The sequence below is a fragment of the Glandiceps talaboti genome, chromosome 15 (assembly GCF_964340395.1).
Source record: "Glandiceps talaboti chromosome 15, keGlaTala1.1, whole genome shotgun sequence".
Taxonomy (NCBI): domain Eukaryota; kingdom Metazoa; phylum Hemichordata; class Enteropneusta; family Spengelidae; genus Glandiceps; species Glandiceps talaboti.
In genome coordinates, this window is record NC_135563.1 from 6,742,386 (window position 1) to 6,814,474 (window position 72,089).

The 72,089-nt window shown below is 36.0% G+C and overlaps 4 protein-coding genes across 4 annotated transcripts in view; all 4 read left to right on the forward strand.

The window, feature by feature from the left end:
* The first annotated feature begins 14,545 nt into the window (after positions 1–14,545).
* LOC144446891 (uncharacterized) lies at positions 14,546–29,141 on the forward strand. Its single transcript, XM_078136737.1, has 7 exons — positions 14,546–14,552; positions 15,165–15,340; positions 16,819–16,905; positions 17,321–17,482; positions 18,031–18,152; positions 27,333–27,389; positions 29,019–29,141. The coding sequence occupies exons 1-6, from the start codon at positions 14,546–14,548 to the stop codon at positions 27,370–27,372; spliced, it is 594 nt and encodes a 197-aa protein (XP_077992863.1). The 3' UTR covers positions 27,373–27,389; positions 29,019–29,141.
* LOC144446892 (uncharacterized) lies at positions 29,027–29,827 on the forward strand. The gene has a single exon (XM_078136738.1). The coding sequence runs from the start codon at positions 29,027–29,029 to the stop codon at positions 29,825–29,827; it is 801 nt and encodes a 266-aa protein (XP_077992864.1).
* Positions 29,828–35,548: 5,721 nt separating this feature from the next.
* LOC144446893 (uncharacterized) lies at positions 35,549–36,349 on the forward strand. The gene has a single exon (XM_078136739.1). It carries the CDS (start codon positions 35,549–35,551, stop codon positions 36,347–36,349), a length of 801 nt encoding a protein of 266 aa, XP_077992865.1.
* Positions 36,350–41,995: 5,646 nt separating this feature from the next.
* Positions 41,996–72,089, forward strand: part of LOC144446613 (protein FAM53A-like) — a 69,647-nt gene continuing 39,553 nt past the window's right edge. Inside the window, exons 1-4 of the mRNA XM_078136419.1 lie at positions 41,996–42,047; positions 42,884–43,273; positions 43,702–43,762; positions 44,497–45,170. Of these exons, the coding sequence (XP_077992545.1) occupies positions 43,199–43,273; positions 43,702–43,762; positions 44,497–45,170 (810 nt within the window). The 5' untranslated portion in view covers positions 41,996–42,047; positions 42,884–43,198. The remainder of the gene's footprint in view (positions 42,048–42,883; positions 43,274–43,701; positions 43,763–44,496; positions 45,171–72,089) is intronic.

The window sequence follows — 72,089 nt, forward strand, 5'->3', positions numbered from 1 at the left end:
CACAAATGAATTGGATTTGTCGCACTTGGCACAGCATGATAAAAGCACAGACATGTCATTTGATGGGCCTCTTGACATACAAGTAATGCGGGAAGACAAACCAATCTTAGATCAAAACTCGTGGTTTTCATTCCTAAATGTAAATACAGAGGATTATGGTCTGAACAATGTTATTTTTGTTAATAATCAATTTGTATGTACACATTAGGTATTTTTACTTCCATCTGGACAAGAGAAATGGACAAGTCGTGATATATTTAAGATACATGAGTACTTTCGTCAATCCTGTGATCATATGAAATACATGAAAAGGTGTTCAAGACATTTTTGAATTTATTTATTTATTTATTATTTATTTATTCATTTTTTTCAGTAGATAATAAGCGTAAAGTTAAAAAAGATGAACCAATTTTCTTCCAAATGACTAAATTCAGTGAAAGAGAAATTGCCTAGCTTTGTATCGGTACATTCAGTAACTATGACATTCAGGGTACGCCACGATTTTGAAAAATAAAGCGGCTGCCAAATCTACATAGTCATTAGCATATAATTGACATTAGTGAGTGACAAAATGTTTTCAGCAACAAAAAATACTTCAATCAATGAAATTCCTATTATATTTTATCCATTCAGAAAACTAGAATTCACAGAAATTTGTTCAGATCATTAATTTCCTAACATAATTCATAATGTACAAATTTTAGGAAGGAGAGTCACAGTTACACAGCTTTGTCAACGTTGGCAAGCACACCACACATGCTTCACACAGTTGATACATGCACCTAAAAGGCTGGCTATTAGTCAGTTTTGATAAGTTGCTGGTTTCGCCTTGTCATTGCATATTTTGACACGCCAACGCACCAGAAATCATGTTATGCATTGTATTACCATATCGATAACGTGCTTTCCATTCATTATGATTAAATGCCATTTCCATATTTTGTGTTTTAGGTGGAAGGGCCATGAATTTTGAACGTTTAGCAGTGCGCCATCATATTCCATGTCATCATTTCAGTCGTTTTTCTTTCATCAATTTTTGTGTAAATTGGACACGCGTTCACTTTTGAAATTATTTGTCTTCATAACACCACGATGTTTTGAAAGTCTTCATGGAAACCATTAGTCAAGTTTGATTCATCTTACATCAACTGCTGAAAGTGTTGTTCGTAACTGATAAGACTCTGTGCAGAAAGAAACAAACTCAGTTGGAGGCCTGGTCACACGAGAATTGTGGAGGTCTCGTAGGCAGAGTACTCAGTGGCGAGAGTCTGGGTAACGTGGGTAAACGAGACTAGGTCAGACGAGAAATGTGAAGAACAGCAACGATATTTTAATAGCGCCATCTATTGATGAAATGGGGCAAGTGGTTATTTTGTCAAGTATGAATCGAATGATAACTTAGATACCCAGGGCCAGAGGTCTTTGCAGAAAATGTGGAAAGGAAATTTGAGAATGAGTAAATTATCTTGAACATTCTTTCATGCATTATATGAGATGACAGAAATTTAGAAAGTCCAGACTTGCATCACGTGCACCAATTATGATTCTGTTATTTAGAAGAAAAGGAGAAGAAATTATCATGAAATTTAAACGTAAGGACATCTTTCTCCATCACTTTCAGTGAGACTAAAGAAAATTGATATTGTATGATATCTGTCAAGTCTCTTTGTTTATCTGTTCAATCTAATTACCATTCAAGAATCTCTCATGATTGTGACAATGCTCGGATCCAACTGCGTATATATCAAACGTTTTAACCAGGCATGTAGCTGCCAAGCACTCTAAAACACATTCCAGTTTTAATTCATGGGAAAGGGGAGAGGGCTAGGTTCGATGAATTTGTAGAGGGAAGGAATCGCAGATTTTGTAGGTTCTGTCCATCTGTCCGTGCGTTCACCCTGATATTTCTGGAATACACCAACTGATTTCACCCAAACATAAAGGTAGGATACTATGTGAGCCATATGTACGTCACTTTGTAATGCCACCAAATCAAATATGGCTGAATGGTGGCCATTTGTGTTGTATGTGCATTCACCCTCAAGCTCTGGCATGCACCACCTGATATCAATCAAACCTGACACAAAGGTTAGATGCTGTGTTAGACTTATATATGTCACATTGTCTTGTGACTAAATAAAAAATAGCCGCCATTATGGTCGAATTAAATTTCACAATATACATCATAAATTTGGAGGTTTAATACATAGTGACTCCATTCAAGTGCCTCCACCCATATTTTCAAATGTGAGCTTCCATTTAAGACCCTAAGCTTTGACCTCCAAGAGCCAAATTCGGGTGATTTCCATAGTTTCTTTAAATTAAACATTTAACAGACAATATTGTAATCATGACTTCGTGCAATGTGAGGCATACGCAACTCACTTAATATCATGACTTTGACCTTTATAGCGAATTGATAGCTATATTTGTGATAGAAAGTCCATTTTGCCTGTTATTTCCAGACGTTTGAGAGACATGGACACCATTCAAGTGTCTACTCTCACATTAGCAATGATGAGGTTTCTAATGAGACATTGACCTGTGATCTTGACAAACATTGTCAATGTGAAATGACCGAAATCTTTCTTCCTACATTAACTCTAGAAATTGAATTCACAAAGACTCTATTTTAATGTCTATACCCCAAAAGTCAGCTTTATTTTTATACCTTGACCTTTGACTTTGACCTCCGTATTCAAGGTCAAATACCTAATTGGTCAATAAATTATGAAGGTTTGTATCTAGAGACACCATTCCAATTTACGCAATAACTTAAAACACAAGCTTGGGGTAATGTGGCGATTCAAGGTTTTTTCAAACATTGCACCGATATTTATCAGCAGTGTTTTGTTTACAGCACTGGAAAGAAAACTGATTTCCGACCATAATTTTGTAATTATTTGATGATTTGATCGCCGGTGCACCATAATAGGATGTTCGACTTGATGTTTCAAATATTGACAAGTCTAAGAAATGATGGCCTCCAATGAATATCGTCGCTATGTTGCCACAAAAATATTATTATAAAAAAAAAACATTTTGCGATCAATATAAGAAAGCAAAATGTTTGTTCATGGAAACTCGAAAGACTTGTTTCAGAAATTTATAAATGTATAATGTTTCACAAAGACTTGGCTTCTGCACTACTATAACAGGGGAAACAGCATTTTCACAGTACATAAACACAACCTGAAAACTAAACTAGCGTTATTCGATGTGCTAGATTACACAAGTGGGCTATAGCGGTGCCTCTGTTTCTGCGGATACAATCAACGTGTAATCAAGACAATGTAAAGACTTGAAGTCCCCAATCTTGTACACTGCAAGGTGATCAGAAACGTCATTCGATTTTGAGTGCAATTCAATCAACGTTCAATAAATAGCCTATATCACCATCATGTTGCAACACTAGTTTTAGTTTGTCTACATCTATCTTAGTTAACTGAAAGCTTGGTTTCTATCGTCGTATTATAACGTGGTTTAACCTTCCCAGACATCTGGTATGTCTACATTGATTTGTGTCTCCAAACCATGAATCTTTATTTGGTATCATAATAACAATATCAATACTATATTTATAATCTATATTCCATCGATTGTTCTACAATGACAATTAATACAAAGACTATCTATACACGGTATTCCTTTCCGTACGACCCCAGTTGTTGATTTTCCATTTGTCGGGTGATATTTCTCATATTACCGTAACGGTTTATCTGGCGAGTATTTTATATTTTCTTAGATGGTGTGGAGGCGCCGGATTGGATGTCTGTGCAGTGCCTCATCAATGTGTGTACAAATACGACGCCTGTGTCAGGGTGCAACTTTCGTTACTACAACCTACTCAAGAAGATGGCATTGCACTTTTGGTGTGATGCATTTTCATCTCATTATCTTTAATAATATCTAGAAGTATCTGGTAACAAATATTTTATCTATCTATCTATCTATCTATCTATCTATCTATCTATCTATCTATCTATCTATCTATCTATGTATAAGCTCAGAATTCCAACAATGCGTGTAGAACAAAAATCTATGGTTTTGCCCTTACGGTTGGCATTCAGTTTACATCTGTTTCGCCATGTTCAACGACTTAGATTTTCCTAGACGTTTCGTTATTCAGCATAAAATCTGAGGAGTAAGACGGACTTAAAAATGTTTTTGTTGCAATTAGTTCAAGGCCAAACCTAAATAAAATATTAATAACGTTTTACAAGAACAACGTGCATAGATACAGTAATACATACAACGAATGATGTACAACCATATATAATATTTTATTTCATTCTAACAGTTATGATACAAAGAAATGTGACGTGTACACTTAAAAGATAAACTTGCTTCGTGAAAACACACAATACATGCAATTGATTTGACAAAGATATGTAACTTTGTTTCTTTTGATCGGACTATGGACTAAAACTATGTAGTAGGTGATGAAAGATTGACATCGCCTGATACATTTCAGAACGAAGAATCTCTCTCTCTCTCTCTCTCTCTCTCTCTCTCTCTCTCGATATTATAAATTATTATAATATCGTTATCGTGCCTGTGGATTATACGTCAGTAGTGAGACAACTCATGCTGACAGTCAAACTAAGCCATTGATCATAGCTATCCAAGAATATCGCACTGGAGTAGTCGACGAATACTTCTAAGATCTTTCTCTGTCTGCAGTTCCGGAGACACTTTTCGAAAACTTCATGTACGATATCCTCTGGAGGTTGTTGGGTGGGTACTTCATGATGTTTGCCACACAACTGAAATGATAAATTTATGACAGTTTTTTAAAGGAAACATGGGAAAGGAGATTGGAAGCAAGTATGAAATACAAGCATTGCCATAATATTGCTTACGAAAAGTAAATAATTATGCAAATGACTTATCAACATAAAAAGCAATATCAAGAATTGTTTTTAGAACATATGTGGCTTGTTATCATTGTACGTATTATCTGTTACACTAAATTCAAAGGATGTTGCTGGTTACATATAAAAAACACTACTATGCAAATGACTCATTAATATGCAAGAACCGCACACCAAATTTATGAACAATATTTTGTTTAATATATAATCCTGTGTCCAGAAAATGACATCATTTGAATTAAACACTACAGAGATACTTAATGATAATATTTCATAGAAATGAGAGAAAAGAGATAAGAAGAATTAAAAGTGTTTGTACAGTATATGATTCTATCATTTTATGCCACTATGCCACTATGACTTCAGAGAATAGGGTAGGTAGGTCAGCATTTTATTTTTACATTTTATTTTTTTTAAATTACTTCGACCCAAAGACAAGATGGTCACAATACTTTCGTGACAGTTGTTGAGGTATAAAGGAAATAAATGAAGACAATTACGGTGTATGTGATTCAGAAGCAGACTAACGCAATATGCAGACTGTGTTGTTATAGGCTACATGAAATGTCATCATTTCTCAGAGTCTCTGGAATGTGACGTTTTAAAAAAGTAACCAAAGATACTTTGACAAGAATATATACAGGGAAATAGAAGTAATTTTACCTTTTTGCATGTAAAAAAATGTTTTGGGTCGAAGGCTTAAAGTAGGGTCGGTCGGGTTAACGGAAACACACTATATTTTGTATTTGACCTAATTCGGTGTCTACTTGTTCATTAATAGGACAGTGTTTTGAAGGACAACACACACAATCATCATCAAATGTTGCAATCATCTCACTAGTTTGCTATTGATGACAAAACAGAGTGGGTTTGCACCTAATTGAATGAAACTCGTACATAATGAGATCTTATTAAAAAGAAAATAAGATCTTACCAACATAGCTACATAAATGTCATTATATCGTCTGGTTCAACTACAAAATATTACGCAGCTTCTATTCACCATCTGGTGTATCATATATCATACAAATATTCCAAATTATGTTTGCTTGAGTTAAAATTATCTTGGAATATAGTTACCATATAATATGCATTGCAACAACATATACTTGTTCAGGTATGCCCCGGGAGGTATGTGAGTCAATTAAAATGTAACAATTGTATTTCAACGTTCGTCGTGCAAGATGATTAAGATCTCGGACCACTAAAACTAAAGAACTTTTAGTGTAAGATATTTGTCAAACCAGACAATAAAATGGATCAGCTTTTAGTAAGATTTTTGGATCAAGACGACGTTTTGTTTCTTAAGTGCCTTCCATCGTACTTTAGATGAATCACAACACAATAAACACTATAAGATTAAGATTTTGTATGTATGATGACTAAGTAGTGCGCCACCACCAATGATCTCTTAACATCTTTTCATGCGGTTTTTTTTTTTGCACTACTGGACTGATATGGTTCAGTAGTGCTATAGGCATGGCAAAGTGTGTGTGTGTGTGTGTGTGTGTGTGTGTGTGTGTGTGTGTGTGTGTGTGTGTGTGTGTGTGTGTGTGTGTGTGTGTGTGTAAACAACTTAAAGTCAAAAACCGCCGGACCGATTGCCATTATACATGGTAGGTATATTACCTTTGGTGACTAGTTGGGAATTTGTTCAAATCAAGATGATCTTACCTCCGGTGTGTGATTTTGTCAAAAAACTTAAACTCCAAAACTACTCAGCAGATCGATCTGAAATTTCTTTGGGACGTTCTTAGAGGCTAGGTGTTTAGATCAAGAATTGTTCATGACATAAAGATGCCATCAGTGATATGCAAATTAGAAATTCTTTTTTTTTTGGTCAAAAACCTGGAATTCCGACATTATTTAGCAGATTGGGTTGAAATATGATGGGAACGTTCTTAGTGGAGTTAAGATTAAGAATTGTGCATGACATGGTGATCCCATCAGCGATATGCAAATTAGGTCTAAAAATATTAATTTTGGTGTGATATCTTGAAACTGCATGGTGAATAGGTTGAAACTTGGTGGAGGTATCATGCTGCAGTTATTGTTGACAGGACCACACCATATAGCAACAGCTAAATGATGACATATTGCAAAGATGAAAAGTGAAAAGGGTAGGCAAGGTACTAAAGATTCCAAAATAAATTGAAATATCTCTAGCAACAAGACCCTGTCCATAGCAACAGTCAGATACAGTTGTGCTACAACGCTATTGGCGCTATTTTTAAGGTATGTTGCAATGGTGGCATTCTGACTCACCAGTGTATTCACTTTTGCAATTGTTCTTCTGCATAATATCACGATGTTTTGAAAGTCTTCATGGAAACTATTAGTCAAATCTGATTCTTCTTCCATCAACTGTTCAAAGTGTTGCTTGTAGCTGATAAGATTCTCTTTGTGCCATAACAACAAATCTGTTTCCTGTAGACATTTGAAAATCACACTTATAATATTAATGGTGACAGTTGCTGCTATGCGTCACTGCAGAGAACAGTAGGTGGTACAAAGTGCACGCATAGTTTTTGTCGCAATGACCTAACTGTGCATCTTTGAACAATACATGTACGGAGCACAGAAATACATGTAGGACTCGGTAACCGGTAAATACATTTAGCTCTAAATTGAACCTGAGTGATTGCCATTATTAATCATTTAGTTTTCAAGATCATAAAAATCTTACAGATATGTTACGTCTTTGGTATATTGACATCATCGGTGGTAAACTTGAGACTTCCAAGTCGATATCTCTACCAGGCCTCTCTTCTTTCTACATGTCAGCAACGAAACAAACAACATATTTCAGTAGGAAAATTTGTACGTATGTACGTATGTATGTATGTATGTATGTATGTATGTATGCATGCACGTGTATGTATATACGTACGTCGGTGTCTGTATGTATGCACGTGGACGTGCACATGCACGCATATATCATATCATATGCAAACAAACATTTTGAAAGCGTTTGAATAAAAAATATGGGATTTCTACGCAGGTTATTTAAAAACATGTGATTTACACTCTGATTTTTCTCCATCACGACTACGCATGTCCCCGTCTTTGGTTTTGGAGTGCTCGTATTATAAGTCAAAATGTTGAAAACCACCCTTTCCCCCTTTTTGTTTTTCCTTGGCTGAACGAAAAAATATATTGGGGAATAATATTTGTATTTTTTTTTGCATTCAGTTACCATTGGATGTTATTCCCCAATATTTTTCTTCGTCCAACCGAGGGAAATACCAGTGACCTAATGGATCCTTGTCACTACGAGTAGCTAGACGAGTAGTGACAACCCTTAGGTCACGAATATTTTCCGGCTGAATGAAGGAAAAAATTAAAGAATAACAATTATACCAGCGCCAGTAATATCAATTGTAATTTTGAACGTTTTGACTCATATTATGAACACAGCATAACTAGTGATGTAGACACGAGTTGTCGTGATGTAGAACGACTAGAGTCTATATTCCATATTTTTTGTTCTAAATGGCTCGTGTATAATATAATACTTAAAAGAATACAGGAAAAAGCGTTGTCTGTGTTATGTGAAATTGATGATTTCCTAGTAACACACACCAAAGGAACGGAAAGGGTGTTGTCTATGCTTTGTTCAAATGGTGATGTATCAATACACGATGAAAGGGATATGATGACGTCATTGCCTATTGAAACATATTGTCCAATTGGCCATGGAATATAATATATGCATTATCACAAATCCGAGAGTAAATTACGCCGTTGAACCTGGTAGATCTCATGTTATTTCTAGTGTTTAAACATAAATAAACTTACATATTTAGCGTAGACCTGCACAGCCTCGTGATGAAGAACACTGCCGTCCTTTGACAGTACATGGTACGCCTGGCATTTGTCGCCACAGTTGATGTCGTCCACAGGTACCGGGCTAGTACTAGACAGTCGACACACTATCCACAAGATACACAGCACACTAAAACTTCTTAGGACTAAACATTGTGGAAAATAAAATACGATCTATCAACCTGAAGATGCATAGACTCGCACTAATCATACATGTCTGAGGTATATAGAGATAAGACCATGTAATATTGGATTCTAACATGAAGTAATTGCAAATGTAATGATTGCATATATTAACAATAACGTAAACAAACAATTAGCTATTTCGTAAGGTCTACTTACAACCTTTGTTTACTCCGATATAGTTACCAGTACAGAATTAGAATCAACTTTTCTCTAAGAACACACGCATTGATTATAAGATGCATCCTGACTTATTATAAAATGTAAATTTCAAACTGTATTCGACTGCACATTCTATCTACAGTACTAAACACTTGCGAACGCTGAAGCTAAATCAATCCAAACCTTTTAAAGATGTGTGTTTATCAAGTTCTAGTCGATATACTTACCATCCATACTTATTATATTTAGGACACGGTTATAAATCTTATGCACTATCTCTCAATATGTCTTCAACTGCATGAATGATTTGATAATTTCGTATGTTGAATTTATATAGATGGCATTAATGACTATATCTATATTCATCTTGATGATGATTTTTGGAATAAACATAGATAAAAGATGGAAATTATTGTTGTTTTGTTATCATTCACTTTGTTTCTATTGTAACAGTTGTGTCGTGATAGTGTAAATAATAATACGTGAATCGTCACCTAGATACCGGGAACAACCCCTTGTTTACCCGATGATGTCCTACACTTACAACGTGGAAATATGACTGGGTTTACTAGTTACTGCAGCTGCTGAGCCCCAAAGCCCGCAAAACAATATGATTCAAGCTTAGGCATTTTGACTTCCCATTCGGGCATGGTTGCAGGTTTGATTCCTGTCGTCCCATTGTATATTAAAGCTCCCTATCTACACTATAGTGTTGTCTTGATTGATCTAGTAGAGGAGTGGCCGAGTGTCCTCTGTTGAGTAGTGTGTTGACCTAATGATGTGTATCTGGTGTACTCCTAGGCCTCTCCTTCGTCATCACACGATACTATTAAAAGGAATCACTACATACATACATACATACATACATACATACATACATACATACATACATATATACATACATACATACAGCATAGCGTGGGCAAACGGGGCCTGTTATAGACAGGAAAAATCCACAAATGAATTGGATTAGTCGCACTTGGCACAGCATGATAAAAGTACAGACATGTCATTTGATGGGCCTCTTGACATACAAGTAATGCGTGAAGACAAACCAATCTTTGATCAAAACTCGTGCTTTTCATTCCTAAATGTAAATACAGAGGATTATGGTCTGAATAATGTTATTTTTGTTAATAATCAATTTGTATGTACACTTTAGGTATTTTTGCTTCCATCCGGACAGGAGAAATGGACAAGTCGTGATATATTTAAGATACATGTGTACTTTCGTCAATCCTGTGATCATATGAAATACATGAAAAGGTGTTCAAGACATTTTTGAATTTATTTATTTATTTATTATTTATTTATTCATTTTTTTCAGTAGATAATAAGTGTAAAGTTAAAAAAGATGAAGCAATTTTCTTCCAAATGACTAAATTCAGTGAAAGAGAAATTGCCTAGCTTTGTATCGCTACATTCAGTAACTATGACATTCAGGGTACGCCACGATTTTGAAAAATAAAGCGGCTGCCAAATCTACATAGTCATTAGCATATATTTAACATTAGTGAGTGACAAAATGTTTTCAACAACAAAAAATACTTCAATCAATGAAATTCCTATTATATTTTATCCATTCAGAAAACTACAATTCACAGAAATTTGTTCAGATCATTAATTTCCTAACATAATTCATAATGTACAAATTTTAGGAAGGAGAGTCACAGTTATACAGCTTTGTCAACGTTGGCAAGCACACCACACATGCTTCACATAGTTGATACATGCGCCTAATAGGCTGGCTATTAGTCAGTTTTGATAAGTTGCTGGTTTCGCCTTGTCATTGCATATTTTGACACGCCAACGCATCAGAAATCATTTTTATACATTGTATTACCGAATCGATAATGTGGTTTCCATTCATTATGATTAAATGCCATTTCCATATTTTGTGTTTTAGGTGGATGGGCCATGAATTTGAACGTTTAGCAGTGCGCCATCATATTCTATTTCATCATTTCAGTCGTTTTTCTTTCATCAATTTTTGTGTAATTTAGACATGCGTTCACTTTTGAAATTATTTGTCTTCATAACACCACGATGTTTTGAAAGTCTTCATGGAAACCATGACTTAAGTTTGATTCTTCTTACATCAACTGTTGAAAGTGTTGTTCGTAGATGATAAGACTCTGTGCAGAAAGAAACAAACTCAGTTTGAGGCCTGGAGAATTGTGGAGGTCTCGTAGGCAGAGTCCTCAGTGGCGAGAGTCTGGGTAATGTGGGTAATCGAGACTAGGTCAGACGAGAAATGTGAAGAACGGCAACGATATTTTAATATTGATGAAATGGGGCAAGTGATTATTTTGTCAAGTATGAATCGAATGATAACTTAGATACCCAGGGCCAGAGGTCTTCGCAGAAAATGTGGAAATGAAATTTGAGAATGAGTAGATTATCTTGAACATTCTTTCATGCATTATATGAGATGACAGAAATTGAGAAAGTCCAGATTTAAATCACGTGCACCAATTATGATTCTGTTATTTAGACGAAAAGGAGAAGAAATTGTCATAAAATTTAAACGTAAGGACATCTTTCTCCATCACTTTTAGTGAGACTAAAGAGAATTGATATTATATGAAATCTGTCAAGTCTCTTTGTTTATCTGTTCAAACTAATTATCACGCAAGAATCTCTCATGATTGTGACAATGTTCGAATCCAACTACGTATATATCAAACGTTTTAACCAGGCATGTACCCGTCAAGCACTCTAAAACACATTCCAGTTTTAATCCATGGGAAAGGGGAGAGGGCTAGGTTCGATGAATTGGTAGGGGGAAAGAATTGCAGATTTTTAGCCCCCAATGGGCACCGGCTAAATTTTGTAGGTTCCGTCCATCTGTCCGTCTGTTCACCTTGATATTTTTGTCATACACCAACTGATTTCACCCAAACCTTGCACAAAGGTAAGATACTATGTTAGCCATATGTACGTCACTTTGTAATGCCACCAAATCAAATATGTCTGAATGGAGGCCATTTCAATTGTATGTTCAAATGTGAGCTTCCATTTAAGACCCTAACTTTTGACCTCCTAGAGCCAAATTCGGGTGATTTCCATAGTTTCTTTAAATTAAACATTTCACAGACAATATTGTAATCATGACTTCATGACAATGTGAAGCATACACAACTCACTCAATTTCATGACTTTGACCTTTATAGCAAATTGGCAGCTATATTTATAATAGAAAGTCCATTTTGCCTGTTATTTCCAAACGTTTGAGACACATGGACACCATTCAAGTGTCTAATCTCACAATATCAATGATCAGCTTTTTCTAATGAGGCATTGACCTGTGATCTTGACAAACATTTTCAAGGTGAAATGACCGAAATCTTTCTTTGTTCATTAACTCTAGAAATTGAATTCACAAAGACTCTATTTCAATGTCTATACCCCAAAAGTCAGCTTTATTTTTGTACCTTGACCTTTGACTTTGACCTCCATATTCATGGTGAAATAGCTAATTGGTCAATAAATTATGAAGGTTTGTATTTAGAGACACTATTCCAATTTACACAATAACTTAAAACACAAGCTTGGGGTTATGTGTTCGATGAAGGTTTCTTCTTTTAAGTGTGTGCACGCGCGCGTGTGTGTGTGTGTGGGGGGGGGTCATTCTGTTTTGAACGTGTTCAAATAATTCATGTCCGAATTGCAAAATCTTTCCTGCAACCATTTCTTACCAATGTCCATCGTCATTTTTTTACCTGGGATACTTACCTGTTGTTTTCACTGAATATGTCACTTAAGTAATATAACATTAAACGTTAGTTTGAAACGTCCATCAGTTGTACTGCCCCTAGAGTACATCCTCAGCCCCTATCCCATTGATGCCTTCAGACATCACACATCAGAATCATGGAGCTGTTACACTTTTTGTAGAACGTGTAATTTTAATCTTATGCATGGAATTAGATCTATTTGTGGTATATGACGATGCTGTTCTCTTAAAGTGCCCATGTAGATGAGAAATTGGTATTATATATTAGATTTGTCATTGGTGCAATTACTCTACAATGTTTTCTACTGGAAAAAAAAACGAGCAAAAACAAACACGGAATCCATTATTATAAATCAGTAACTTTCCAAATTAAAAATACGTGTAAAAGGTTTATTATTGTACGTCAAGGAAGTGATTTTGTATACAAACTGTTGAACACTTGTTATCCCTGATGACCTCAAGTAAATATTAGTAATAATACAACTATTCATACATATGGTGACGCTTCAATATATGGGGAAACGATAGACACGTGTATAAATTGAACGATACACGAATACTTGTGTTTACCCACTTCACTTACAAAACCACTGTGGCAAACTTATCACACAAGGTCTAGAATTGTGCAAGAAATTGAGTCACAAAACTGTCGTGTTCCACAGTGTGTTTTTTAAAATAGAAAAACACAGTACCGTAACTGTAAGTTATTTCAAAAAATACAAATTGGAAGATAAAGACTGTTAATCCATCTAATCCATCTAATCCATATGGCTACTTTAATTATTTTATAGTGAGTTTTATTGTTCAGTATTTCTTATCATCTATGCCCGAATTCAAAAGTTTCAATTAGCAGTGACGTCACAATAGCCAGCCCTGTTGTTTCCTAGTAGCGTATGTTTTGTATTCGATCTACTGACTCAGTCTGTTGATTCATTCAATTGTCACAGTTCCTGGAGAAACGAAGTCGCTTTTTTTGCTTATAAAGTTGGGGGTTATCACTAACATTCCCAGATTTATAAAATGTCACCTACTGATATTTCCATAACTTATGACATTAAAAGAAAACAATCACAACATCAGGCCAAATAAAAATAAAATAGTGCGTTTCTGATAACCTAGTTTAAGCCCCTGACCCTAAACATTGTTCTTGCATGCAAAACGGTAAAGTAGTAACAATTTACTTCTATTTCCATGTAACACTTCATGCCTTTAATTGCCTCATCTGTCGTCACTGTTTAAACAAAAAATCACGTTCCACATCGAAACCAGGCCTGTCTTTTTTATATTATAATAGTACAGTCTACATAACGTATTCGTCTACTTAACTTACTTTTTTTATACCTCATCAAACTCTCACGGAAAGTATTGTGACCGACGAATATCTTATCTCGGGTCGAACTATATTTTTGAATTTTTAAGTAAAATAAAATAAAAATACGACCTACCTACCATATTTTCTGAAGTCATGAAAGACATATATTTTTATTTTATTTCGCCTCACCGGGCAAAGACAACGGGATTCCCCTGTCTTTAGGTGATGACTTAATGCAAGTGTGAATCATCAATAAATATGACTTTACGAATAAATATGATTAAAACAAGTACGTTCCATTTCTATCAATTCCCAAACATTGTCATAGATACAAAAATAAATTTTTCATCGATACCATACGTATATAATTTCAATCTTGATCATTCAACACAAGTTCAAAATTTCGTTCAACAGTACTTTATGCAGTCCTCAGTAAATCAACCTTGAAAAGATATGACTAGTAAGTATGGATGTAGCGTTATAAATGCATACACTCTTGGTTTTAAAAGCTTGTTGACTGTTTTAGACTCTATAATGTGTGTGTTTTAGAAGAGCTTTTACTGATATCTGTTTTGTAGACTGCTGCTGACAAAATGTATTGTTTGAATACATGAACTAGACAAACGCCTGATTGTGTTTGGTTTCTTTAAGTTAAAGTTATGATACATTTTAATACTTTCAAAGCAACAACAATTCATGCATAGGTAATGTGTGTGTGGCTGTGTGTATGTATGTATGTGTGTATGTATGTATGTATGTATGTATGTATGTAATGCATGTTTGTATGCATGTATGCATGTATGCATGTATGTATGTATGTATGTATGTATGTATGTATGTATGTATATGTAATACATGTATGTATGTATGTATGTATGTATGTATGTATGTAATACATGTAGTATGTAGATTTCTGGAGTGTTTACTCATCTGTTTTCAGTCGTATATTATTCATAATTTGCAAATGTAACAAATGTATAATATTGATATCAGTGTGAGATATCAGGCTGTGCTTTGCATCCATGCACATTTAGAATTGACTTTTTTGTATTGTCGTTTTTCAATGTTTTAGATCAGAGAAAGATTCTTCAAGTATTTTGTATATGGTGGGCAATGTGCGGACTGTCTAGTACCAGGCCAATGCCTACGAATAACATCAAGTGTGGCGACAAATGCCAGGCCTACCATGTACTGTCAAAGGACGGCAGTGTCCTTCATCACGAGGCTGTGCAGGTCTACTCTAAATATGTAAGATTGTTTATGTGTTTTTCTTTCCCTTCTTTTGAGATTTGCCGGGTTCAACAGCGTAATTTCCTCTCGCATTTTGCGAAAATATATTCCGTGGCCAATAGGCAATGATGTCATCATATCCCTTTCATCGTGTATTAAATATATCACCATTTGAACAAAGCGTAAACGACACCCTTTCCTCTCATTTAATGTGTACATGATATTACGTTTTCGTCCTTTTCACAGACCAATGAATTCCTCTTCCGTTAGTTTTATATTTGGTAACTTAATAAAAAACACACAATACAATGATACATTTAAACCTCATTTTAAGTTATCAACATGACGTGAGTGCTCATAAACACATGGTCACTGGTTGCGAGGGCAAAATCATAAACTTAAGCTTTTTCCTCGGGGACTGTGGGTCACCCCAAACACAGTCTGTTTCCCTAGGGCGGAGCCAAAGGATGGCCAGTTTGTCTTCAGAACATAATTGTAAGTTTTACACTGTCTACTAGATCTGCAGATGGTGACACCATGTTCGTCTGCTGTGTCAGCCTGTGAAAAACGTGCACGCATGCGTGTTTGACGTCATCAGTTTTGTACAGCAATATTTCGAAAGTTTGTTGACTGGTGACGTCATTTTGAGTTGAGCATTATAAATACCACGAGACTACGTATTGACAAATCACGACATAGGAAATGGGAAATGGATTAGGTGTGTCGCAATTCAAAATTTCCCTGAAAATCTGAATGAAGTAAGCAAAAAGAAGTAATGTATATGTATTGTGCATCTAACGACTGTTCATGTCTGCTAAGATCCATGAGACAACGGTGCATCACTGAAAATATGTAGAGGTGAAAAAAATGAGTTTCAATTTGGTGTTTATTGCCAATCGAGGTACGTGATGTGAACTCATGCAATGACTCTCCGGAACCCAAAGTTTATGAAAATACCTTTATTAGCTGGAATGTCGTTCCCCTTTAACTAAGAATCGATTTTAATTTTTTTGAACCAAGTAATAGAAAAAAATTGTTTTTTCAAGGTTCATTTTGCTGACATGACAGAAGAAGAGATAGAGGTTTGGTGGAGATATTGGGCCATAACGAATCACGTTTAATTTACTATATCAGTTCGGAATGTGAATGCCGTTGTCTGGCTGAACTAGAGAAATAATTATTTGTGAACAAAAGAATAATTCTATCTATTCCAGATGGTTCCACTGATAAGATAACACTAATGCCAGAACCTGGGATTGAAAACCTGACCCAGAAAACATTTATGAATGCGAACAGGATATCCGTCAAGTATACGAACGGTTGTTGTTATATTCAAAACTGAATGAACATGGGGGAAACTCTCTTCGTCATATGATTGTGAAATAACCAAATCGAACAAAGCTCATGTCAAGAATCTTTGTGTATCAAAACACATGTATTTTCTGTTTCCAGCGCTGTTTCATTGCAAGTTTTCGTTTGGTTTGTTAACAATGTAGAAAGAAAAGAGGCCTGGTAGAGATATCGACTTGGAAGTCTCAAGTTTACCATCAATGATGTCAATATACCAAAGACGTAATTTATCTGTAAGTAGATACTTTAATGATCTTGAAATTGAAACGACAGTAAATTAAAGTTATTATTGTCTGTACATTTCGGAAACATTTGTATCTCCCTTTAGAACTAAATGTATCGAATATGTTACAAGATTCGATCTAATTGATTTGTTAGCCTTGTTTTAGTACCCTTCATCTCTGTCTGTGGGCAGAAGCAGACAGCAATATTAATTATACAGTCTCAGATATTTTGTTGTTAATAGACCGTTTTTATAAAAAAAAAAATTTAAAAAAATTTAAAAAAAAAAATTGGTTAATTTCCTTCGGTTATTACCTGAAAAAAAAAGATGCAAATAAGCTTACACTTTAACATCCAGCTCCACTGCAGTGACGTAGAACAACATATCTGTCACCATAAATAAGTGTGATTTTCAAATGTCTACAGGAAACAGATTTGTTGTTATGGCACAAAGAGAATCTTATCAGCTACAGACATCACTTTCGACAGTTGAAGAAAGAAGAATCCAAGGTGACTAATAGTTTCCAGAAAGACTTCCAAAACATCGTTGTATTATGCAAAAGAACTATTGCAAAAGTGAACACACTGGTGAGTCTGAATAACATGAGTATGTAACAAATGTACATTTTTAAAAAAAAGAACAGACGAATGAAACGATAGGACACACCATGATGGCGCACTGCTAATCATTGCCATCACGACTCATCATATACACTAGTTGAATATTTAAGCCCCTGGATTTAATTTTAGATCTGTCATTGATAACTTCCAATTATGATTATGTGACATTGTACTAAATGCACCAATAAAAGAATACTATCACGAGAATGCCAATAGTATAAATATTATCTTACTACTCATGAAATCCTTTCTCTCAACTCGTCTCGTCTCTTCTCGTCTCGTCTCGTCTCTTCTCTTTCTCTTCTCTTCTCTTCTCGACTCGTCTCATCTCTTCTCGTCTCTTTCCCTCATCAGTCCATTCATCACTCTTCGTTACAGGAATGTCACTTCACTAGCCTTCTCGGAATTATTTTTGGTCTCTTTCTAATTTCCTCATCTCTTGCATTGTTATTTGATCTACATTTCTTATTCTTCGATCTCTTCAGAATTTACTATCATAAAACTTATAATTTCAGCTGTGTGGCAAACAGTACACAAGGCCTACTACTATCAACGCTCCAAAATCTCCGAAATATGGAGTAAACCAGGCGGTAGAAGAATGTCTTCGGAACTACAGACAGAGAAAGATCTTGGAGAGGTTCGTCGACTATTCTACTGCAATATCATTGGATGGATATGCTTACTCTGAATGGTTAGATTGTCCGTCAAATGACAAATGACATGACCCACGTTAACAGCATAATTATATAATCCGACGATATATTGGAATTGTTCAAATGAGTATGAGTATGAGAGAGAGAGAGAGAGAGAGAGAGAGAGAGAGAGAGGGAGAGAGAGAGAGAGAGAGAGAGAGAGAGAGAGAGAGAGAGAGAGAGAGAGGCAAGCAGACAGACAATAGGTCTATTAAGTAGACCCACAAAATTATCGCACGTGTAGTACTTTTCTGAGAAAAAATTGTACTTTTGTTTTAAAAGGTTTATATATTGTATATTTGAACTGTACATTATAGCTGCTATTAAAACTACAATTGGTCATTTCTTATTGTTTACATTACCAATGTTCAATAAACTTGCAAGTCACAATTAACGATAATATCTGCATTTGGTACACTAATATTTCTTTGCAAATGTTGACTTATGATATTGGAAATCGTACGCCAGAGCTTCTTCACTGGACAACATTGTAAATGTCTGTGTTCCAATGAATCTATTCAAAGACCCTTCAGATTCTATGAACTATCATTCCACAATAATGCTTACAATTCATAGTCTTTTTTTCTAGTAAAGGGGTACAGGTCTTGATCTCAGGAAAATACGATTCTATGAAAAATAAAATTGCATGTGAGAACTTAAATGGTTTAACCCCTTCCAACCTCACCCACAAACTTAAGGAATTTGGTTTTTATTCTACTATGAACTATTAACCTCACCCCTTCATATCAATGTATGGATTGATTAATAATTAAAAGACTCTTATCTCATGTATGTATTTATAGTTTTCGTGCCAGTCGTTACTACATTTCATCTCGTGTTCAACATTTGTGTAAATACCGTAAAAGCATTGTATATCATATTTCAGCATCAAACAATGGCATTTATATGATATCACACAGGTTGACTTTTCAAACTAAGGGGGTTCTCACTTAGGTAGTTTAGTCGACTCTGAGTAGACTCTAGTCTTAACTAACTTTAAAAAAAAACAAGTATGAACAGTTAATGTCGACTCTGAGTCGGGTTATATTTAGGTCAGGTGCAATGGGATTTTAGTGTCGACTTATATTCTGTGTCTGACACAAAATTCCATTTGATTACGTAAGTGTATTTAGTTTCCTAGATAAGGAGGGTTCAGGGTTCAAGTTCAGAGTTGCTGCTAAATGATTGGAACAAATGAAGGCTAATAATGGATGCCATTGGTATGTGATCTGTGTCAGGTACAAAAATTTAGTGTGAATGGGCCTCAAATCCAGCTTATTAGTTTTACTACTTTATGTCACCTCATAGTGAAACTCGCAGTCTGAACATAGTAAACTACTGTGTATGTGGTTATGTATCGAGTAAAATGACAACACAGACAAGACTATTTCATACAGTAGTTGCAGCATCGAATTGTCAAGTGTATTTGAAAGCAGACTTGACATACTGTAGACCATCTTCATGTTTATGTCAATGTATTTAGTTGTGACCTCATCTCAATTGTGATATCATGGCCGACTTGGCATACCATGACCTTGACCAATAAACCTAATTTACTGTAACGCTATTGACTGTCAGTCTGGGACATAGTGGCTGGGATGAACTATGGCTTATTAAACTTTGAAGTTATCAATGTGATATCTCGATCCATTGTTAGAGTGTACTATGGTCCGTTGCCATTGTTGTATTTGGACACTTCATTGGAAGGGATGCACTATGGCCTCAAATATACACTGTATAGAAATCACAGTAAGAAATGCAGGAAGGGTTGAGCAGTAATTTAAACACAGGCATAAGAACATTAATATCAATTAATATCGTGATTGATATATCTGGTGACATTTTTACAACACAACACAACACAACACAACACAACACAACACAACACAACACAACACATCACATCACATCACAACACAACACAACACAACACAACACAACACATCATATCACAGCACAACACAACACAACACAACACAGCATAACATAACATAACATAACATAACAGCATAACGCAACACAACACAACACAACACAACACAGCATAACATGTACAATACAATACAGTACAGTACAGTACAATACAATATACAGTACATAAGAATACAATATACTTATATCTGTGAAATACCTTTTTTTCATTGTATTTTATATTCACATCTGAAGTCTCGCGTGACCAAAATGTGACATTTTTGTCTCATATGCATTTAGATATTGTACATGATGACACACTCTATTTATTCCACCTTTTCGTTCACTTCATAGTATTTCCTGTTTTTATCATTGTTATGTGTCTTATCTGTTCCATTCCGACTGCCTTGAGTTTCTCAGTTCACGTCGCGGTGAACCCCTTGATGTTTGTACATTCGTGTTTGTCCAGCCAATGCAGTCTGCAGATGTGGGAGGAAACACAAAAGTAGCCCTCCCTACTTCAGTGAAGACAACTGCAGAGCCGGCCAATCATGAACAAGCAAATGACATCTGCCCCCACATACACACTTGCGCTAAAGTTTTAAATAAAAAGAACAGTCACTGCCATAAATAGTAGATTTACTGACAGGTTTATTGAGAATTAAAAAAAATAATACCGTCGTCGCACCACTTTAGACAGAATCTCCTGACCAGAAAAGGTTTTTTTATGGCCTAATATCTCACGTGTGGTTTTGTTTACCTAGACTTTCAAATCGGGTTTGACGTCATGCATCCCGACTATGTTTAGGACATATTTCATATTTCAATAACGAACCGTGGATAAATGAATTATGTATCACAAAGAAATAAACATACAATGGTTGATATGAATGTCCAATATAATTGACAAGTTGCTACGTAAACATCGTAAGGGTGGCGCTGTTTTCGAATGACCGAATTCATTAATTTCTGCCTTTGATCAAATTACTTGACGGTCCTGCTTGATGCACAGGTAGCCCTGGAACCGAGTTACCACCCAGTACGTACTTGTTGCATTGTAACAAAAACATTCCAGTCTATCGTAGACCAGCTCATTGGAAGTACTTATCTCATGGGGGAGGGGACTACAACACAGTAAGGGAAACAGGCTGAAAGGTCCTCTGGAAAGGAATGTTTTTTGTGCTCGTACGATACGAAAGAGGGTATATATGCCCAGATTGGAAGAATTTGGAAAAACCTGCCCAACATGACCGGTAGATTTAGCTTCAGTTTTTAGCTCAGAGTATTTCTATAACTTTCACAATATCTTTTAGAATTGTTGAAGTGCGATTTCATTTCTCAAAAGCAATTATATTGATCATGATTTAGCTATTTCACTATACGAACAGCCGTCTGCATGTACCATACCACCATATAAAGTCTATTTTGTGTGATACAGTTTGTATGAGAAAGGGTCTCCTTTTCTTGGGAGGGGGGGTGGTATGACAACAGTTTGGGTTCGGAGATCAAATTTCACACAGAGTTGCCCAATGTGCTTATTTGTTCCACGTCCACGTGACACTGTATAAACTATGCCCGTGGTCGCCTATACCATTCACAGTTCACTTATCCATGTAGTGGCTACGTGCGACTGGTACACGGTTCTTGATGTGAATGATACCAGGGTAAAATATCCGTTTCTAATCAATTTTACAGATCAAACATGAGCAGAGTATAGTCACGGGAGGCTTCTGAGACAACGACACGATCCAGCTTTCCATTCCTTACGTCTACCGGCTCACCCAAAGGAGTGTGTTCGTTGTGTGAATTTACCAGAATAACCATTATTTGTTCTACTGAATTTATTTAGAAATGACTAAATCTGTTGACAGTTGTACCAAATCTGGTGAAATTCGACTTGGTTCGCTACCTAACAAAATCAAATTGACTGATTGTCATTTATTGTTCATCATATGTAATAATCATTTAACACCACTGTCACAACTCACAACGAGAGAGTTCAACGTTTTCCCGTAAGCTTACCTATTCACGTTTGGCGTCTGCTTCTAGATATCTAGAGGTATGCCAAAAATATCATACTTTATCCATCTATCTAGCGAACTGTTGCTGTATACACATTGAACAGAAACAACCATTCATGTCAAGGCTTTGATGCTGGGGATATGTTTAAGTTTCTTGGTCAAGCAGACAATGTTACTTTCGATCTTTGTTTGACATGATGATAGTAATAACGGACCATAAAACAGTCACGATAACTTAGCCTAGGCATTCACAGTCGATGACTAAGAAAATCTCTCAACTTTCAACAGGGTTTAAAGATTGCACAACATAGAATTATGATATGGTGTACCCCCGGGTACGATCATCTGTGTTTGAATTGTCAATGGCATCAGGTTCAAGCTTCAAAGTGTTCCACGACACGAGGAATACATACTTGTTGCACTGTTTGGTGAAAACAGAGCACCTGACCCTTTCGCCACTTGATTCCAAATATTCCAGCATATTTGTTCACAGGGGTGAAAAAAAGATTGGATGCAGATTACACTGGTTATAAAGAGGTTATTTAGAAAGATGTGGTCCCTGTGGCTCTTCCCGAGGGTATATTCAAGTTCTTACCAGGGGGTTACCAGCATACTTTCATTCTACGCGACAAAAGCAAGCACATAGATCAATAACTTTTGTACAAAATCTCCACTGAATCACTTTGGTAATGACCAATTCAAGTTAAACCTGTGACCTATTGTTTAGGCATTCGTCCTATTACTCCATTCCTCGTTGTCCTTACCCATCGTGTACGTGATAAAAACTCGGCACTCCTGACATATATGCCATGTATTAAAATACTCGACAGTGTCAGAATCAATAATTCACTTATGTTTAGGTTGGGACAACACATTGAAAATTCCCTCGTGGCTTTACAATAACTATCATTGGTAGTTTATTAGGAAAACAGGTTAATCAGTTAGTCTCAATTGTTTCTATTCTTCAGTGTGACAATGCTGAGATTAATACGCATGTATACTTTGTATTTCGTAAATTACATCTTACGGCATTAAATGTTGCGGACAGTACAAATCACCATATCTCATCATAGTCTAGGGCACACACAAGGACCGACTTGTAAAAAACCTCTAATTCCCGTGACCCTGCCCCTTGTAATTACTGAAAGCCCCCTAACGCCATCAAAATAACCTATCGTTGAAATTGCTACCACGACAAACTTATAAAGCTTGACAGAGTCTGATGAAGTCACAGATCCAGCGCAGCGATCGAGTACACTTGGTTGCTACAACAATTGTTGATTTATTATGTGATGTACTTATTCTGGAATGTTCGAACAATAAATCTTTTGAATATACAATGATTTAGGGTGGTGACAAGCCAGACGCATTCCGGTGTATCGTAGACCAGCTCACGTGCTTATCTATGCCACACGTGCATAAATTGTGGTCGCGGTCGCCTATAATAGTTCACTTATCCATGAGGTGACTTTGTGCGGCTGGTACAGTGCTTGATGTGAATGACATCAGGGTAAAATATCCGTTTCTAATTCATTTAACAGATCAAACTCGAGAGTGTACACTCGTAGGAGGCTACTTAGAGAACTGCGTAGTCGAAGTAAATAATCTTTTCCGATGCACCTCAGTCCACTGTGAGCTTACAACTACGACTATTCGTGTATCCAAAGGTTGCAATTGCGTTCGTACGTATGGAGCCACCATGACGATTACATGCATGCTACTGAATTGACTAAACGCTCTTTAACAGTTGGTTGGTTGTACCAAATGTAGGGAAATTGGTTGACGCCTAACAAAACTGACCGGTTAGCAGCGAATGTCCATGAACAAATTACTCATTAGTTTTAAATTTACATACACCACAAGCTTTATTATACACTTGCGTTGTGCAAGCATCAATGTATTTGTCGAATTATATGAAATTTAGAGATTGTATATTTAAGGTATTGCTTGTCAAAAATCATTAATTATGCAAAGTCCTCATTAGCAGCGAAAGCTATTTCAAGAAGGTTATGATAGGACACGTGTGATTTGTCATATGTACCAACTGTTTTTCCATGTAACTCACATCACCTTCATAGCCCATTGTGTAACACACTGGAATAATTCAATACATGTATTAGCAAGTAACGATTAAAATGAAGAGCCTGTCAATGTGTGATAGATTACCCAAACAATAGCCTGTGATTTGCATACATACATACATACATACATACATACATACATACATACATACATACATGCATGCACGCACGCGCACACACACACACACACACACAGACATACATACATACATACATACATACATACATACATACATACATACATACATACATACATACATACAGTACGAGGGATTGTCGACTTGATGACAACATGATCGTGAACATACAGTCTAGTCGCTGGACTAGTATATTGGCAAGTGTAAACATTCATCATCGATTCTTCCGACCCATTTATGCCATATATAATGAATGAAGGCTTGCTAAGAATATATTCATAAAAGTTCATGCATTGACAACAAAGTGCACCAGTTCCTTTGAAGCTTATTATTATAATTGTACTTTTTAATTGAAATAGGTTATTTACATAAATAGTGATTTTTCTATCTAATAACCAAGATTTAAAGTTTATATAATCTTGTATTTTCATTGGAGATTTAAAAAAAGAGAGAAGCTTTTAGGATATCGAAACAGTATAGTCCTTTACACTTGGGTAGGCAAAGGGACACAATTTGAAATATTGGTCTGTGACACATTCATGTCAGAGGTCCATTGCTGCAAATATTTTGATGTCACAAATCTATAGTTGGCTGTCGAGCTTTGTTTGACATACTAGTAGTAATATAGTAGTAATGGATCATACATGATGTCACGGTAACTTAAGTCTACTCATTCATACTTGAGGACTAATAGAAAATATCTCACGTTCAACAGGTTTAAAGATCATGGCACAACAAAGAATAATCATATGGTGCAACCCCCGGGCAAAAAAGTTGGGTTAATAATAAACATTGTCCTCAATCTGTGATTCAACCATTTTCTTGACCTTTCATTGAATGTGATCGTTGAAATAAATGATTTCAAGTAAAAAAGAGTTTGTGTCATTAATGATTATGCCAATATTCATTTTTCTCAAGTGGTGGAGCCTTCTTCGATCATCTTGGCATTTTAATTTCAGCGAGTACTTTCTAACGAATGACGTTGTCCATAATGCAGGAATAGACTTCATTAAAACAACATAAACCTGTTGGGTTGAAATTACAACCAAGACAAGCTGGAGTTTGAGGATAGCGAAGTAACAGATCCAGTGACTGAGTATACAGGCTTGCTACAGCTTATGATGTTTGGTTTTTTTGATAGACCTATCTTGACCCGGCAACATTCGTTTGGTCACGTGACCCCAGTGCTATGCATCGATCATAAATTGTTGACGTTTTTTCTAATGTTATCCGAGTTCATCTTGGTGTTGTCTCTCTGGAATGTTCACATCAATCTATCTTTTGAAAATACAATGCAAGCCAGTACTTTGACATCGAAACAAATGCAGGCTTTAGACTATGGGCAGTTTCAAGTCTGCGCTTCAACGCAAAACAGAAAAGCTTTCTACGTCGAACTTTGTGAGTGTTTTAATTATTTGCCACAGTCAGTCATTAATAGTTTTAAAGTCTAACCTCTTAGATTAAGTAATAGTTTTTACAGTAGTATAAGCAATTTTGTTGTACAAAGTGTTGTATCTTTATTTACTTAAGACATGATATGACAGTGGCAGACCTTAAGGGATTGAATTGGATGAATTTGTTTAATTGTTCATTGACATGTATAGTGTCATTCCACTTCATTTTAGTGTGAAATATTTCAACTGTATAATGTAGGACCCCCACCCCATATGAGACGTTGACATATTGCAGTTTCAAGCTCCCCCAAAAAAATTTAGTCAAGATACTATTTTTGTTGTAATATTTTAAGCCTATATATCGAGTTTAGTTGCTAAGTGCATGATGTTGCTGTCTTGTAAAGTATTTGTTATATTTGAGGCATAGTGAAACAGTCCATTTGCAATACAATACCTGGCAAGTGACTATGATGTGTGTATGGGGGAGGGGGAGGGGGAATTGTAATAAATGTTTTGGAAATAATACGTGTGGTAGGGAATCAGTCTGTTTTGGGTTTCACAGAGGGAGGTCATCAGGGACTTTCTCAACCCGAGGGAAACACACACGCAAACGCACACACGCGCGCGCCCAAACACACCCACACCCGCCCGCGCACGCACGCACACACGCACACACACACACACACGCACGCACGCACGCACGCACACACACACACACACACACACACACACACACACACACACACACACACACACACACACACCCTCCCTCCCTCCCTGTCGGAGCAAGATGACCAGTATTACTTTTTCAACTCAGATAAACACCCGACAAAAAAGTTGGGTTAATAATAATCCTCACTCTGTGATTCAACCATTTTCTTGACCTTTCATTGAATGTGATCGTTGACATAAATGATTTCAAGTAAAAAAGAGTTTGTGTCATTAATGATTATGCCAATATTCATATTTCTCAAGTGGTGGAGCCATCTTCGATCATCTTGGCATTTTAATTTCAGCGAGTACTTTCTAACGAATCACGTTGTCCATAATGCAGGAATAGACTCATCCTAACTTCATTAAAACAACATAAACCTGTTGGGTTGAAATTACAACCAAGACAAGCTAGATATAGAGTATGAGGATAGCGAAGTAACAGATCCAGTGACTGAGTACACAGGCTTGCTACTAGCTTATGATGTTGTTGTTTTTCGAATGACCTATATTGACCCGGCAACATTCGTTTGGTCACGTGACCCCAGTGCTATGCATCGATCATAAATCGTTGATTTTTTTTCTACTGTTATCCGAGTTCATCTTGGTGTCGTCACTCTGGAATGTTCACATCAATCTATCTTTTGAAAATACGATGCAAGCCAGTACTTTGGCATCGAAACAAATGCATTCCGGTGTATCGTAGACCGTCTCACGTGCTTATCTGTTCCACACGTGCATATATTATTCCCGTGGTAGCCTATACCATTTACAGTTCACTTATCCGTGAAGTGACAACGTACGACTGGTACATGGTACTTGATGTGAATGATATCAGGGTAAAATATCCTCTTCTAATTCATTTTACAGATCAAACTTGAGCAAGGTACAGTCACCGGAGGCGCCTTAGACAACGGCATAGTAGAAGTAAGTTTTCCATTCCTTACAGTTTCCTCTTCTCCAAAGGAGTGTGTTCTTTGTATGGAACCGCCATAACCGCGACTGAAGTTAATATATTAACTTGACTAAAAAACGTTGTTTGACAGTTACATTAACTAGTTGTACCAGATGTGGTGAATTTCAACTTGGTTCACTGCCTGACAAAATGGACTGATTTACAGCTAAAATGATGTTGCCTTGGTGTTTCACTCATGTGACATGACATAATACACACACTCAGACAACTTCTAACGCAAAAGAACCAATTAACATACTGGAAGGTGCCGTACACACTGTGTGGGAATGTACAAGTAGTCACCTTGATATGTTCATTGTTAGTTAGAAAATAAACAATTGAAGCTATTAAAATCATCAAGTCCATTTTATGTTTTCATTAGAAGCCTGTTCCTGCTGCACTGTGAAAGAATAGCAGACGAGTGTTCAATGTAGTTGGTAAAAAGGACCTTCCTGTGTTTATTGTGTCTCCTTTATTGTTAGTCTAGAGTTGAAATATGTTTACCATTGTCTAAAAAACGTCACGTAATGGCCCATGAGTGAAATACCAAACTAACATCATTTTAGCTGTGATTGTTCATTATCGTTATAACTAGATAGATCTATGTAGTTCTGCGTTTGAACGTGTTTATTTGTGTTGGCGCCCGTTTCTAGATATCTGGAGCTGTACAGAAATATCACATTTCATACATCGCGAACTATTGCTCAAGTGGGTATACATTGTAATTTGGAAAATTTACAGCTGCGGACAGGCAAGTGGATGGATCGCCTTTGTTAACGAGTTCGACGAAATTAAATGTATAGAGAGATTTCTTTCATACAATTTGACACAAAGTTTTCAAAACAACAGGACACTATTTCCTTTTAAAACTAGTTTCAAAGCCAAGGTGGTCGTCAGCCAGCTCTGCTATAGTGAATAATTAGTCTTATGTAATCATTGAAAGTACATCATAAAAGTGGGATAAGGACATCTTCTGAAGTCATAGTTATACTACTTGGTCCAAGTTGGTATAAAATCAACAAGGCAAGTGTACTAAACATGAGTCTAATGTTCATGGGGCTAGGCATAAAGTATTCAATCATGTATATCTAATGCAAAAGTCTTCAACTGTCAAATTGGGAGGGGGGAGCTAGTTGACACAGATTTGATTACAGTGTAACCATTATGACCCAGTTGGGTGTCGACTGAACAGCTTTAGTATGTTGATGATAAGAATACCACTTGTCATTTACTGACTGAAATCTACATTATACAATCAATTTATAATTAGTCTGACCAGTTACACCAGGGGATTCACACACTTGGATGTCCACAGCTGTAACTACTAGTTGCCAACCGTGACGATTGAGGTTACCTTAACAATATGTGATGATTTTCGATGCACAGAAATATCTTGGCAAAACTCCAGTAAATTCTATACATATTCATGTCAAGGGTCCATTGCTACACATATATTCGGGTAACTTGATCAATCCTACTATAAACTATGGTTGTCGAGCTTTTTTGATATGATAGTAGTTATGGATAACACACACAGTCACGATAGCGTAGTCTAGTTATTTACAATTGATGACTGATAGAAAATATCTCACGTTCAACAGGTTTAAAGATGGCACAACCAAGAATAATGATATGGTGTAACCCCCGAGCACGATCAACTGTGTTTGAATTGTCAATGGCATCAGTTCCAAGCTTCAAAGTGTTCCATGAGGAATACGTACTTGCTGCATTAATGGGTGAAGAGAGAGCACCTGGCCCTTTCTCCACATTTCCCATTCTTCCTGGATATTCGTTTCGAGAGGTGAAGGAAAGATTGGAAGCAGATTACACTGGTTATGAAGCAGTTATTCTCAAAGATGTGGTCCCTATGGCTCTTCCCGGGGGTACATTTAAGTTCTTACCAGAGGGCTACCAGCATACCTTCATTATACGTCACCCACGTGTAGCACATCGATCAATGTACAAAGTTTCCACTGAATTACACGAGAAAGGTTTATTGACAGAAAGTGCTGTCGACTTCACGTATCGACTGTGTACATTTCAACCCCTGTATGATTTCTATAATAGCCTCGTCAACGAGAAAGGTCAGAAACCCATTGTCATCGAGTCTGATGATTTGGCACAGAATCCACGTGATGTGTTACAGAGATATTGTAAAGCCACTGGAATTCCATTCTACGAAAGCATGGTGAATTGGAAGCCAAATAACATCGGATTTTGGAATGAACTACATGCAAGTGATTTCTTTTCCTTCATTTATAAAAATGCCATCGAAAGTTCCTGCTATCGACCACCTACGAAGACCCAGACCAAACCAGGAAATGAAGACGATGACTTGCCAGCAGTAATGAAAGAACTTATCGAAAAGGATACACCAATGTACAACGAAATTATCAAGCATAAGATATGACTCAAAAGGAACGTGAATGCATCCATTTATTAAGTTCGAGTGAGAAGTTTTTTTTGCCCGCATACCGTAAATGTGAAGATTAACAGTATTTAGCATCCGCAATATATCAAGGGTCAAACCATTGATTTGGGGTCAAACCATTGTTCTTCTGTTGCTAATATGTCATGAGGAACTTGAATTGGGTATAGCTAAACACCGAAAAAATTGCCGACTCTCAAAGGAGAAGAAATACGATGACTTGAACAGTGCCCTCTAGTGATAAAAAACGACTGAATAGTATTTCACAGCGCTTTGCTCTGCTTATTTTACATGTATCCAATTTGCATGATTTCAGTGTGTGGTAACTGATACTATCAATCTTATTGTTTGTTTGTTTGTTTGTTTGTTTTCAAAATTCTTTATTTTACGCTGACAAAATCTGTTTAGCATCCACCCAAGTTGATTGTCTGACCTATCTGCATCAATGAGAAAATACGTCCGTAGTCTGGCGTACGACAACACAACTTAATTGTGAAAACATTTTTGGGGCACGGTTACCCGTAAATGACGTGAGATTTAGACATTTTTTTTGGCAGAGATGATTAACCAACAAGATTGATACCAGCGGACGATTTTGAGGTTGTCCGTTGCAGTAGAAAATAGAATTTTTATTATAATGGGGAAAATGCAGTCAGTGGACGACGGTGGATGCTAAATATCAAACAGTCCAGGGTTAAATATTTTACTGGGCTTAGTTTCAAAAAAAAATAATCCCGGGACTGTTTCATATACTGCTATAAGAGAAAATGTGAAAATTAAGAATACGCCACCTTTAATTGAGTACTTTATTCTGGTTCGTTGCTTGGATGGACCGTGTACTCAATTATGCAACCCTAAAGCAGTGCAAGAGTGAAACCATGGTAACGATGACGGTCGTATGAATATTTATAATATAGTCATGTATTTCACCCAGACGAGGTTCATTTTGTTCATTTTGTAAGTTTTCGATGTTTGAATTTTTGAAGACAAAGATTGTTTAGGTCTACAGTTCGAAGTGTGTATAGTAAAACAGTGTACTGTGTGTTCACAGAGTGAATGAGCGTTTTATGGACTTAACGATTATTCTCTCATTAAACATCTTAATGAACTATTCTCTATAATCAATTACATGAATAACGTTGTCATGGCGACGAATGTTTTCAAAGAGTACAAAGATTTCCTACAGCCTAATAAAAATATATTGGTTCACGCTTTTTTTTTGTAACTGTTTATTTCATTTAGCAGACGATAAGATATAGTAATGTTAATAGAAAGATTAAAATTATTTTTTGGTCGAGGCAGACGACGATTTGCGAACTCTTAGATCTTTTCAGCTGATTTCAGCCTTAGATTGAATAGGCTATAATTTTATCAGCACTATGGTTCTCTTTTCGTGCCAGTCATTTCTATGTGTTCTAAATCTATGTTGTTTGTGTACACAGGGACACGTAATCTTACTAGTATGAATGGATGTATAAAATATACGGCGTTACGACTACGAATAATTGCTACTTTTACTCCGTATTGCTGTTTGTTTGGGTGGTTAAATAAAATACCACGACGTAGCAAATGTGCTGCCAGTAGAGACACAAATACTTTATATGTGTACGGAGGGGGATACAGTGTGTTCATTCGTAGCAGCATTGTTCGTTTCAATCGTATTCCTTCTTATCGAAACAGTATTGCATGTTCCTGTGTTCGTGCAAAGACCGTTTAACATTTCAATATAGGGTAAGGGAGCCTTCAGTAATAACATGGGGGGGAATCAACCCTAGTCTGTGGCATAAAATGTGACCCTCCCCCAAGTCCGTTGTGCTAAAAGGTGACCCTCCCTCAATTAACTTTCTCTCAAATATGACCCTCCCCCATGTTTAAATATTTCAATGAAAGGAAAGGTTTTAACACAGCCTCCCTGTGGTGTAGTTGCTAGCATTCAAGTAGTAAGGATGTCATAGGTTCGAATCTTATTAGAGACAAGGGAATTTTTCTGTAGAAAAGATCCCACCACATTGATAGTTTTAATTTGCATTTGTTGTTAACGTTTCTCACTATTAGCCACTATCAACACCACATTGGGTTTGTGTTTGTAAATCAATGCCTGTATTTAGATACAATAGGCTGGGCTAAAGGCCAGAACTATCAAACTAGACGAGCGTACAACTGATAACGTCATTGGGACCGAGGTCAATATCTCCACTCCACCACCAGTGCATTTCACTGATATGTTATGTATTACTTTACAATGTGGTGGGATTATGGTAGCAGTAGCATTTGAAACCGGTGGCAGTGGGGTGGGATAATGCCAAAATCACAAAATGATGAAGAGATAGATTAAAAAATGAGCTAAAGTAAAATGTGACCTTCCCCGAATGCAACATGACCTACCCCTAATGCAATATGACCTACCCCTAATGCAATATGATCTACCCCTGATGACCGATTGGTAAAGAGAGAGCCACCCCCTAATTCCTCCGCCGCCCCTGCCCCTTGTAATGAAGGCTCCCTCATGGCATTTATTATGATGTCACACAGATCGACTTTAAACACTGTGTTTGTACAAAACTTTGAGTAAAATCACAACATACCCGAGCACGTGACTTTTGTTGGCACAGTAGTTGAAACTTTTTAATCAAATCATCAACAACGAGTGCCTTTGAAAGTAGCCTTAACATAATGTAGACTATCTTCATTTGTTTATGTCACTGTGACCAGTTATGACCTTATAAAACAACTGTGATCTCGTGGCCAACTTGACACACAATGGCCAAGTCATAAATAAATCAATCCTAACCTGTATGACATGAACTATGGCCTTTGAAAAAGCATTGGTGCCTTCACTGCCTTGAGCTCTGGTTAAGGCGTACTATGGTCCTAGCTGTTTATCATTGTTATATTTTGGAAGGGCTGTACTATGACCCCAAATGTACACTGTATAGAAATCACAGTAAGAAATGCAGGAAGCCTGGAAAGGTTGAGATACTGTTATATCACAACACCACAGTCACTTGCGAACTAATATTCCATTCCGGGATCGTGATATTCTAGTCTAGGATGATCATAATACAAAATTATGACATTATTATAGGTATTTACGATTTTCAATAAATACCGTTCCCGTTATCGGCGTCTGTGGCGAAATGTGTTTATTTCGCAACAGGTATTTTTTGAAAATCGTAAATACCTATAATAATGTCATAATTTTGTATTATGATCATCCTTGACGTGAATATCACCATCCTGGAATGGAATGTTAGTTCACAAGTGACTGTGTACAACACCAAGACATTTAAAACACGGGCATAGGAAATTTAATACCGTGATTGTTGGTGGCATACCTGGTGGCCTTACACAACACAACACAACACAACACAACACAACACAACACAACACAACACAACACGCCACGCCACCACTTTATATACAAAATGTCCTGACCAGAAACAATTCTTTCTTTGGCCTTATCTTTTCCAGTCCCACTGCTGTGACTTGGTAAATGTGTATCTCATTGAACTCACACGAGTTATAACGAACAAGCAATTAATATTTGTTTAGTATCATATTTCAGTCGACAAACTTTAATGAATAGAATGACAAATTCCATAGTTACAGCTGACCACTAGATGGCGGTATGATCACCTGAGGCGTTTAATTCGATGCCCGGATCTATGCCTGACAATAACAAAATACAAAGAGTCTCTAGTCTGTAAGAATGAAGGCAATGTGATGTCCTGATTTACTACTGATATCTATGTTCTACCACTTGACAATACACACTGCTAATTATTTTGATTTACAATAGTCAACCGACCCGTAACAAAGTACAAGGTTCGAGTTATTGGGTCAAGTATTGCAAGCTTCACGGTTACCAATAGTTCATTCGGTGCTGTTCACGAGAGTATTAAAGAAGTCCATTCGCTTCAAGCTCTTAACATTCCGACCAGTATCACCTGTATGTGCAGTGCTTCGTATAGGTGAGTTATCAGTAGACGTTTCGGTAGGTTTGTAGCTAATAGCTGTTACAATTGCCAAGTTTACAGACGGGGTTTTCGCCTTCATGAAAAAATAGTTTAAAGGTCGTAGATTATGAAGTCAATGAAACTCCACTGTCAACCTACATACCAGGGACACATCAATTTAACGTGCGATCCCACACTGCGGTCACATTATCACTTCTTTCTCTGATACAAATCAGAGTTTACATTTACTGTTTACAAGTTTGACGAGGTAAATATCTTAGCCAAGCCCTTTGCATTCATTTTATAAAAAGTCAACATGGTTATAAGTACCCTATCATGACACTTGGGATTTCGACGATGTGTAAACCTAAGCACCATGTACATGTACCAACATTTGGAAGTTTGACATTTGTTCATTTATTATGTTGCTAACGTAGTAGGTTGGAAACCGTTTTGTATTTGCTTATAGGATTGTACAGCGACGTATAGAGATTTCGCTGTATGATATATTATACAACACGTAATTATATAGTCGTGAGGAGTTGGTTGGTAGGATCATGACAAACTAGTGTAGTATGAATAACTGGGGTCAGGGTCGTGTGCTGCTGTCGGTAGAGATCCTTGGAAAGGGGTTACGTTGCCATTGTATTGCTTTCGCATATTCATCATGCCACTCTAATCCGTACGTTTCTGGGCAATATCAGTGTCAAACTACCGACATTCGGATCATGCCAAGTTCTTTTGAATTGTTGGAAGTAATATTGAAGATAAAAATGGTGTAATTTCATAGTCAAAAAGCGTACCATGCCATTTAATAAGTAACAAACATTGTTCAAATCAAAGTTGAAAACTTCAACGTTCATTTACATATTAAAAGAACCACCTCCACAGAAATGCTTTAGGTCAGGAGTAATGGTGTAGAAAATGGCAGAATGCAATAACTCACAGAAAGGGATACGTGCCCCTCACATACCTCTCTCGTATACTTCTTTACATATATATATGCATGCTCCATGAGCTCTTGTTAAATAAGAAATTAAACCATTTAGTACTTGATATAGTGTGTAAGAATCTGAAGAAAACTCATTTATGCATTGTTTCACCAAAAAAGGCCATCCATTGTGTGACACATTATACATGTATTAAATTGATATTATATTACTTCGTCGAATTGTTATTTGTGGTAATCACATATTATTATATAATAGAAGTAAACACAGAACTTATAAACTGGATTCATCTTCCGTAAGGTAGCCATTTTCTGAACAAGTGTCCATCCTTCAATTTTCTTTCTCTAAAACGTGAACCTAACCGCCCATTTTAAAATATATCAACATATCCCACCGCTGCCACCACATGAAAATTCCCACACAACTACTGCCATCGCCGTGAATTTGTGTGAGGGCATTGTAATAGTATCACTGTACCTGGATCTGTTTGGGAAAGTTGAAGACACTGGTGCACTATCTATCCTATCGGAAAATCATGAATTGAATTAGGGTTTGGTAAAGTCATACATTTATGAAAATAGGTCGGTTTTTTTCTGGACAATTACTTTGAAAGCTAATGGTGTACAGATAATACTTGTTTCATGGATCAAAAGAAATACAGACTCTAAATCTATATGCTCTTCCGCATGATAGTCGAAAGTCAGTAATGATAACGGATCATACAAACATTAACAGTCACTCTAGTCTTTAGTAACCGACAATTAAAACGAAATCTCTCATTTTCAACAGGTTTAAAGATGGCACATAAGAGAATAATGATATGGTGTAACCCACGGGCACGATCAACTGTGTTTGAATTGTCAATGGCATCAGTTCCAAGCTTCAAAGTGTTCCACGAGGAATACGTACTTGCTGCATTGATGGGTGAAGAGAGAGCACCTGGCCCTTTCTCCACATTTCCCATTCTTCCTGGATATTCGTTCCGAGAAGTGAAGGAAAGATTGGAAGCAGATTACACTGGTTATGAAGCAGTTATTCTCAAAGATGTGGTTACCATGGCTCTTCCCGGGGGCACATTCAAGTTCTTACCAGAGGGCTACCAGCATACCTTCATTCTACGTGACCCAAGCGTGGCACATCGATCGATGTACAAAGTCTGCTCTGAATTACAGGAGAAAGGTTTATTGAAAGAAGATGTCGTCGATTTCGTATACCGACTGTCTACATTTCAACCCCTGTATGATTTCTATAATAGCCTCGTCAACGAGAAAGGTCAGAAACCCATTGTCATCGAGTCTGATGATTTGGCACAGAGTCCACGTGATGTGTTACAGAGATATTGCAAAGCCACTGGAATTCCATTCTACGAAAGCATGGTGAATTGGAAGCCAAATAACATCGGATTTTGGCATGAACTACATGCAAGTGAGTTCTTCTCCTTCGTTTATAAAAATGCCATCGAAAGTTCCTGCTATCGACCTCCTACGAAGACGCAGGCCAAATCAGGAAATGAAGGTGACGATTTGCCAGCAGCAATCAAAGAACTTATCGAAAAGGATACACCAATGTACAACGAAATTATCAAGCACAAGATATGAATGGAGAGTGAAGCTTGATATCAAATGTTAAGCCACTGTATCAATTTAGCGTGATAAACTTACGTTTACTTGCCGGAATGCTAAAATGTGAATACATTATTAACATCACAATTTATTTTGGGTCAAACCATTGATTTCAGGTCAAGCCATTGGTAGTCAGTTATTAAAAAGACGTTAGTATTTCCTATCAAAAAAAAAGTAACTAGAAAACAAGTTGCCGACAGCTAGCTGAAAAAAAAGACGATGAGTTCGGTGAACAGTGCCCTCTAGTGGTGAAAGTGACATCTTATGTTACATATTCATTTTATAGTGCTTTTGTCAGCTTATTTTACCTGTGTGTAATTTGCATGACCTCATCGTGCTCGTTGATATTGCCTGTTTTAACATTGTATATTTTATTCTGACTAAATATGTTTCCTAATCTCGGTTACCCAACTTCACCGCTGATGGCTCACTTCATGGCCGATCGAGATCTCGAGAGTCTGGATAACCGAGATTACTTTATAAGTGCAGAAATGTGAAATGTGAAATGTGTCTATGAAGACATATTGACAGCCATTGTTTTTATGATGTAGTCAAGTATTCACAGTATTCCACACAGACGAGTTCGAGTTTCATTAGTTAAACTTTGTAAGTTTATCTTGCTTGATTTCAAGTTGGTAGATTGTTTTCCATACCCTAGCCTCCTTGTAGTCTTGACGGACAAACACTACTTCACTTTTTCAGCTATCCTAACTGCCATTATGATTTTAAAAAAATAGTTGGCTGATCCTCCATGCAAGTCTACAAACACGTTAGTCTAGAATGCCATCCCTGGGGCTTAAATACTACCATATCTAAAAGTGTTAGTAGACTTGAAGGACTAGTGAAAATTCAAAAAATGAAAATGGCACTTAGCAGAGCTGTAGTATAGCAGTAGCGTTAGTCCATATACATCCATGGTTAGTCCTTCAAGACTACAGGTAAGATAGTATTCCTAGATATAGATTGTGGTGTCTATAGTGTTATGTACATTATGTTGTATCACAGACCCTTCACGTTGGTGGGCGGCCTATGGTTGTATGTTCATTACGTAACTGAAATATAATTAACAGGGTTTTAAAAAAAAAACACCCAAAAAACAGTCTATTACATTTTGTATTTTCTTACTAACCGGCATGTTTTATTTAGCTGGTGTATCATGTTTTAAATAAAATTTCAGTGCTGATATAATTCTCTCATATTAAAAAACACTATAGTGTCTGTATTTTTACTTTAATACTAGGCCATTGAAACACACTCATATAGTCGGAACAGTGCAAAGATGTTACAGCTTATAGAATGCTTCAAGAAACTAGCTTCAACTGGAATCTGTCTCTGGAAATGTTTTGTTATGTAAAATATTGTCATATTTAGCTTGTAGACAAGAAAACAAAAATCTAAGAAATACTTCTCTGCGCCCCTATGTAGTAGTGTCAGCGTCCTCTGACAGCAGCATCGAGTGAGGTCAGAGTCTCTTCAAGATCACCGTATAGCGCCAGCAACGGTCGGAACATACTTGTTCTCAGACTTGGAGTTACCGTTGTTATGTGTAGGTACGTGCAACATACCACACCACAACACAACACAACACTCCTAGCAATCTGTCTACAATTTATCCGTGTCTTAAATGCTTGTCAGTATTTTATTATTATTATTATTATTTATTTATTTATTTATTTATTTATTTATTTATTTATTTATTTATTTATTTATTTATTTATTTATTTTGTTTGTTTGTTTGTTTGTTTGTTTGTTTTCGTGAACATAACTAAGGGACCGGTCAGTTTCTTCAGCCGGGGGGGGGGGCGGTGGATTCTTAAATTGGGCTGACAAAAAGTCATTGACCCCCCCCCCCCCCTATCTGTAAAACCAAAAACAGGCTGACCCCCCCCCCCCTATCACTTAATTCTAAAGCATGATGACCCCCCCCCCCCCCCCCCATATATATATAATATTCACATGACAGGTATTTTTTGATCGTGACTCTCTTGCACCTACTTTATAAGATCCCGGGTTAGCACTATAATAATTATAATTATTGACTACACAGGGTAAATATATTCCAAAAGGAGTTTAATAGCATCCTGACAGTGAAAGGTATAGGAAAGCTTGAGCAGGGAATATGTATATCTCTTATGGGGGTCCTAGGGTCTCCCCCTAGAAGCACTGGAGGTGTTTTACTCTGAAAAGTCAATTTTGAAACTATTCAGGTCCTTTCAGACAATAATTTCCAAGTTGAAGAAAGCACCAACATGTAAAAAGAAAAAATATTTTTGAAATATTAAGTTTGATAGCATCTTGACAGTAAGAGGTAGGGGGAAGAGCTTGAGACTGGGATGTGTACACCTCATGTAGTGGGGTGGGGTGGGGGTCCTAGGGGGTCTCCCCCTATAAGTCCTGGAGGTTTTTTACTCTGAAAAGTCAATTTTGAGACTATTCAGACCCTTTCAGACAATAATTTCCAAGCTTTACAAGACAGCACCAACATGTAAAAAACAACTACACAGGGTTGAAATACTTTTGAAATATACTATGATAGCATCTTGACAGTAAGAGGGGAAGAAATTGAGACTGGGATATGTCCACCTCATGTGGGGGGTCCAAGGGGGTCTCCCTCAAGAAGCCCTGGAGGATTTTTACTCTTAAAGCCAAATTTTAGGCTATTCAGACCCTTTCAAGCAATAACTCAATCCATGCTTTACAAGACAGCGCCATCAAGTATCAGAAACTATTCTTTATAACTTACATAGGGTTGAAATATGTTCTTAAAAAGTTAAATGGCATCATTATATACATGTAGTAAAGGTCAGCACTACTGGTAGTATCATTGGTAGTTTAAGGCAATTTTAGACTACCTTGGCAAATATTTCACATCTTTAAAAGACTATCATCTCAAATTAGAATTGGGTGAACATTATGACAGTAAAAAGATTGTTGGTGCATCTGATTGTTAGTTGAATGTATAAATGACCTCTGGGGGTGAGGGAGTTCTTGGAGTTTTCCCCTGGCAGATCTGGAGTTTTTTGGTTCTATTATTAAAGGCAATTTTTAGGTTATTCATAGACTTTGAGGTAATATTTCCAAACTTTGAAAAGCTAACGTAAATTTAAGTTTTACACGAGTTTCTCATGTCACATAAAAATGGCCGCGTAACATTGGTATAGGGGCATTAATATTGCATGTATAGTAAAGTCATCGGTATGTATGAGAACTTTAGGTGGTCGATCATACCTAGTGTATAATAGAAACTGGAGTCTGATGAGATGTGGTGATTTGTAGTGTCAATAACATGTAGTGTCCAAAATAGAAAGTGTATTAATCCCTTCTGACAAGTTCATACTGAACAGTAGAACAGTTTAGATTAACTTCTTTTATAAACTATCTATGAAGATTACCATTACGAGACGTTCAAGTTCACTTTTGCCTCAAAGTGCAATATAAGTGAAGCACGCATTTACATGACATGTTCTGTAACTAGTGTGGTAGCTAGGTAATACATGTATATGTATATTTATAGTCATGTTTGAATTAATAAGTGAAGTAATATTAAAGAACTGATGTGATCTGAGAAACAGTGACAAGAACAAAATTATATGTACATGTACCACATTTCAGACAAGGCTATATGCCATTGTAGAAAAAGGATTTTTTTTCTTCCATCACAATCTAAAACACAATGACCACCCCCATCCACAATTTTCAAAACAGCATGACTCCCCCACTGCCAATTTCAAAAACAGGGTGACCCCCCACCCACCCACCCACCCACCCACCCAGCGAAGAATTGAACTGACCGGCCGGGTCTTTAAATATACCCATATATTTTGATGTTCGAAAGTTATAAAGAGAGTCGTGTGTTTTTTTCACATTTGACACCTGTGACCAATGTATTCTGAATGGCTGCATTCCAATCTCTCAATTGAATGCATATTTCTGGTGATTATTTGGATCAATTTTTCTCCCACGTTCTATAGTTTCTGAAAAGACTACAAACTCGAAGCTTATTCTTTCAATATGACGTAGTACACGGGATCCACAACAACAAGTATCAACAAATGTAATAGAGTGCAGTGAGAGTGTAACCGTGTCTGAGTTATAATTGATTTTGGGGTTTTCATTAATTTAAAAACAACGTTAATACTATGTTTTATTCAATATTCTTGAACAAATGATATCTGTCTGTCTGTCTGTCTGTCTGTCTGTCTGTCTGTCTGTCTGTCTGTCTGTCTGTCTGTCTGTCTGTCTGTCTGTCTGTCTGTCTGTCTGTCTGTCTGTCCGTCCGTCCGTCCGTATTTCCGTCCGTTCGCCCGCCCGCCCACCCGTCCGTCCGTCCGTCCGTCCGTCCGTCCGTCCGTCCGTCCGTCTGTCTGTCTGTCTGTCTGTCTGTCTGTCTGTCTGTCTGTCTGTCTGTCTGTCTGTCTGTCTGTCTGTCTGTCTGTCTGTCTGTCTGTTTGTTTACCAACCTATCTTGTCGGAAGACTAGTCTTGATGTTCTCAAATTTGTTCGAATTTGAAATTACGATCAACAGCTTTGCCAAATGTATTAGTGGATTTTCAAGCACTTGTAATGTGAAAGTTGGTTATCCGCCATTGTTTTAAGTCACGTGGGTGCGATTACATCATGCACAGGTCTACATATCACTTGATATGTTTATTAATCAGAGTTGTTATAATAAATCCTCGCTGACAAGTCATCTGAAGTAGAGACCCCCCTCCCCGACGAAGCAGAGCACACTCCCCCTCCAGTGCTATTTTCTAACGTTTTTATTTTATATTTCAGCATCCCCGTCAGATTTGATAGGGTTATTAATAAAATAAAGTTATTTTCAATCAAATTCTAACAAGAAATTCTTAAGAAAATATTTATCTTTCCTGGGACAACCACTTAAATTTATTCTCCGATAACATCAATAATAAATTAATTTCATACACACAACGCAAGCTCACCAATAAAAAATACTCCGCCGTGAAATTATATTGATCGAACACGTTCTTGGCGTCTGTGCGGCGCATTTACCTTTTCTATTCATTTATTGCTTCAATACTAGTTCGATAGTGGCGTACAACTTCCGTCAAATTTAAACATTATTAATACTAGTTTTACATAATTCGTCCACGAAATTTCAAGTACAGCGATAAAATTAACGTTGTCTAATATTAGTAACTATACAGTGTCGACTTTTCGTTTATTCGATGGTGTCTGCGAAACGTCAGTTTGTTGTTTCTGTTTATTTGTGTTTATCACGCTGGTCGCTTACTGTGACCATGCACTGACAGACAAGCCTGCCCTTGTCGAATCCTATGATTGGGAGTTGCTGATTGGTTCATCGAGCAGTTACGTCAAAGTCTCTATCCAAGGTCGAGTTTCTCGTGACCAATAAAACTGGCCGTATCTGCAATAACCCTGCTTCTAGATAGACTTTAATGAAAAATTATAAGGAAACTATATATATATCATGAAATTATTTGTTAAAATATGTTCTGGGTATTAGTAATTGACAAATTCGCTATATAAAACAACGCCATCGCCTTTTTTGGTATAGTGAAACCCCTCCGAAAATAATAGTTGTGTCCAAGAGAGGGAGCACTTCAATGAATGATTTCTGAATACACCGATCGTCGTCATCGTCGAGCAATCCTCTAGAGTGGCCATGCACAACTGAGGGGAGTCCGTCAGGTAACGGTTTCTCCTCAAATGTTTCTATGTTTTGAGATAATGTTTCACTAATTCACACCTTTATGTCTATGTTTACACGCTGGGTTATATTCTGTATCATGTAGGCCCCATAATATGGAAAATTTCGTGCGTCAACGGTGAGCTGTCGTCCGTGTGTGCATATTGCACGGCATTGCTTATTGATCGTGCATACACTATTTTCTGTGCTTTCCCAGTCTTCGAAACCGAAATATCCAAAATGCCGTTGGAAACAGTTATTTCAGTGTCATTCAGAAAACTTACCATTCATTCTATTGTGTCCTTTTTTCATAACGCTTTGTTTCTCTGAAAAAATGAAGTAGTGTAGCTGATTTTAAGGGCCCGATTTCGATGGAACCCGTGTTTATTTCTTGAGCCAGGTTATGTACATACTCGTACCTTCACGATGGTGATTTACATAAAAATACTGCAGGCGCTAGGCTGCAGTGAACGGTTTTATCGATCAAGGTATACATACGCACCTCGGGGTTAATTTTCTTGCACAAGGAGTATTTGTCAAGGTTTCTGTTGATGGCTGTAGTTGATTGTCGGTTTCAGAAACTTTGCTCACGGATTGAAAACAAAACAAACGACACGAGCGCGATATCCGTAAATACTCGCAAGTACATATGTATGGAGGATTGCCCTAGTTTCATGACAATATTTCTCATGTTGTGACCATGTTTTTATCCGAAATCGGTCACTATGGCGATATTCTCCCTAACACAAGAATTCCCTATTGACGTTCATCATTACCATGTTCATTGGCAACTTTTCATTAACATATACTGTTTATACATATCTCCAATGCTTTTCAGGGTGCCTAGCTGCTTTGATTGCCAGCTCAGGAATTTCTGCACGTGAATATTGAGTCGATGTTGCTGGACAAGAGGGACGGCTGTGACAAATCGAGTTTGTTGAATGGCCAGCTAAGCCTGCAGAAGCAACATAACCACGTAAAACTTCGGCAAAACTAGATTTTAGACATTTTGAGGTGGCCATAAAAATAATACGTTGTGATCGTTAAGAATGGGTATTTAGACGTACGTCAGTGCTTATACCACGTTTACTCCGTGATCGACCTCAGGCTTGGTGAGGCTCAGCATCATTTTATTTCACTTCCGTGAAATAGCATGGTAACACTGATAACAGACAAGCTACAAAACCAGTCTTTGGAAGATGCAAAAGTAACTACTTATGAACAGATAGTAAGTGTATATGGTTCGTTCTCTCTCTCTCTCTCTCTCTCTCTCTCTCTCTCTCTCTCTCTCTCTCTCTCTCTCTCTCTCTCTCTCTCTCTCTCTCTCTCTCTCTCTCTCTCTCTCTCTCTCTCTCTCTCTCTCTCTCTCTCTCTCTCTCTCTCTCTCTCTCTCTCTCTCTCTCTCTCTCTCTCTCTCTCTCTCTCTCTCTCTCTCTCTCTCTCTCTCTGTGTGTGTGTGTGTTTGTTGGGGGTATTTGTTTGCACTACACAAAAAACTATAAGTTGGGAAAAAGTATAATTATTAGATGCCAAATTCTGATATGCTAAAATTGATTGTGCCATTATTTGATCATTTAGTTTAGAATGGGATGACAATTTATAGTGTGGTACATGTACTTCTTTGTAATGATCGACCTTGAATTCTCCTTTCCACAGATTCCATATCGAACACGAAGTCAAGTCAAGTATCTGAATTTGGGCTCAGTCAAATCACTTGGTAGGTGACATGAGTGTGTTGATGTATGAAATGTTATAATTATTGTACAATCTACCCATGTTGCCAACTGTAGTCTCTCAGGTTGCCGGTTCCTCGTCCCATATCTACTTGTCCGTCTGCCAACTCATCCCACTTCTAATTCATCCCAAAATGTATTTTTTAAGCATGCACAGTGTGTACCTTGACTTTGAAATTTACCTGCACACAATATTTCACTGTAAAGATTACAGCATAAATGATTGCCAGTGTTCAATTCAAAAATGTAATTTATGATGACATTATTTTAAAGTTACCAAGACAAGAATAAGCTGCCTAGTTCATGGTTTCATGGTTTCATTACTTCATTGCTCCAGTGGTGTGAGACATTTGGCTGTGCATTTCTGGAACAGAAATGTATTTTCTTTTTGATACTGCCATCTATTGAAAAGACATTAAAATGACATGAGATGAGGGTGGGATTAGTATATGGGACACAGTGACCGACACCCCCGTCTCTTCCAAAGCTATGTATGTCGTTTTGTTTTGATGCTAGACAAAACAACAAAAGATACTTCGTTATTTATAACGTGTCATGCACAAACTCAGTCCTATCGGTCAAATTGAATGTTGCTTTGTTATAACTCTCTTTCACTTGAGGCATCAACATATCAAATGTTGAAGTGTATAGTTGTTGAGTGTAATTATTTATTTTATCTTAGATGTTAATGATCAAAGCACTATTCTTTTCTCTTCAGAGAATAAAGGTGGTAATGTGTTTGTTGTGAATGCCCCAACCACAGAATGTGATTGCAAAACAATAGGAAACAATAAGCTTTTGGTTGGCAAAGGGGATCGTGAACAGCAGGGGAGCCATGGTGCTTCAGTAACCCCTGCTTGTCAAAATCTACCAGCCCCTCCCAATAAACGTCACTGCCGATCACGCTCTACTGGGGAACTCTCAGGGAATACCAAGACAAAATGGCAACCAAAGGCATCTAGTATATGGAAACCTGTACGTTCCAAGTATCATAGGGAACATGCAAGTAATTCTCCGTTGCATTTCACGACAGTCAGTGCTGCACATTGTGGGCCAAACTTGCCAATTGGAATAAATGAATTTACTACCCCTCCAGAGTCACCAGTGCCTCGTCCTGCATCGGCTACATTCGACAACACTGCGCCATGGTTTGAAAATAGCCCTATGAGACATGCACATGTTCAGAAAGTACGCAGTTTATCCCTCTCAGAAGATCGAATTTCTGAGAGCTCTACTCCGTCAGTCAACCACAACGCAGATTTGTTACGGAAACAGTTTGGACTCCCGCGTTGTCGTTCGCAGCCCTGTGTGCTGGATCGTAAAGGTGGCTTGAAAAGAAGAAGAGATGATGATATCGGTCGTCCAGCTTTAGATTTTGAGAAGATGAAAGAGGTAGGCTAAAACATCTAAGTCATACATTTGTTGCCATTTATGTAGTTATGCCATTACACCTTGTCAGTGTGAGATAGCAAGTACAGATAAATTTACTTACAGCTAATGCCAAATCCATCTGTCATCATCCAGTTTGAATACCCCATTTCCTGTATCATAATGATAAAAATCTGTTGCCATGGGAACACATGTCTGATGTTGATATCAATCTTTGCTGGATAGAGAAAGCAATAGTGTGCATACACGATCAATATTTGGGAATTTTTTTTTTTTAAATAGAAAGCCTATTAGTGTAAGGCCAAAAAAGAGAAAGAATTGTTTCTGGTCAGCGTGTGCATCACCCCTGCATCAATCTTTTTTGTGTGTGTTTGTCCAGCCCATGCAGTCTGCAGATTCGGGGGTGGGGGGGGGGGGGACGACACACAAAAATAACCCTCCCTACAGTAATTGCTACTGCAGTGAAGACAACTGCAGAGCCAATCATGAACAAGCAAATGATATCTGCTCCACATACACACTTGCTCTGAAGTAATGAATAAAAAGAACAGTAACCGCCATAAATAAAGTAGATTGCGTGATAGGTTTATTAAGAATTTTTAAAAAAAAATTGCGTCATCGCACCACTTTAGACAAAATGTCCTGACCAGAAACAATAAGTGGCTGTCACAGGTTGTGGAATGTACCACATAATTACACATTAAACCACAGAGAATGTATGTCAACCACAGTCCTACTGGTAGGTGTTATTATTCTATATGCATGTGGAATTATTAACAGTTTCTTGAAGTTCACAATTTGAACCAGAAGTAGTGCTATTTAATTTTTTTTTTAAAATATATATATTGTTAAAACTCATTCATCATGTATGCTGCATTGATGGCAGTTGGCCAAGCAGAGAACTAATTACCAATACAGTTCAGCCCCACTGCTGTCTTAATAGCTATAATTGTGCTCTCATAAATATACACTCTGGCAGTAAGTTATGAAAATGTGTCCTGGGAGAATTTCTACTTTTGCTACTGGACTAAAACCTACCTAAAGGGTAGACAAGAAAGAATTTATTACAAGAGTAAGAGTAATAGGGCAGTATTTTTCAATTGAAGTAAAGTGCTTCGGTTTATGGCCCATGGTCTGATGATTGATGGTGGGTAGATCCGTTAATTTGACTTGTGTGTGATACTAGTATACTAGTACATTGTAAGACAAGTTGTGTTACTCGGGTGGCTTTTACTCAGCTTTACCTGTCATAATACTGCTACAGTGGCTTGGATTGGATTGTTAATTGAGTTGACATTGTTTTCTTAAATGAGCTGCAGTGGAAACATACAGGGCTCAAAATGAGCAGTAGCCACGGAAATATAGAGTGGACTACTGTACTTACAATGCGGTAGTCTGTTAGACTAATGGAAATTTGTAACTGAAACAGTTCACTTGGATAAATTTGACTACACAGCCCAAAAGTTAAATTCAAGCCTTGAGTCGCTTTTATGTATTTTCTTTGAATAACTGTTGATAGGCAATAAACCTAGGTGCATAGTTATAGATAAAACCATCCCTAAGATGTAATGAAGTCACCAACATTTCAAGTAAAAAATTAATTGCCCCTTTTGTAGGTGGAATAGTAATAGTATCAATCATTTTCTTAGCCTGTACCTAATTGTGTTGAAAATCAGAAAATACATATTGTGTTTGAGATGCTGGGTACTTAGTTTTATTCACGGAAGCTGGTTTCAGGTTACATTACATGACAAAAGACGCCATTTTTTTTCATAAGATTTTAAAAGCTGTCCTCGCATAAAACTCATTTCTGATGATTGATTCAAGTATGTAATATTGAGATTAAGATGTAGGCTAATATGACAAGAACTAGAAAGGCTGAGTGGGTGGAAACCTGTTAGCTGAAAATTAGACATCTCTCTTTACATGACATTTACCTGGTTCCTCAATAATAATGAATTAAATTTGTAGGGTAGGTAGTATCAATTGTGAATCGTATACTAAAATTCGAGGTGTAGTGAAAATGAAAAGAAAATATAATGTTTTTAAGTTTTAACTCAATCTATATACAGGTTATAAGTATCACCTGGCTACAAATTAAAATTTTACTGAAAAGAATTCATTTTTCAAGATGATTGAAAAAAAAATTTGAAAATTTTTACAAAATGTATTTAAAAAAATTACATTTAATCAGTAATGCAGTGCAAATTGACACAAAGTGACAGCATATATTGCAATATTTGTATTGAAAATCAATCTAGGTACTGGTAGTAGTGTACACTATCAAATATTTTTTTTTTTTAGATGTTAGCTGTTTCTCTTTTTGAATAATGCGATATTTAAAACTGTGTAATTTTTTAACACAATTAAGGAAAATTTGTATTGTTTAGTTTGCCTGTATTTGGAACGTGGTAGTGTACTTTTGTGATATGTTCAAGTTTTGTTGTATACCAATGGTACAATTATTAATAATATCACAATTTGGACTTTTGCGTTATGATTATTTGTTACTACAGCCAAATTGCTAGTGTTGTATTCATTAACACATAGACAAGTTATTAAATAGAAATTGACATGCACATATATGTGTTACCCAAATTTGACATCAAGGAGTTACATTGATTAGAAATATGAGGCCAAATTTTACTATATTTTTTATTAATTATTTGAAATTAATTTTTAAAATTAATCTTTGAAATTAATTTTGAACCTCTTCAAGCGTTTCTCATTTAGAGTGTAATTATGAACTATGAATTATTAGTTTCTGAGAGAACTTAGAAATAGAAGATTAATATCTCGTTATGCTTAAAAATTTCTGGTGTACATTAATTAGAGCCCCCCCCCAAAAAAAAAAAAAAAAATTGTTTGGTTCTGGTAACCTTACCTAACCTAGTTTTTTACTGCAACTTTTTTTAAAGGTAATTTGAAAAAAATATTTGAAAAATCAAAAAAATTTACAAAGTCGCGTGAGAAATAGTGAGATTTGAAGTCATCATTGTCTCGTGATCAAAACAACTTGATGGAATACAGCGTACCACACGATATCTTGTGTGTATCATAGAGAAAGTGCAACTACATCTCTGTTTACCTCTGTAAATATGAAGAGAGCATTTGAACAGATCATCGAAGATAAAAGAAAAAAATCATACCCACCAACCCTATTTTCGAAACCACAAAATTGTGGTCGAAAGACCGTCATAATTATAGCCTCGGACTCCAGGTAGACTCTGCATATATTAATATCACAGAACGGTAAGAAATAAAGAAAATAAAAATTGGAAAAAAATGCATACATCACCATACAGAGTAGATGACACTATGTGACCTCACACAATGTAAGGAATTAGAATGGGTATGTACATGTGGTAAGAGGTCATGCGTGTCTGGCTTTAACAGAGAAATGAAAGTAGAAATACCTCTTTGTTTGAATTCTTAAGTCATTAATGTGTTGTTGTTTGTTTTGCCGAAGGCCAAGGTGAATGCCTGCCTACTTACCCATAGTCGTCATATTTATATCAGTCCTTCTTGTAATTGTAAAATAAACGGTTAGCTTTTCCATAAATCAATGTGTGTGGACGTGTTGCAAACCAAACATGCAAACTAACAGAGATTTTATTAAACCACTTGCTGTGCTAGTGTCCATGCATGTACAAACATTGCAAACTGAAAAAGAAAGCAAAATTTCCATAAACAATTTGATTGTAAAAGACAAGATGAGGTGTTGTTAGTCTCCGTTTACACAGACTCCTCTGACTTTTGCCGCACCCCCCCCCCCCCCCCCCCCCCCGAGTCTGGGAGAATGATGTGTTACTTGAAAGTGATCAAAACAAGATGGCTGCTCAGAAAGGCTGACACACAACATGATCTGTGTAGTGAAATCACACATTAGCAACTGTTGCTAAACGAAGATGATTCTCATTTTTTTTTTAGGAAATTAGGAAATTAGGAATCATTTCAGCCAATGTGATAAACTGTAAGTCCAGTGACAGTCACCATGTTACATCTGAATCACTTTCACAGCATATCCCCAGACTATCTTGGCGCAATGGAAGTCAGAGGATCCTGGGTAACTGAGCCTGCGTAGGGTGCAAAGACACTTGTCAACACATCTCAAATCTGTTTATTGATCTCTGGCTAGTGTGACACTTGGTTAGGTTGGATTCTTTGGATATTGATCTAAAAACCACTTTACAAGAGCTGAGCTTATTATGTATGGGGTTTAACTTTGAGACTTCTTGTATGGCTGTGCACTGATGAAAAAAAAAAGTCAGATAGAAAATCTCCAAAGTGAATTTAAAGCCATGGATAGTATTTGTGGTCTTTTTTGTTGAATAAGCAGCTTTCCTACTTATTGCATATCCAATGCGTGTTAGTGTAAGTTACTTTTGTTGGAGTATTCTATTTTCATTGCATGGGAGGTGATAGGTTCAATATTAGGCAAACTTTTCACTTTTTGAATTTCAACCTTGAGTATTGGCGAAAAGACTCGGGATGGCACCCTATGTACATGTATGGTCACCAACACAGTTTGTGAAGGTGTCAGATATTGTTTGAGTGTTTGAGTTTACAGTTCAGCCAGATATCACTTTTGAGTTGGTGGTATCGAAATCAATGGACCGTGCACACTGACAACACAGTGTAACAAATTGTACATCTGTGCCACATGATTGCAATATTTGTATGTCTACATGTGTGTGTTAGATTGCGCAGCCATGGCCACATAGTTAAATTGTGTGTGTTAGTGCATGTACGCAGTCATGCGTCCATGGTGAATGTATGTATGTATGTATGTATGTATGTATGTATGTATGTATGTATGTATGTATGTATGTATGTATGTATGTGTTATTGCACAGCATTGCCACACATAGAAATTGTATCTGTATAGGTTCTGTACTATAGGGATAACACACTGAATAGCACATATATGTGTACTGTACATGTGTGTGTTATTAGTGCACAGCCTTGGCCTCAGTGAGTGTATGTGTTCTTATGTGTGTTATTGCCCAGCCATGGCCACATAGACTGTATGTACATGTACATGTACATTGATATGTTTTGTATTGCACAGCCTGGGCTACAGAGAATGTAACTGTGTACATGTATGTATGAATGTGTTATTGCACAGCTTAGACTACAGTTGAATACATTATGTGTTATTGTAAAGCGTGGGCTGCAGAGACATGTACGCCTTTGAGGTGAGATTTCTGCAAAGCTAGAAGAACAAAAACGTGAGTCATTTCTAGCATATTTTCATGCCTCTTCTCCACAGAGACTGACTAGGTATAAAAAAAAAGAAGACATTCCTAGGGTTTACTACAGTGCTGTGCTGATTACTAGCCTTCTTAGACTAAGTACAAAATGTATTCACAGCAGACAACAAACAGCAGGAGATATACACAGAGCTTTTCTTATTAAGATTCATAACAGGGGCAGTCTGACAGAAAAATAAGTTACTAAATTCTTATTTTTTTAAACAAATAATGGCTGAAAGACAAACCCATCTATCAATTTAAAGCAAATATATGGACAGTTTTGGGAAATTGCTTTTTTTAAAAACTGGAAAACAGGTCTCAGATGAAAACAATACATGTATAGATTTTGTTACAATCTTGATTGTTATGTTAATGAACTGCTATACTATGCTTTGATAGGTTGAAAGAGAACTGAGTTAGGAATGAAAAATTAATAGATTTAATTATCCATCCACAGAAATAGTTCGACCCTTTTAACCCCAGTGGCCCATTAAACAGTTTGATGACCACTATGCCAGACCTTCAGTTTTAGTTTTCTGTTAACATTTAGAAATGAAAGACAAATGAATGAAACTGTCATTTATAAGATAACATGATTTATAATGCTACTGTCTCTGTTCAACACCAAGAGCTCCTGGCACAGAATACAATAATTGGAATCTCTTGTCATGAAGTCCTATTTGGTTTTAAAATTCAACACAGGTATAATCAGGTTTGGACTCACTTTTATAAAAAAAAAAAAGATTCAAATTCATTGAAAAGTTATCGAAAAGAAATTTGATTGGAATATTTATAAATTTAAAAGCTTAGTTGTTAATTAACTATGGTGTATTTTATAAAATGTAGAAACGTTTTTTAAAAAGTGTTGGTGCATTTCTAATAATAGCTCAGTTCCTTTGAATCTTACATGATTATGTCAAAGTTGGAAACTTGTGTTAACGACAACGACAACGGTTGTGTATGTTTCTTGTCTGTAGATGCATTAGATTTCATCAACAATGTGTGTCACATGGGTTTACTTCCAGCGCTGGTCACTTTTGTGATGATGTGTATGCATGTCAGAGACCCACTATTGCAATGAAAGTCAACAGATAGGTTAAGTTACATGTGTGACAATAGAGGATATTAACAGCAAAACATTGTTTATGTTATAGGGATTGTTAAAATGCAAGACTGGAACGAGTAGTTCAATGCAGACGTGAGCTTATTGTCCAATCTACAAACACTATAATAGCAATTGTCATTATATGAATCTGCCAAGCATAGAATCACTGAGTTGGATGGAAAACATCTATGTTTGGAGTACGTACTTACGGATAGATGAAAAACATCTATGTTTGGAGTACAACACACTAAGACTCCCTGATGTGTTCACAAAGTGACACACACACACACACACACACACACACACACACACACACACACATACACACACTCACTCACATCTTATCCACCTAGTAAATACCAGTTTCATTGATTCCATACCTGGTTCTCGCATTGATGATATCTTCTCCAAAACTTTCCTATACACTTTACCAAACAACCGTTATTCATTCCTAAATCTTAATTGTAATCTGAATAGTAATATTCAACGTCTTGGCAACAATTTTTCAATTTTTTTGGATTACCGTACAAAAAACACTTTATTTTCATTCAAAGTGACGAACAAGTAACCTTAAATTTTGAATATCATTAGTGTGAAACTTTGACAAGTACTGGAAAGGTGAAAGTAAACGGCCATTTTCACTTACACTTCTTATGGTAATTTGGAAGAGCTTAGAGTGATGCAAACACTGTGTCAGGTAATCTTCAGCATTCTGTTTATTTGTTGTCAAATGAAGTGAAATGGATCTCAATTCTCATGTGAAGAGGTATGGACAATTTATCAACAATGCACAAAGGAGTCTACCGTCAGGACTTTGTGGTCATGTGTTGTTTATTCATTAGCACTGATACCTCTGTCAACAACACAACATTAGTGTTGATTATCCTCTTGTGGTTCACAAAGAAATTTCAGCTAGCCTTGCCTTTTTTTAAACATCCATTCATTGGAGGAATAGCGGTTCTCTTCAGCCTACAGATTGGGCTTGCCACGTATATGATCATCATTCTGGGTACCGGGCGTAGTCTAGATGGAGTTGAATTCGGCTGGTGTCTTTTGAGTAATGATGCTTTTATAAAGTTAAGGTTTTATGAGTTTTGGGTGAAGACACTTAACAAAATGCCTAAAGCCAACCCATGGCAATGAAGTGCTTTTCTCTTTATTTATCAAACAATTTTGATGCTTGTTAGGTCCACCTAGTAAGTCAATTTCTATTCCCCATGTTTGCTTTGTACATGTATATTCAGCTGCCTTTTAAACTAGGCATTCAGAGATTGTCTTTGTTGGTTTAAAAAAGGAACCCCATAGACATTGTGAGGGGAGAATGTCGTTCTTCTGTAAATGGAAGGGTGGAGAGGCCAACCATTGACTACTAATCATGCAGAGTGACTGTAGAGCATAGGTAAAGTTGTGTACCTGGAGGACCCATACAGCTGCCAACTTAAAGCAGTATTTGTAACAAAAGTCATACAACCTAGATTCATATGATTGTTTGCAGGTTGTTGAACACTGAAATACCTTTAAAAGTTGCCACAATTGGAAGACAGACATGATTATGCGATAAACATGATTGCAGTGTTGAGTTACACTTTTACGATGATTCTGTACGCTAGTGTTAGTCAACAAAATGAACCAATGGAATGTACTATGTTCGTTCTTAGAAAGATGTGTGCAGTTCTGGTAGTGACACTGAGAGTCAACAAAATAAGAAAATTTCAATTCCTCAAATATGAAACTAATATAATGTAGGATTTTATTGACATTGATGAGATAAAATAACACATTTTTTTTGTTTTTTTGGCAGTTTTAGCTGAATATTTTGAAAAGTATAAAGTGTACTGTATATAACGTTTCATGCAGAGTCCAGGTCTTGGTAATTTGACCAAGTCTGTCTATTCACCCTGGAATGTGTAACATAGGATTACTCCTTTGTGACTTCAACTCAAGTATTGCCAAGTATTGCTTTTAGAATTTCATCCTCGCTGAAGTACGTTGTTTACACTGTTGATCCCCTTCAATGTGTCATCTGGCAAGAAGCCCATGGAGGAGAATTGTGTAGTTTCAAGAAAAAAAAACCATTATGTAATGTATTATAAAGGGACATCAAATATTCTCTGGATTTTCCAGTTTTGTCTATAATATACAGAATTTTAATACTGTATTACCATATTTTGTTACAGCATATTTTGTGCTATGTTCTGCTAGGCTAATTACCTTGTATATGCTCTTATAAATAGCAAAACTTGTTTATTTTGTACTCTGACACAAGCAGGGCTCGAAATCAGCAGTACAGGGCACACAGACTTCTAAATGTTGTATCTAGACTTCCAAATTAGCAGTAATGTAGGGCACATAGATTCTAAACATTGTATCTAGACTACCAATTAGCAGTAGTCCAGGACACATAGACTACTAAACATTGTATCTAGACTACCAAATTAGCAGTAGTCCAGGACACTTAGACTACTAAACATTGTATCTAGACTACCAAATTAGCAGTAGTCCAGGACACACAGACTACTAAACATTGTATCTAGACTACCAAATTAGCAGTAGTCCAGGACACTTAGACTACTAAACATTGTATCTAGACTACCAAATTAGCAGTAGTCCAGGACACACAGACTACTAAACATTGTATCTAGACTACCAAATTAGCAGTAGTCCAGGACACATAGACTACTAAACATTGTATCTAGACTACCAAATTAGCAGTAGTCCAGGACACATAGACTACTAAACATTGTATCTAGACTACCAATTAGCAGTAGTCCAGGACACATAGACTACTGAACACTTTAGCTAACACCACCAATAAGGTGATAGTATGTCAGACCAATGGAAATCAAACAAAAATTTCAGCTGAAACAATTCACCAGGCTAAATCTGTAAACCAAGTGTACAAGTTAAATTCAAAGACTGACATGCATTGATCATATTTTACAATTACACCAGCAGGATAGAGCTAAATTGTCAGAGTACATAATGGAAGATTATAGAATAGTGGGCCAACATATGCTTTGATGTAAGTCATGAAGAATTAGTGAAAATAGGCATATCATGGTGAAAAATTAAGAAAGGTGGTAATTTTTGCTGGCTACTACTACTAGCCTGCATACATTGCAATCTGTGATTTTTTTTTTTCACTCATCACTAACTATTTGTAATACTGTCAATATGAACTCATTATTGTGGTCTGGAAATTGTTTAGTTAGTGAAGTTTTATGTGTATAGACATAGAGACTACTGGAAAGGAAATACAATGAACATAAAAGAAATTAAAGTAATCATTCTTTGCAATACTAAAGTGGGGTTTCTCATAAAGTAGTACAAGAATTATTAATCATGGCTGCCCTCCATATTCAAAGAAGGCATAAATTTCAGTCGCTGTGCATGAAAATGATTTATATTTTAATTTCTTAAATTATATCAGATGACAGAATTGTAATTTTCAAAAGACAGAGACGCTATTTAGGTTAAAATTGTCATATTTCTGATTGCTCCATACACTTTTTGGAGTTTTATTACAAAACAGGTATTTGGGTACTCAAATTTACCATCATGGGAAAAATTGTGCTGATGCATAAATCACACTTTCCTGTATACATTCTGAAAACAGTTGGGGTTATCGTAAACAGGTGGGTGAAATTATGTCTTAGCTTAGGGAGTGTTTTTGCATAAATTAGAGACAGTTAAAGGGTCATAACAGCCTGTATGAAATGTGCTGATAAAATGCTACCACACATTAGTATGCATCAACTCCATAAATTGTGTGATTGTACAGTATTTTAAAGTACTTATATTTGAATAAAGAGTTAGCTCTTCACTGCACAAAAACAGACGATTAATCTTAAAGGAGTAATCCTAAAGAAATAGATAATATACTAGTTTATTTGAAGGAGGTATTGTCAAGAGAAATAGACATTTAATTACGTTTTGATTAACAGGCTGGATTTTTACAACTCTTGTAAGATTTTCTGATATTTGCAAGATGCACTGTGTCTCGATCCTTTGCATAGGGCAGTGAGGACTGCGTATACTAAGGCAGTGATTGGATATATACCAGCCTGGAGACTTGACTATCTCGCAGTACATACTGGCTTGACTGGCTAACAAATCGTCAAACCAGATAGCCCCAGGGCTAGCTACATACAAATAAATTGATCAAAGAGCAACCAAACCAGTATGTCGTATGTGTCAGATAGCCAGTCTGGAAGTTAGATATAGCTTTGTAGTGATTGGGCTTGTGCAAGACACAACTACTGGAGCTGTAGTCAATTAGATTTGAACTTTGAAATTAATTGTAGAATTTGACAGCCTACATTGAATCAGATAGTGTGTTCTACGCAAAGCACTTAATCCTGTGTTAGGAATAGGGAAATTGGGTACTTATTACCTCAGGAAAGTACCTATCGGTATGTGCATCCTGAAAAAAACCCAAGTGATAGATCCTAGATATGCATGGCTTGGGGAAATAATATCTAAGTGTCCTGTACATTAACAAGACACGCCACATTTGATCATATTATGCATATGAATATGAAAAGTCTTTGACATATTTTATTATTCTCAATGATTAGATTGCTGTATATATATTTAGGGATTTCGTTGTTGACTCAGTTGAAGGATGTGATAATATGACAGAACCTCATAATGTGCGAATGCAAATGCGGCATACTCTGGGAATCTGTATGAGTGCTTGCAGTGTTCTCTGCACCTGTACTTTCACGAGTGAAGGCTAAGCAGAAAACACTGCAAATATCCCTGAGTACCCACAATGGCACTCGTGCAGCATGGAGTTCTGGTATTATTACATATGTTTATCTGAAACAACACATTTCCATAAAAATGACACTAAGCGATCACACGCTTTCGTGTAGAATGAATGACCGTGTCCTCATTTGCATATCATTTGCATGCAGGTTTTCAATAATGTTTTCAGTATTGCACTGCAGTGCAAATACCACTAGTATGCACGCACACCCAGTGCCAGTAATCTCTGGTACATATGTAAAATATGTATACATGTAGTGTATTGTCAACTCATAAGAAAATCTGAAACCCGTTCCTATGAGCTTGAATTCCATGACTAGATCAGCATGGTATAATACTGTGTAGTACTATACAAACCCTAGAGACACAAAATTTTCCTTTCAGTCAGCTAATTAAAGCCGCATTAAAAAACTTTTTACTCTAACTAAATTATTGTTGGAATGCTGATATCTGCCTGATAGGTTGTGTCATTAATTATTAAGTGTAATCCCTAGACAAACTCCCAACAATGCCCCCCATTGGTTTAAAGCAAACACTAAGCAGTAATGCTATTATCAATAGAGTCAGAACTACGTGCATTAACAAAATAACATGTGCAGAAATTGTGAGTGTTGTAATGTTGTTATGTCCTGGATATTAGCAGTCTTCTATCTGAGCTATTACAATCTTAGTGACGAGGGAAAAGGGCAAATCTGGTAAAATTTATAGTTTTTGACACTTCCAATCATGATATTAATGGGGTACTTCATTAAAATGCAGGTAGATTTTATTTTCATTCTAACCGTAATGAAAACACTGCCAAATGTACTTACAAAAATTTTTAAACGCTCTGTATAGCCTTTAGAGTACTACAGAATTTTAAAGGAAGAAAAACCCAGTTCTTTTCACTGGATTGTTGCTATGTGTACAAAAATTCCTGGATTCACAGTCCAGACAGTTTAGTATGCAAAGACATGTTTTCAACATCACTGGTTCTTTCAATATGATTACCAAAGGAAGCATGTATTTTGTTAGTCTAATTGAAGGGCATGGCCTCTTCCACTAGTCTGTGAGATAGTCTTTTACCGCTTTGCGTGACCAGCCACCGTTTTACATATAAATTATTCAGACACAGCCTAGGAAGGGCTGCATAATTAGCATATTTCATAATTGTTGGTAACTCATCCAGAAGTGTAAAGTAGAAATGTATGGTGTGTTGTGTTGAATTCTTATTTCACATATCAATGTGTCTTGAAGTTCATTTACCGTAGATCAAGCATGCTAGCACTTATAGCCCTGCAGTGACTTGGATTTCTGACACAGCATACTGGCTGTGGCCAAGTCTGTCAATGACATTGTCAGGCCAAATAGCCAAGTCTGTAATTTTGTCAGGCCAAATAGCCAAATCTGTGAATGACATTGTCAGGCCAAATAGCCAAGTCTGTGAATGACATTGTCAGGCCAAATAGCCAAGTCTGTGAATGACATTGTCAGGCCAAATAGCCAAGTCTGTGAATGACATTGTCAGGCCAAATAGCCAAGTCTGTGAATGATATTGTCAAGCCAAATAGCTAAGTCTGTGAATGATATTGTCAGGCCAAATAGCCAAGTCTGTGGGCCGCTATGTTAACATGTTCACTTCCATTAATACACCTGTATGAGTTCATTGAGTTCCAGCAGAAAATGTTTGTTAATTTAAAAAGGGAATTAACATGATAGCAAAATATGACATGAAAATATGATAGGTAATATTTTGATGCATACATTGAGTACTTCTAGTTAGTATTTCAAATCGGCCAATTAAGTAAATGTACCACGAGTATTATACAGTTGATGACCTCGTCTGTCTGTGTAAAATCAATAGGATTTGGAGGTAAGCCAATTTTAGATAATCCAGTGAAGCTGTCCAATAGTTGATTGTGTAATAGAGGACTTAAGAAAGATGGTTGGAAAACAAGTATGAACTAAAATGGCATTACCGGTGTTCATCTGCATCAAATATTTGACATGTTTGTGAATTATATTGTGTGTCAATGTATATATGTCAGAGGTGTAGCATGTGTGACTGGTTACATTTACATTTAGTTCTCTTCGTACTGAGGTTGCCATTTTCCCTTTGAGTACTGTATAGCAAGTAAAGTGTGAAATGTACCAACTTTTCTGCTCTCAACCACCATTTCTGTCACCATCATCGTTGTTATTAGCAATGGTGTATGTTTCATCATCATCATCATCATCATCATCATCATCATCATCATCATCATCATCATCATCATCATCATCATCATCATCATCATCATCATCACCACCACCACCACCACCACCACCACTATCACCACCACAGCTACCCACACCACCATCATCATTACCACCACCACCATCACCACCACCACCATCATCATCACCACCACCACCACTATCACCACCACAGCTACCCACACCATCATCATTACCATCATCATCACCATCACCACCACCACCATCATCATCATCACCACCACCACCACCACCACCATCATCATCATCATCATCATCATCATCATCATCATCATCATCATCATCATTTTAATATCAGAAAATTATGAAAATGTAAATACTAAGAAAAGTATTGATGAAGAAGTATACAATTCAATTCAGCATTGATGAAGTGAAAAATAGAAAATTAAACAGAAAAATAAAGAAGAAAAAACAACAAATATTTTGTTTATCACTTTTTTATTCCTAAGATATTTGTAAGAGTATTTTCAGTGTTAATGTGGTAGATATACACTTGTGCAATGATTTAGGTGATTACTAACAAGTCAGATAGTCTTGTAACCACTCTGTGACTGAGGATCATGTTGCTAATGACGTCATAACGTTATTTGAATATGTATTACTACTACAGTATTCAGGAATTTAAATAAGAGTAGATTTCATCTGTCTGAAGTCAAATAAACCGAGATCATGGTGCAGTACTCCTTATACATGTACAGAACCCCAATAATTTTGATCATATATTTTATCAGTATTACCATTATTTGAAAATTTATTTCATTATATTTTTGCCAGACAATTGGCCCGAGACCATGGTGCAATGAATTTACTCCTCAGAACCACAGTGACTTTAATAATTAATGCATTGCATTTGATGTAGTAGTTAGGATTACCAATATTTGAAAATTTATTTCGTTATTTTTGGCCAGACAGTGTCTGATTATAACCTAAATAAACGGGGACAATTTCTATTTTAAGTTTTTCAAATATATTATTATATTTTGTTGGCAAATTCCATGACCATTGTCTGGGTGATGATATATGGATTAGTTATTGATAAATGATAAGAAAAGTAATGTTTCTGGGTTCTCTAATTCAAGGTTGAAGTACGTGTAATGTTTATGTGTACCGCTCTATACACCTGTACAGGGTATTGTCCAAAAAATATACTTTTTAATATACCTCAGCACTCATTTATGAAAAATTGAGAAAAATAGTGGGGATTTTGAATTTTGTGTGTACCATTATACAGTTAGTTGTACAGAGTATTGTCAAAAAAATACACTTATACAAGTTATACCCCAGCAATTATTTATGAAAAATCGAGAAATATCAAGAGTTTGAATGTTTTGAGTCATATTTTTAGCACCACAGAAACGATGACATAAACACACGTATGTTCTCTTAACTTAGAATGAGCTGCATATAAATCCCATATATTTGTTTGAACATGGTACAACTTTGTTTGCATTGAGATATAATTCATGTCCTATTGTAATCATACTATTACATGTATACACATTATGACTGTAATGCCTGTTTTTTGTGAAAGCAAGAGTAGCCCTTCAAAATTACATTGGTTGACTTTGAATAGCCAATTGCCCTGTTTTCTCTAATTACGGAGAAAAATGCCAGCAGGAGTAAGCTTACAAAGTAATTGATCTTTCTACTCAGTTGACCTTCCTGAACCAAATGTAGGTCACGTGACATTTAAGTGTCAATTTTAAGAGTTTGTTGACTGTAGTTTTACCAGGCAACCTAGAATCAAGCTATAACTATGGTCTGTTACAGTAGCAGTCTGTCTTGTGTAGATTGTAAAAAAAAATGTGTATGCTGAAATTTTTTTCAGCAACTTGTCATATTTATGCTTTTAACTCACAAATGAAGAGAAAGCGTGTTCTCTTTGATAAACATCCAATATCAAGACAGTCAGTGTAGATTCAGAGCCACCGTCCATCTAACTTGGAATTATTTTTAGTAAAACATTACTAAAAGATTGTGTATATATATATCGAGATTCTTAGCCACCATACAGATGTAGGTGTAACTTGGAAGGAATTGTTTTTGGTTGAACTTTACTAAAAAGTTCCTGTATAAAATGTATATCACAATGAAAATAAATTGCAGATGATCTCTACCAGTAATATCAACAAAAATGCTACATGGATGTGAATTAAAATGTTCAAAAATACTTTTAAATCACCAAATGTTCCCACTTCCCAGTCACTGGGGTTCAAGGCATGAAATACTTGTTATAAATATATAAAACTTGCCTGTGTGTTCATTAGCTTTTAAAGAGATTTCCATGTAAGTATTAATGTATATATAGTTGTGAGATTGACAGCAGTAGACACTACTGATGTGGCATATACCCAAGTGTAGACTATAAATCCTGAAATCTTGGTCAAATATCTATCTATCTATCTATCTATCTATCTATCTATCTATCTATCTATCTATCTATCTATCTATCTATCTATCTAATAAATTTATATAGCGCCAAATATCCAAAGAAAACAGTGTACAAATATACTGTAACCAGTAAATATACATGTATGTAACATGACTATGAAGAACTGATTCAATCACATGTTTCATTAGTGTAGGTTTCAAACTTACAGCAGAGACTCACAAGATACTGGAGTATTATTTTTCCTTAAGTCTCTCAGATTTGTTTTTATTGTGTTCTGGTGGTAGATCATGCAATCTTGTAAAGGAATGAGATATAGAGATTGAATGATAAGCAGACTGACAGGAATGAAATCCTCACAAACATGGTTGTTATTTCTTGGGACTGATTTAGAGAGTGTGAAATACACTTTTAAGAAGATCACATCATTGCATTGGCTACAGATGACCTTTGTGTTGCTTACAAGGAAGCCAATAATCTCTTCAGAAATAACTCTTTATCACAGAGTTTCTTTCAGAGAGTACAGTAAGTAAGCAGTGTGTGTAATCCAGTGTGACGTTTTTGGCAAGGCAGCTGGCTCTGATTTTGATTTTAAAATCTCCCATTTGTATGCATGCAAGTTTTGTGAAATGTCTTCATATCATATCTCTAGAAAGAAGTGACGTCATTGTGACATCAGTAGGGTAGAATTGGTGAAATACAAATATGAGAGGTGAGGTAGACCAAAAGAAAACAAAAAACGGAAATTCTGATAATGTGTTGATGAACAATTTACACAATTGTTGATACTTGAGATGACTTCTATAATCTTTTAATTATTAGTAGGTTACTTTAAAGGGATTTTGTTGCTGAAGTGTTTGAATGAAGAATAAAAGAGATTTGGAAGTGATTATTCACTTCAAGTCAACCCTGTCCTACACAAGCAATTCCTACACAATGAGTGTTTATAAGACCATAATGTGTGGTTCAGTTCCTATGTACCTTTGTGTGCTGTTAAATTCCTTTGTAAAGTATGCAACTCCGTGTTGTTCACTTTTTGTTTTAAAGTGGCCAAATGGATAAGGATTTGGTATTAACTTTGGATTTTTAATTTATACAATTGTTTATCATGGCTTCCTACTTGAATAATCAAATAAAGTGAAACAACATAGACCAAGTCTGTGTTTGTAACTCAATACATTGCAACAAGCTAACAAATAAGATTTGATACATTTGTTTAATAATCTTTTGCAATTCATTGAGTTACAAACACAGACTTGGCATATGGTTGTTTCACATTGATTTTTCAAGTAGGAAGCCATGATAAAATTGTTTTATAAATTAAAAATCCGAAATAAATACCCAATCCTCATCCATATGGTCACTTTATAGTATGCACAAAATTATATTATTTAAGTGAGAACATTTGATATATTGTAAATGACACCTAAGGCCGGGTCAGAGTGTTTAGAGATTTATGTATTTTTTTATATCCCAAGGGAATTTGTCTGCGTACTTTCAGTTTGATGTGCTGACAAAGGTTTCACGGTATTTCAGCAAGGAAGAAAATGAAGCAGTTTATACTGTGACTATTTCCTTGTGAATTTAAGGTCGCAGCACTTTATTCCTGGACCAAAACATTCTTAATCCTCTTACGACCAGGAGGGTATTTGTTTGTACACAAAATCTACAAGTTAGGAAAAAACAGAATTATGTTTTGCACACGTAGACACCATTCAAGTATTTACATCCATGCTACTAATAATGACCATTCTGTCCAGAAATTTTGGCCCAATAACCTTGACCGTCAAACTTAACTTTCACATTGTAATTCTCCTTGCAGTTCTTTGAGACTTTCAAGTGTCTAAAACCATTTTTACTAGAGAAAAGCAATAAAGTCGAAGTGTGACATTGCCTAGCTGTGCTGTTAAGTCAAATGACCACTGAATTTTAGTTTTGGACCACCTGATCATGCCCTCTCCAGTTGTAAATGTGAAAGAGTGACAGAATTATGAAGTGATGTTCATGATCACAATGTGTACAGTATTCATTGGTTATGTGTGCATTATTCATTGGTTATGTGTACATAAATTGGATTCTTCAGATTCCTTATTGTAGACATTGACCACTATCATGCTATGGACTACCAAAATCTAAAACTGATGGTCCACAACAATCATTTATGCATGTAAGTGTATTTTAATGGGTCGGTATTTATACTTAGTGCTGATTTTTTTCCTCTGTGTGTGCTGTTATTTTCTTTCCTCATTTGTTTACTTTAACTTTAGTCTGTACAATGCACTGAGACGCACAGTAATAATAGTCAATTCGTGTCAGTGGTTGGTTGGGAGGGGGCTTTGTCTTTGAAGGTAGAAGACTTGTTTCTTAGAGATGTTAGAAAGAGTGAAGTAATGTTTATGACTCCAGTGAATGGAATAGATATTGATGAAGGGCAGGTGATCCCTCAAAAGATTTATTTCCAAGGGAAAGTGTTTTGTATGACTTCAATTAATGAGCACATTGTGTTTTTGAGGGAATGAGAATGAAAGCAATTTGAAGTGAAATCAATGAACAACAATATGATATATTTGAACAGAAGCTGTTCGTTGTTTAATAATTATTCCTATTTAAAGAAATAAGGCTTCCTAAGGCATGCCAGCTGTTGTTGATAGTTTCTCTAAAACCCTACAGACAATAGTGGACTCCTCCTAATGAAAAGTAATGGACTACTGTGTCACACAATATGGCCATTGTCTGTTACTATACGCACAAATATGTATTGGGTTGTAAATCATGATCGAGAAAGGTGAACAACATTTAACCCTGGGGTCTTTTGTGAAATTGTGTGGAATATTTTTAAACAAGTAACCACTGTGTCTGAGAGTGTACACTATAGTTTGCTGCAGTTTGTCTGCATAATGCCAGGGTATATATGTAGAAAAGGGATTCAAATTTCTGAATTTTTATCCTTGCAGTGAAAGAATTATACATTTACATGTGCTGGTCGCTGCACAGAATGTGATCAACAGCTTAATACAAAAGGTGATGATTTACTTCATACATATACATGACATGTTTGATGGCATTTTCTAGTGCTGACCACAGATCAACAGCATTATCGGGAATTGAAAGTATAGTACCGGGTAATAGTAAAATTCACTTAAATAGGAACCAATACCCCTGAAATACGAACTGCTTAAAAATCTCTCCAAAGTTTGCCATATGAATGTTTGTTCATGATCCTTTTGACATAATCAAAGAAATTTAGAGTTTCCCATCTTGATATCAATGAAAGTGACTTTTTTTATTTCCTGATGCAGTATTTGGTGGCCATATTGGATTATAAAGTATGACATAATTCATATTGACTATATTTCAAAAATTTGTGCTTTGGCTCCAGGATTCCTTTTTTTGATTTTTAATAGCATAGAAAGGGCTTGTTCAAGTTTCTTTTTTATGAAGTAACAGCAAAGGTTTAAGATTTTTACTTCAGAGGTGTGTAACAGGTTGTTCAGATTTTTTTTATCACTACATTCTAGGTAGCAAGTCTTCAGTGTTTATATGCTAGACTAGTTATCTGTATGCATGTGATCATTTATCAAGTTTCATTCTGTGAAAAAGAAACTGTTTTCATTCAAAAGCTGTTATTCAAACACTTTGGCTCCTTACTGATGTGGGTCACTTACGTTCTATGTATAAATTGACGTCTCATTCTCTCTCGCTGTCTTTTGTTTTTTTTAAGCAAGTCTTGTTCAGACAAGATCTGTCAATATAATACTAGAAGATTCAGGCCATCGTGCAGACTGAATGAGTCATAGCATGAATGATTTTCCCTTAGCATTTGACAGTTAATACAGCCATAAACATGAACAGTATTTGCCATATGGGTATGATGTAAAATGAAGTGATTTTTCCCTTAGCACTTCACAGTTAATACAGTCATAAACATGAAGAGTATTCACCATATGGGTATGATGTAAAATGGAATGTTTTAGTGTTTCCTCAATTGCCTTTGAATTCACTTACTTACCATCATATAAAACGATGACAAATTATAGACAGTGTTCTGTTATTGAAGTACTGCGGTGAAAGCTTTCTATTGTTTAAGTGATTAATTGGTTGAGTGATAGTGAATAAGTTCCTGTACCAGATGTAACCCATAGCATGGCTTAATACGTAAGGGTGTTTACACAATAAAACTGTGTCAAAAGAAAGGGTTAGCCATGTATGTATGTAATCATGTTAGAGAATTCCTTTATTTTTTACAAAAAATTTAGGTATACATCTAATTTTCAATTTAGTTTTATATTTCAGTAAATCAACAAGATTGACAGAACAGACGTACAAATAAAAACTGGTACAAATTGTTGAATTACTTGGATAACCCACAAAGTCAAAGACTTGTTTCCAGTGGGGTCCATACAGTGATTCAAGAAAGTGGTGGGATAAGCAAAGGTGTTTAACTACATGGAATGGGAAGGGAGAACAGAAGTAGGGAAAACGTGATGGCAAACTAATTATTAATAATGTATAAAGTCGCTGTTTTCAGTATCCCTTAGTGTACTGGACCGATATGATTTAACCGCTTTGTTAAAGGCATTTCTTTGTGATATCTGTTTTATTGATGTGAGTAGATTGCTCCAGTCCTAAATGGCTTTAATTTTATAATCAGAATAAAATAATGTTTTTTTGATTTATGAAACGATACTGATAAAACTTAAAGACAGGAATAAGAATTGAAGGTACGTATTTAATTTGACATCTGGATTTTAGGTTTAGAATTGTTGAAAGATATTTGGAGTGAAGTATTTATTTATTTATTTATTTATTTATTTATTTATTTATTTATTTATTTATTTATTACATCCCTTTTGTATCAGGGGCTCACTAAGCATGTTAGGAGCAGCACTAACAGAAAATTAAAATATATATACTACGAAAAAATTTAGAAATTAGAGAAGACATGACTAACTTATAATCACATACAAAAACAAACAAAAACAAACAAACAAACCAAAGGGAGGGAAGAAGGAGAGAAAGAAAAAAATGACACTTCAAATATCAGTAGTCAAAAAATCTAAAGTAGAGTTTAGAAATAAAGTGCAAAGGTTAAAGGTCAATAAGTTTATAGGCATATTAATCTCAGTACGTGATTGTGTTAATGTAACAACAGACACCTTGTATTGATAGTATCATGCAGATTTGATAGAAATCATGAAAAATTACTAACGAAATGAAAACCATGGTTTTGAAAGTATGTAATACTACGTTATAAAGAATAGATGTCACTCACCAGCCTAGAATCCATCACCTGGATTCTAGTTTAAGATATCGTGTATAAGGTTAAAAATATACAAATTAGTAGTAAAATAGATTAGTACATGTGTATTTTTACATGTATGTGTGATATCATCACTTGGTTGTGATCACGTCAAATATCACACCAAAGTTAGATTTTTATGTTAGAATTTTTTTTTTTTTTTTTTTTCCAAGATTTGAAAAGCTGTTATGGAAAGAATGATTATGTTGTTACAGTATGACTAGGAACAATTTCTTGAAACATTCACTGAAGGAAACAGTTACCAAACAAGACTTGACAAACATTATAACTCAAGATGCTGACATACAATGTACATGTAATGTCATATGACATTTTTTGTCTGTAATAAAGTTTTATTTCAAAGTCGTTATGAAAATCATAAATCTATATATATAGATATTAACATCTGAGAAATATAATATTTTTGTCTATGTGTCCCAGAATATGGTTGTCAAAATAAACAAAAGAGAGTCAGAAATGTCAGTGTTGTATTAAATTTTTTATACAACTGAAATCAACAGGTGGTTGTGATATATATTACAAGTAGTAAAGTTGCCTTTCAGTTTGTATCTATCATTTTCACTGTCATGGACATCTACGTCATGTAAGTGTTATTTACCCAAGAGAAATTATGTTGGCTTGGTGTTTCATTCATGGGATGTGATTTTTTTTAACACAAAGATATGCGCAAATTAACAATAACGGAGACACAATACAAAAAGGATCCATTTCCCCAATTACATTGAAATGTGATAAAGCTTTGATTTACTTTTACAATGCTGAACAAACAGGTTTCTACTGGTACATATATACATGTGCACCTGATGATTTTTAATGACTTTAATATTTACTTTCCAACTCATAATCAAAATCATAACTTGTCTAAACTTCTACATACCCTGTCTAGTTGTTGCTTTTGCACTTGAAGTTGGCGGAGTGTGTGTGAAAAATGTGACATGAGTGAAACACCAAGGCAACATAACTTCTCTTGTACATGATACGACTCTGTGATAAAACTCTGGCGGTGTTTTTTCATTCATTTTGTTTGACCTCAAGCAATACTTAGTTATATTACTCTCCAATGTTTTTTCTTTTGTTTAGCTAAGATAAATATGAGTGACCTAGGGGGCCTTGTCACTACGAGTCAAAACCAAGAAGTAACAAGTCTCTTGGTCATGAGAATGTTTTGGCTGGATAATATTATATGTACACAATCTTACTTCAAAAAAAAAATAGTGACACTAATGATGGCAGACTTTAACTCAAAAACTATTGTGGAACATCCTTTCATGATGTATACATGTACTATAAAAGCAGAAAATATGGAGTCCAGCCTATCTATTCCACTGAAGAGTTTATCAATATCGTCAGATGGTGATGACATTTCAAGCATATTAAACATATAGTAGTGATACACTCAGTATTACATGGTGCCTAATTTGGGCTATTCAGACTAAAGGAATGCCAAAAACAGGTGTGATGAAATTGATGTAACATGTAAATGTAGTTTTATCTCCACACTACACTTTACTTCGATATCAAGCTCATTTATAGTTCCCTCAATATACTTAGGCTGTTACACCATGTATGAGCCAAGTTGAACAAACAATGTGGAATATATACATGTACTCTGGTTGTTCTACATCACGACAATGTGTGTCTTTGTCACTGGTTCGGCTGTGTTTGAAAAATGAGTCAAAACATTCAAAATTGCCGATACTTTCCCCGATTTTTCTTTGATATTACTGGCACTAGTAACAGTGTTATTCTCCAATATTTTTCTTTATTCAGTTTGAAAATACTCATTACCTAAAGGTTGTCACTACTCATCTATATGCTGGTTATTGCCTCTGATAGAATGGTTTGGGATATTTGCATCATATTACATGATGTTCTCTAACTTTTGCAATCTAACCAGATGCAAATCACAGGTACAAAAAAAAATGTAAATGTCCTGTGTTTTTGTAAAGGATCACTCAGGTTCACTTTGTGCTTTTGAATTGAGCTGTTATCATTTATCTATCATCATATGTCCTACGTATTGCTATGGAGAAGTTGTAAGCTCTACCCATGAAATAACTAATAATGTATCACACTGTTCCCAAGTATGGTCATTCTACATGCACATATCAATTCACTTTGATCAAGTTAACTATAGGACAAGTCTTGATAGCCTATGAGTATGCCTGAGATATGAGGTCATAGAATGAAGTGAACAACATGCTGACCACTACATCAGATTTTAATCAGATTGGAGCCTGATGGCAGGCTGTGTCTAGGGTTTGGCTGCAAGCTTGATGTGTCCACCATATGATGACCAGGAGGTCCAACTTGAAATAGGGCCAATAGTTATATACTGTCACTAAAATGTAGGCCTCTCTTTCATTTACTTGTTTACCAGACCCAGGGCATTGACTTGCATGATAAGTACCATCTAGCAGGTATACGTATTCTTGACTTCCGTCTTATATTATTATTCACATGGTTTTTCTGCAAATAGTGCCAACTTTTTTTTTCTATTTCATAACAAGAAAGGAAGGGATTACAAAGACAAAAGCACAAGAACAGGTACAGAAAACATGTGATGCTTATGTACACTATCTTGATTCTAAGTACATCATAATTCAGATGGATTTGTATGAATTCATGGGATGTCTTTGCTTGGAGTCTGGTTGAGTTATATTTGGCTGTGAATGAATTTAAGACATTGGAGGCGAGAGAATTTGATTAATTCAAACAAACTGTTTTATATGACTTTATGCCAATAATTTGCACGGTTTGATGTATTCACTTTTTCCTTCAATTAATATTACTTTATGATATTCGTAGACATTGCAATGTATGATCTTAGGACAAAGATCACTATTTTGTGGAACGTATAGTCTTATATAAGTGAACCATTCGTTGACTTTTTTCCCGTTGAAAACACCATTCAGTGAGAGCCTGTGTGCCTGTTCATAAGTCTGTAGTAATTTTGTCAGTGTAACTGCAACGTCGTTTCACTAAAAACGATAATCAATTAAAAGTTTACCAGACATAACTATTTCAATACCAAATATTGAAATCATTATCTCAGACAATGAACACGATGTCTGAAACGTTATTATGTCTTCTGCAAATAAACCATATCTGAGCTGTATTTGTAGAGCTGCGTTGTACCAGTAGACATGAATTGACAGAATATTTACTAGTGTTGGGGGGGGGGGGGGTCTGTCTTCAAATGTGAAGGACTTAATACTTTAATTGATCCTCACTATATCTATAAAAATGAAGATTGAATCAGTATGTACGTCTAATGTATATATCCCCGGGCTTTTAAACTAAAAAACTGAAGTTGAATCCATAATACCTTTAGGCGTAATATTACAGTGATATCAATTCTATTATGTTATATGGATTAATAGGCATACATGGCCTTATATGTTACGTATATAACTTGTTTTTAAAGTCATGCAGAGTTCACATCATTCTGTTCTATAAATGTATCGCTGAATTCGTCTATGTAGATGATTATTTCAGCATTACTCACATTCACATTTTCAAACGATATAGAAATGTGCATAAATTTGCATTAGTTTACGATTGTAAGTGGTCATTATAACCATGGTGACATTCTTATGTCCAATTTGTGGACATGTATTAGTTAGTGATCATGACCTCAGCGGTTTTTTTCTTGCTACTGGCATTGAGCCAATTTTACTGTGAACAGTAAAGATTTTCTACAGAATTCTTTTTTTTTTTGGCTGTGGTTTACATCATACATAGGTTATTTGACACACAACGAGGTCACAGAGTTAAGGTCAATGTTAGTGTTTAGCTCAGGTCGTCCAACTTTTGACATCTCTTGACACCTTGACATATCTTTTGGGCATTATGTAGATTAACTACAATGAAGGAGTTTGATAAAAAAAAATGACAGAAATATGACAAGGGAATTATTTTCTTAGCTTAGGACAACACTTATCTTTTGCTTTGTTATCAGCCGCTCCTCCCCTCTTCTTCCTCCTCCCCTCCTCCTCCCCTCCCACTTTTCTTCCTCCCCTCCTCCTCCCCTCCCACTTTTCTTCCCCTCCTACTCCTCCCCTCCCACTTTTCTCCCCCTCCTCCTTCCCCCTTTTCCTCCTCCCCTCCCCCTTTTCCTCCCCCCACTCCCACTTTTCCTCCTATTCATCTCCTCCCTCACCTCTCCCTCATCCCCCTCCTGTTGATGATTTTACCTCATTTATTTGTACAAAAAAGTCCCACATAAACTTTTTGTTTAGATGTTTTCAGGGAAATCGCAAAAGTTTATGATTTAATCTTTTCTAAATATTATTAATTTAGAGAAAATAATCTGGATTTCAGATTAATTTTGCAAGTGCTGTTTTCATAAAAATATGGGTATCTATATACTTTCATTTCAAAACTCCCCCACCCCCCAGAAACTTGCGCACAACTTATTTAGACCTTAGGCAAGTCAATACTAGACACAATGCTTTGAACAGCTAAGAATGGCTTCAAATACAAACATCTTAAAAGTTTATGGAACCTTATACAGTGCACTGTAAAGTAGGGGACTGTCAATGTTTTGTTTTCGTGAAGTGTTCATTGTAATAATAGTGAAGTGTTCATGTTACTGAAGTGTAATGAAGTGTTCATATTAGTGTTTGTATTGTTTATGAAGTGCTAACCTTAATACTGATTCAGAGAGGTTTATATATAAAAGTGAGATGTTCGTGTTCAGTCTTTTAGCTCCTGAAGAGTTCATTCTAATGAAGTATGTACTTCATTGGATATATGTATTTAGGGGACACGAACAGATGTTTATTTCTGTCATTATAACACTGCTGTTTCTCATAAAGATGTCACACTGTACGTTTTGTACTTTTTGTAAGTCAAATATGTATAGGCCAGTATTGTGTTGAAGATTGAGTGCAAAGTGTTGTGTTATGAATGTAGGTAGTATTTGGCTTTTTGCCTTCGTATACATATTGTTCATGATAAATTGTTGTTGGTAAAAGCCAATGCACAGTAATAATTATGGGACTGCCTCTAGGTAGTAAGTATCAATCATTGTTGACAACTGTGGATCTTAAAAAAAAAAGTATTATATACACAAAAATGTCTGCAACTTAAGAATGACTTTATTGCAATAGGGAGTTACCCAATTTGTATTGTGCAAGTTGTGAGTATAATAGGTGTATGACTGATACAGGAATGGAAGATTCCTAAATATGTTGCACTGTTTGGAGCCGTGCCAATGTTGTCATAGTGGATTGCTATAGATTTGACCAAATTGACAAACCATGCCTTCTGGCATGCTAGTATAGTGACAACAACACATGGAGAGGTCACTCCAGGTGGCATTATGCCAAAGTGAACCTTATAGGGGATCAATCATTGATACTAATGAAGGCAGGCACAATAGACTTGACAATCCCTGCAGCTATATGTAAATTCCTATTTTCTCTAAGCATTAATAATAGCGAGCTAACAGTTTTAATTACTTGATCCCCTGTATTGTAGCAATGCAGTACACAAATATGTTAATTATTGTACATGTGATTAGAAAACCCATATATGTTCTAATAACTAGGTTAAAGTCCAGTCATTGGTGGCTCTTACCTGATCTCCTCTTCTGCCTGGCATTTCACTAACTGTCTTGTATTCAAACTTAAGACTAGATTACGATTCCCTGCAGTCATCATTGAATATTTTAATCATGTTTTATACATCGTACAGCTCAACCCTCAGACTTTTTTGTTGTTCTGTTAAATAATGATATATAATTACACAAACTGATTTTTCAGAAGGTATTGGGGCGACGACTTCAGATATTTTTATCCCTTTCATTGCCGGTGCGGGGGCC

Bases quoted from the DNA above. Each gene is read 5' to 3' on its own strand.
- LOC144446891 (XM_078136737.1), top strand. The intron at 15,341-16,818 runs GTAAGATTGTTT...TTAACAATGTAG, and splicing joins TGCAGGTCTACTCTAAATAT to AAAGAAAAGAGGCCTGGTAG. The intron at 16,906-17,320 runs GTAAGTAGATAC...AAATGTCTACAG, and splicing joins ACCAAAGACGTAATTTATCT to GAAACAGATTTGTTGTTATG.
- LOC144446892 (XM_078136738.1), top strand. From the start codon at position 29,027: ATGGCACAACCAAGAATAATGATATGGTGTAACCCCCGAGCACGATCA.
- LOC144446893 (XM_078136739.1), top strand. From the start codon at position 35,549: ATGGCACATAAGAGAATAATGATATGGTGTAACCCACGGGCACGATCA.